This window comes from Callithrix jacchus, chromosome 9 (assembly GCF_049354715.1).
Source record: "Callithrix jacchus isolate 240 chromosome 9, calJac240_pri, whole genome shotgun sequence".
Lineage (NCBI taxonomy): Eukaryota > Metazoa > Chordata > Mammalia > Primates > Cebidae > Callithrix > Callithrix jacchus.
The window spans coordinates 134,426,251-134,496,835 of record NC_133510.1 but is presented as its reverse complement, the minus strand read 5'-3'; the positions used below and the strand labels follow the sequence as shown (position 1 = coordinate 134,496,835).

General features: G+C 54.4%; 2 long non-coding RNA genes across 4 annotated transcripts; one reads left to right on the top strand and one right to left on the bottom strand.

Moving 5' to 3' along the window:
• Positions 1-32,892: 32,892 nt before the first annotated feature.
• On the bottom strand, positions 32,893-49,755 carry LOC118144395 (uncharacterized). 3 transcript variants are annotated; one of them, XR_013522419.1, is made up of 4 exons: positions 39,131-40,474; positions 37,565-37,645; positions 37,339-37,457; positions 36,298-36,732 (listed from the first exon to the last, which is right to left on the bottom strand). It is a non-coding gene; the product is annotated as an uncharacterized LOC118144395 (long non-coding RNA). The 3 variants fall into 3 exon arrangements; XR_004729196.3 differs by lacking the exons at positions 36,298-36,732; positions 37,565-37,645; positions 39,131-40,474 and adding exons at positions 32,893-33,113; positions 49,546-49,755; XR_013522420.1 differs by lacking the exons at positions 37,565-37,645; positions 39,131-40,474 and adding an exon at positions 49,546-49,755 and having other exon boundaries at positions 36,912-37,457.
• LOC108593252 (uncharacterized) lies at positions 47,947-57,020 on the top strand. The gene is made up of 2 exons (XR_013522418.1): positions 47,947-49,837; positions 56,285-57,020. It is a non-coding gene; the product is annotated as an uncharacterized LOC108593252 (long non-coding RNA).
• The last annotated feature ends 13,565 nt before the right edge of the window (positions 57,021-70,585 follow it).

The following is a 70,585-nucleotide window of genomic DNA, read 5'->3' as shown; positions in this document are numbered from 1 at the left end:
ATTGACGATCCTGTGGGACCCTCAGCACTGGGCACTGGGCCCTGTGCACCGGGCCTGCATGGATTTCCCAGCTTGCTGGAGTTCTGAGCTTTGCAGCAAACACCTTCATGCAGAGGAAGCCGGAGGAGAAAGCCCAGGGAGAATGGGGTGTAGACAAATGACAGGCTCCTGTCCTGGGGGAGTCAGGAAGGGGTCCCACAGCCCCTGGTGTGGCCCTTCCCCATGCACAGTCCCGGCCCCCCACGCCTTCTGCAGGGCCCACCTCAGCTCCGGGTCCACCCTGAACCAGCACCCTCAGACCCTGCTTAGTCAGGGGTCTCCAGAGAAGCGGAACCACCAGGAACTATGTACACAGCAAGTCATTGTGGGGAACGGGCTCAGGCTATTCTGGAGGCCAGTGAGGCCAAAACCTGCATGGGGAGCTGGGAGCTGGAGGCCAGGAAAGCCGCCGCCTTGTGCAGCCAGAGGCCACCTGCTGCCGTCCCCCCACCTCAGAGGGCAGCCTCTGGTTTCTCCTAGGCTTTCCATGGACAGGTGAGGCCTACCTACTTCATGGAGGGCCTTCTTGCTACTCAGAGTCTCATCCAAGATGCCTGCTCAGAAATGCCCAGATGAATATTTGCCCCAGTATCCAGGCAGCGTGGTCCAGCCACAGAGACCCATAAAACCAGCCATCTCCACCCGCTGACATCTAACCGGAGCCATCAAGGTCTGGTCTCCTCCCAGCGGATGTGACAGACGGGACCGTGGGTTTGGAACAGGCACTGGTGGGCACAGGGCAGTCGCTGTGTGAGTGAGGCATGGCCCTGCCCAGGGTCTGTGAGCAGCAGGGGTGAGGGCAGGCTCAGGGCAAGGCCAAGAGAGAGGCCTGGGCTGGAGCCAGCCGATGAGGGCAGAGGTGTAGGCCACTTGGCCAGGGGCCCCTCCAGGCTGGCTGTTCTCAGGCTGCCCCACACTCTAGTCACGGTGGACTTTGGTATCCCGTGTCCACTCACCCCATGTGAGCAGGCCTGGCCCATGAGGGTCTGATCACCTGGCATGCGGAAGCTTCTGGAGTGGGCATCTCCCAGTGTGAGCATCAGATGCAGGAGGGGGACCTCCCGGGGGAAGAGCAGTGGGACCCGTCCTCTCCACTCTCGAGGCTGCTGCTTTGACCAGGTGGTGTCCTCAGCTCCTCCCCTGGGGGCAGGACCCATGCAGGGACTGTTCCGGGGAGCAAAGAGCAGGGTGCCCAGATGAAAGACTGACCCAGCGCTGGAGGGCTCTCGGCAGCCCACGTGGCCTCCTTGTCACAGAGATGAGGACGCTGAGGTGGGGTGGGGCTGTCCCACAGCAAGCAGATGGGGGCCGCGTTGCTGCCTCTCCAGCGGGTGCTCCTGGACCCCAGGAGTCTGCTCCACCCAAGCCGAGTGGGGCCCGGTGCTGGAGGCTGCGTTCGTGGAGCTCTGAGGGGTCTGCGTGGGTTTTGCTGCCTCTGCCCAGAGGTTATAGGTTGAGAGCACCACACGTAACTGTCCGGGGCGGCTCTGACGGGCCTCAGTCTCCCTGCGATGTCACACAGGAAGCCCAGGGGACCGGACGCTCCAGCCCTCCTGGGTTAGACCAGATCACTGCGCCCTGCGGGCTCCCCGTGAGTCCAGCATCGTTTCCCGAACAGTGGCCCAGGCCAAGTCCCCATGGGCTCTGACTGGGGGACAGTGGGACTCGGGGTTGGGGGGCTCGAGTCATGGCTTCACTGTCCACTGTGACTGGGGACCCCCAGGGGGATTTCTGGGGGACATATTTTGCCCACTGCACTGGAATTTTTCTTTCAGAAGAAACGGGGAGGGGCCGCTGCATCTGCACCCACAGGGTACGGCCAGCCCAGAACATCCCAAGGGCCTGGAATTCCATCCCACGCGCCCCACTGATCCCGGCCCGTCCCTGTGACCAGGAGATGCAGTCCAGGGAGTCCCCAGGTCGGGGCCACATGGCTGCCCTAGGAGCCTGGCCTCAGGGAGGGGTGCTGTGGGGCATCCCCACGTCCACTGAGGGAAGGGAGGGGACTTCCCCACGGGTAAGTGGGGATGGAGGGTGCTCTGAAGAACAGGAGACAGAGCCCCACCCCTCTTCGCAGCTAAGCAAAGAACGCCCTGAACAGTCACCTGAACTACTCATAGCAGCTGACAGGAACCTACACATGTGTGCCTGACTGTGGGTCTGTCTGTCTGTCTCCTGTCTCTCCATCTGTCTCTCCATGTGCATCTCTCTGTCTCTGTCCATTCATAGGCCTGCCTGTCTGTCCGTCTGCCTGTCTGTGTGTCTGTCTGTCTGTGTGTTTATCTGTCTGTGTGCATGTCTGTGTGTCTGTCTATCTGTCCCTCTGTCTGTGTGTCTATCTGTCCGTCTGTCCGTGTCTGCACAGCCCTCGACCTCACACTTGAGCTGGGTTTGAAGCAGCCGGTTCCCATCTGAGCATCGGTGTCCTTCTCGCTGAGTTAGAGGTAGGAAGTCACATTGACATTCTGTGTGAAGGTAAATACAATTACAGAGACACAGGAGGAGCAGACCGTCTGCTTCTTAGAGATAATGAAATGACTTTTGGCCATAAACGAGGTGGACACACTGGCTCCAGGGTCAGTAACCCCCACTGCTGGGCCCTGCCCGCTCTGTGTCCTGGGACGTGAGGCTCCCGGGAGGCTGTGGTCAGTAGAAAGGGGTCCCCTGAGTGGGCTGCAGCAGACAGGAAGCCAGAGCCACCCAGGGAGTCCCATGAGGGGCACTTAATCGGGGAACTCGTCACAGAGGGGCTGGAGGAGCTGTGGAAGAAACGGGGTGGGGGGTGATCCCAAGTTAGGCTTCAGCAGGAAGCTGCTACCACCCGGGGCTGCAGGGGCCAGGAGGGGCGAGCACAGCCAGGGGCTGGGCAGCCAAGTCCAGGGCACCAGGCACAATGTCCCTGCCCTCTCCCTGTGGAGCCACATCAGTGTGCTTAGTTCCTCCAGCAACACAACGTGATGGCACAGGGAGGTGTCACCCACCAGGGAAGCCCACAGAGACTCAGTGCCCAGCGACTGTGGGGTTGGCCACGGCGGCACCTCTGCCTGGCACACAGACATTCCAGACACCCAGAAGGAAGCAGGGGCTCAGGTTAGACCACATGTGGTTTCCACAGGAGTTTAGACACAGGAGCTCCTCGCTATTGAGGGCGGTTGTGTGTCTGTGCAGGGAACTGCTACAGCCAGATTCCCAGACACCAGCCAAGGGCACCCTCGCCAGCAAGCCTTGCCCAGGACGACCATCTCAGGCCTACCAGGTTACTCTCTGGGCACTTTCCGAGGAGGTTGTTCTGGGGAGGACGGAAGCACAGAGCATCGGCCATCACATGATCCTGGCTGAGCGTTTAGACCTCCAGAGAGGAGAGCACAGAGGCAGATCAGGAAGCCCAGACCTTCAGCCCCCAGAAACGCTGACTCACAACAGCAAGGCCCAGAAGCCTTTCTGAGGCAGCTACAGAGCTCTGCAAATTGAGCCCAAGTGTAAGGTGTAAGCTGTGACACTGGGGACATAAAGCGGGGTTGTATAAAGGAGTGGAGCTTTCCGCAGTTGGAGCTGTTATCCGCTTACGATAGATTGTGATGAGATGTTTTATGCAGTCCCCATAGAAACCACAAAGAAAACACCAACAGAAGAGCTGGCTCAAGGTGAAGCTGAACTCCATCCCAGCCACTGGCCTCCAGAAGCTGACTGAGGTGGACGATGAACGCAAACTTTGTACTTGGTGTGAGACGCCTGTGGTCACAGCAGCTGCCGCTGACATTCCTGTGAAGCATGGAAGGGTTCTGTGGTCCGGATCAGTGGGGGGACAACAAATATGGTTTCCCACGAAGCAGGATGACCCGACCCATGGCCGTGCCCACCTGCTACGGAGTAAGCAGCATTCTCGCCATAGACCAAGGAGAACTGGAGAACGACAGTGAAAATCTGTTTGCAGTTACGCTGTGGATGCCAATCTGAGCGTTCTCAACTTGGTTATCGTAAAAAATAATAATAATTGGAGAGAAGGACCTTCCTGGACTGACCGATACTACGGAGCCTCACTGTCTGGGCCCAGAATAGCTAGAAGAACCCGCAGACTTTTCAATGTCTCTGAAGAAGACTATGTCCAGGAATATGCTGGAAGCCCTTAAACAAAGAATGTAAGAAACCGAGGACCAAAGCGCCCGCGACTCAGTGTCTTGTTCCTCCACATGTCCTGTAGCACGAACGTCAGCGTCTTGCTCTGAAGAAACAGTGAACTGTGGAAAACAAGGCAGAGGCTGCAGAGTAAGCTACACGCTGGCCCTGAGAATGAAAGAGGCCACAGAAAACCGTCAGGAACAGACTGCCAGGAAATGCAGGCTCTCCGCGTGGGGAGCTTCCACTTCTAAGTCTGCATCCAGACGAAAGAAAGATTTTTTTGAGTAACAAATAAGATCAGACCCCTCCAAAAGGAAATACCTGTAGAAGATGCACAAAAGAAAATGGAAAAGAAATCAGAGCCGCTCAGAACAAAAAAACAAAAACAAAGAAACACAAAGAAAGCCAACAAGAAGGAAAAGAGGAAGAAATCACTGTAAGACAAACAGAAAACAGCAAAACAGCAATAGTAAGTTCTTCCCCATCAGTAATTAATATAAACGTAAATGGGTCAAACTCCCCACTCAAAAGACATAGAGTGGCTGCATGGACAATAAGATGCAGCTATATGCTGTCTACGAGAAACTTTTTTTTAATTTTTTACAAATGTAAAGAGCACATGTGAAATTTTATTACACATATGTAATGCATAGTGGTTAAGTCAGGGTAATAGGGTGCCCATCACCCAAGTGCAATATGCTTTTGTTAACTAAAGTCACCCTACTCTGCTATCAAACATTGAATTTATGTTTTCCACCTTACTGCTTTTTTGTACCCTTCAGTCAACTTTTCTTCATCCTCCCCCTCTCCCCACTTACCCTTCCTCTGTTATCTGTCCCTTCCCAGTCTCTGTTATCTGTCATTCCACTGTCTACCTCTGTATCACTTTAGATATAAGGGCATACACAGGTTCAAAGTGAGAGGATGGAAAAAGATACTCCAAGCAAATGGTAAACAAAAGAGAGCAGAAGTGGCCACACTCACATCAGACAAAATAGACATCCAGTCAAAAACTGTCACAAGAGACAAAGAGGACTTTGTACAATGATGAAGAGAGAAATTTACCAGCAATATATAGCAATTATAAATATATGTGCACCTATTAACAAAGCACACTAATATGTCAAACAAACTGACAGAACTGAAGGGGAAATACACAGAAATGCAGCAGGAGGTCTTGCTACCCCATCTCAAAGAATGGATTGATCCGCCAGACAGAAGAACAGGGAGACAGAAGACTTGAACAACAGCATAAACCAACTGGGCCTGACAGACACAAACACGACACTCTCCAGCAACAGCAGAACACACATTCTTCCTAAGCACACATGGAACATTCTCCAGGAAAGATCATAATAAAAAATAAATCATAATAAATTTAAGAAGACTGAAATTATGCTGAGTGTCTTTTCCAATAGTGGGATGAAACTAGAAGTCAACAGCAAAAGGAAAATCTGAAACTCTTACAAACGTGGAAATTAAACAACACGTTCTTGAATAATCAGTGGGTAAAAGAAGAAACACAAGGGAGCTCGCAAATATCTTGAGGCAAATGAAAATATAAACACAAAATACCAAAGTTATACATTAGGTACAAACATACAATACTAAGCAAAAGCAGTACTAAGAGGGATGCTTACCATGGTGAATGCCAACCTTAAAAAGAGAAAAAAAAAACCCTCAAATCAACAACCTAACTTTATACCTTACAGAACTAGACAAAGAACAAATTGAATCCAAAGTTAACATAAAAAATAATAACTAAATAAAATAGAGAATAGAAAAACAATAGAAAAAAATCAATAAAACTAAGAGCTGCTTTTTGAAAAGATCCATAAAATCAACAATCCTCTACTAGACTAAAAAAAGAGACAAGATTCAAATAACAAAAGTCAGGAACAAAAGAGGAGACACTATAACTGATGCCACAGAAATAAAAAGGATCATAAGTAACTAGCATGAGCAATTATATGCCAACAATTTGGATAATCTGGAAAAAAAATAGATAAATTTCCAAAAACATCCAACCTACCAAGACAGAACCATGAAGAAACAAAAAATCTGAGCCAACCAATAACTAGTAAGGAAATTGAATCAATAATCAAAAACCTCCCAAAGAAGAAGTGCCCAGGACCAGATGTCTTCATGGAGAATTTTACCAAACTTTTAAAGAAGAATCAACACCAATCCTTCTCAAACTCTTCCAAAAAACTGAAGAAGAGGGAACACTTCCAAACTCATTCTATGAGGCCAGTATTAACCTGATACCAAAATCAAATATACTACAAAAAGAGAAAATTACAGCACAAAATCTCTGCTGAATATTCATGTAAAAATCCTAAACAAAATGCTAATAAACAAAATTTAATAACAGATTAAAAGGATTACACATCATGACCAAGAGGGATAGATTCCTGGAATGCAAGGATGGTTCAACAGATGAAATTAATGTGATACACCACATAACAGAATGAAAGATAAAAACCACATGATCATCTCAATTTATTCAGAAAAGACATTCAACAAAATTTAATACTATTTTATTATTTTTTTAAAAAAACGGAAAACTATAAGTAGGAGGAAATTGCCTGAACATAATACAGTCCATTTATGAAAATCTCCCACATAAACTCAGTGCTTAAAACTGAAAGAATTTTCTCTAAGATCAAAAGCAAGGCAGGGATGCTCACTCTCATCACTTCTATTCAACGTAATATTGGAAGTTTTAGCCAGAGCAATGAGGCAAGAAAAAAATACAAAGCAACCACATCAGCGAGGAAGAAGTAAAATTATGTCTATTTGCAGACGACATACTATATGGTTTTTCAAAACCTAAAAACTCCCCCCAAAACCAGTTAGAAATAATAAACTGGCTGGGCACAGTGGCTCACTCCTGTAATTTCAGCACTTTGGGAGGCCAAGGCAGAGGAATAGCCTGAGGTCAGGAGTTTGAGACCAGCCTGGCCAACATAGTAAAACCCAATCTCTACTTTAAAAAAAAATACACAAATTAGCTGGGTGTGGTGGTGGGTGCCTGTAATCTCAGCTACTTGGGAGGCTGAGGCAGGAGAATTGCTTGAACCTGGGAGGCAGAGTTTGCAGTGAGCCAAGATTGGTGTGCAGTGAGGCCACTGCACTCCAACCTCAGTGACAGAGAGAGACTTCATCTTAAAAAAAAAACAAAACTAATAAGCTAATTTAACAAAGTTGCAAGATACAAAATCAACATGGAAAACTCAGTGTCATGTCAGTACACTAACAGTGAACGATCTCCAAAGGAAATTAAGAAAACAATCTTATTATAACACCATCAAAGAAAAAAATTAGGAATGAACTTAACCAAGAGGCAAAATACTTGTACACTGAAAACTAGGAAATGTTGAAAGGGATTAAAGCAGACACAAAAGAATGGAAAGACACATTGTGTTCACGGATTGGAAGAGTAGTAGCATTATAATTTCCATACCACCCTATGCGATCCACAGATCTAATGCAACCCCTATCAGTGTCCCGATGGGACTTCTCACAGAAATAGAGAAGTTAGAAAGCATTCTCACATTCATATGGAATCCTGAAGAACCCTGGATAGCAAAAACGATCTGGTGAAAGAAAACCAAAGATGTGTTACAAAGCTACAATAATCAAAACAGTATGATATAGGCATAAAGACAGAATACAGACCAATGGAACAAAATAGAGAACCCAGAAATAAGCCCTCAAGGTGTGGTCAAATGAACAGCGTGGTGTTTCTTCAAAAACTCCCTGTGATCCAGCAGTCCCACTTCTGGGGATTTATGCAAAAGAACTGATGACAGCATCTGAGAGAGATATCTGCACACCCTTGTTCACTACAGCCTTGCTCACGGTGACCGAGAGGCGGCACAGCCTAATGTCCTTTGAAGGGTGAGTGGAGAGAGACGGTGTGGGGTTTACACGGCAGAACCCTCTTCAACCTTCAGAAGGAAGGACATCCTGCTCTGAGCTACGACATGGGTGAATCCTGAGGATACTATGCCCAGTCACAAAAAGACAAACGCAGCACGATTCCACTCACGTGAGATTCCTAAAACAGTCAAATTCTTAGAGACAGAAAGAATGGCTGTTGCCAGGGACAGGGGGAGGGGAAGGGGGAGCTGCTCCATGGATAGATTCCGTTTTGCAAGATGAAAATGTTCTAGAGATCTTGTGCACCAGGGTGTGCATTTGGTTAACACTGCTGTATATACACTTAGAAAAAAAGGCGAAGATGATAAATTTTGTTATGTGTCTTTTATTACAATAAAAAAAAATGAGCAACCTCCAGAGAAGAAAGCCAGGCAGGAATGGGGGAGCCGAATCCCATGGCCTGGGAAGATGTCCTGGCCGAGAGGCCCTGCCCCAACCCTGGAATCTCAGCTCTGTGGGCCCTCGAATCCCCATGACCACCTGAGCCCCTGGGCTCCATCACTGTCACCCAAGGTCTCTAGGATGCACTCGGCCACTCAGACCCTATGAGGGAGCCCAGCCCAGACCTTCCACCGGCAAACCCAGCTCCCCTGCTGCCCCCAGCCCTGGCCTCACAGGATCCCAAGGGCCCCTCCTGTGTGGATCAAGAGGCCAGTATCTGAGGCTCAGGTCATCAATCACTGCTGCAAAGACAGAAGGAGCCGATGAGGGCCATGGAGCCCACCCTGCCCTTCTCATTAGAGGCTTAACGAGCCACAAACCTTGAGATTCCATTTCAGTGAATTATCAGCAACTAATCAGAGGGAGTAATGGCCAAGACCACCCACCACACAGTGATTAGATAAACACACTGGGAGACAGGATGGACGGAACTCTGCCCCTGTGCAGTCCCCAGAGCTGGGCTGCCATCAGAAATGTCAAGAATTGCAGTGGAAATGCTGCCCTTGACCCTGCCTGGACCCACGTGTGCTGGGTGTGGACCCATGTGTGCTGGGTGTGGACCCACAGGTGCTGGGTGTGGACCCACGGGTGCTGGGTGTGAACCCACGGGTGCTGGGTGTGTTCTGGAAAGTGGGGACGGGAGGGCAAATGTCCTAAACATAGGACAGGCCTGGTCTCTTCCCTGCTCAAAGCCTCCAAGGTTTCCCTGCATATTCAGAACACAAGCTGGGCCTGAGCCTGGGACAGAGCTCTGGGCAGACCCCCCACATTCGGCTGCTCTGATGTCCTGAATTTATGCCCCCCACCCCGCCGCCCCCTCCAGCAGCTGCCCCTGCTGTGCCTGGAACACACCGAGTCCCCTGACCTCAGGGCCTTTTCGCCCCTGTCCCCACTGCCAGGAAGGCCCTGCTCTGATGTTCACACACCTCCCTCGCTTCATCGGGCCTCTGTCCAAATGTCACATCCACGTCCTTGCTCTGAGCGGGAGGTCACTTTACAGAGGGGCCACAGAGGGTGGAGGGCGGGCACCTGGCTCCTCACCTTGGCCTCTCCTCCTGACTGGCTTCAGGCCACGGCCGGGTCTGAGCCGTCAGCGTCCCCCCACCATATGCCAGCCCCAGATCCCGGGCCTCAGCGAGTCACAGATGCTGTCCTTGCTTTAGACTTAGGGGTAACTTGTGGTGAAAGACTGATTTTAATCAAGAGGATCCTGTGGGGAGAGGCTGACACTGTGCAGCGTGTGGACGCCGGGATGGAGGAGGAGGAGGAGGAGGAGGAGGAGGAGGAGGAGGAGGAGGAGGAGGAGGAGCCGCTGACCTGGGGTCCGTCTTGTGTTCACTCCTGTTGGGGGCTCTGGGCCGGAGAGGGGGCAGTGAGTGCTGGGACTGGCCAGTCATGAAACACAGCTGTTGTTGTGAATTAAATCTGTAAACTTGCAATTGACTAAATGATGTGGAAACAAAGGGAAGAAACTCTCGGCGTCCTTGTGATGACTTTCCTACATTCTCCCGCGGCCTCCGCCCTCAGGGTTCCTGGTGTTCGTGGTGTCTGCCTGGCGAAATGGTGGTGCCAGGCTGCACGCCTCTCCGCAGCTCTGTCCAGAGACCTCCGGTGACAGCTTGAACCAGCCACGGCGAGAGTACTTAAACCGTGGCAATCATCAAAGCGTGCAAATGAGGGCCTCGTTTATTCATTTCTGGAGTTTCTAGACTTAAGGAAATGCAGGAGACACGTGTTCATCGTGCAGATTCAGGTTAAACGTCTTTTCTGTCGGTGGCCCACACAGCATGAGTAGCACAAAAAAAATGAGGAAATGTTTTTCCCGCATGAGAAAACCATTTCCTTTTCTATTATTTACTGCCTTTCGGAGACAGGGTCTCACTCTGTTGCCCAGGCTCACGTGTGCAGTGGTGCAATCCCAGCTCACGGCAGCCTCAGCCTCCTGGGCTCAAGCAGTCCTCCCACCTCGGACTCCCAAGTAGCTGGGACTACAGGTAGGTACAGGCCACCACATCCAGCTAATTTTTAAACTATTTCTTGTAGAGGCAGATGGGAATTTCCAGGGGGCCTCAAACTCCTGGAATAGAGCAATTCTCCCACCGCAGCCTCCCGAAGTGCTGGGATTACTGGCGTGAGCGGCTGCACCCGGCCTGACAATGATTCTCTGATTAAGTGAGAGGCTGCTCCCTTCGTTGATGAACAAGTGGGGCTCCGGCATCAGCTTCCGTCTGACCTGCGCTGACACGTGCGATCTCGTCTCACGGGGGTCAATGCAGTGAAAATACGGCCCACGCGCACATCAGAACGGCACGCGTTTGCCAGCCCTGCGAGTTCTTGCAGAATCTGACAGTGACACATTTACTCCTTGTCTGTTTCTGGCGAGTCCTGCTCCATTGGCAGCCGTAGTGTGTCAGCTTGGGTTCCATCAGGAGAGGGAAACCACAGGGATTTCAACAGGGCAGGTTTCATTTAAAGGTTTGTTCAATTTAACAGAGGACTGTGGTGATGAGGAGGTCAGGATTAAGGAGTACAGAGAACTCCAAAGCACATGAGAGCAGCTCATACAGGCACCGGCACTGGAGAAGCCATTAGCCCAGCGCGACCCTTCCAGCCCGGCCCACCAGAGCTCGTTTAGGGACCAGAGAGCCACCCCTTTCCTCCTGCCAGGCCTCCTCAGCGCCCTCTGCTGACTATGCTCAACGCTGCGCCAGCTGACATAGAAATGGTGTGGGGGCCCAGACCCATTTCCACCTTGCAGACAAAGCAGGGCAGCTTTGGAACGCAGGAGGTGGTCCTGGAGCCCGTTGTCTGACCAGCTATAGGGACGGAGCCACAGGAAAGGGGCCCACGCATGCCCTCCCCACGCTCCTGCCCCTTGGCCCATGTCCCGCAGTCCAGACCCCACACCTCCCCCTCCCCTTTCCTTGTTCTTCCCATGAGACGGGCTTCTTCAGCCCCTCCCTGGCCTCCACCCCCACTCAGGGTTCAACACCGTCCTCCACTTCCTTCCATGTTTCCCTCCTTCCTCCCTGGGTCATTGTCATCCACAGCAGACGCTGCTCAGTCGCCACCCCTGACCCAGCTGGCCGCCCACGTCCCGTGAAGACCCTGCTCCTGGACCCCAGTGATACACGTCCTCCCGCCTCTCTCCCTCTCCTGGGCCCCTCCCAGGAGCCCCCTTCCCGGCGTCATCTCTTGGCTCCAGCTTCTTCCACCAAACCCTGAACCCCAGCCAAAGCGGAGCTGGTGCCTGCTCCAGAGTCATCTGGTCCACCCATGTCAGCCCCTGGGGCCGCCCCTGGGTCCACCCCTGCTGGGCAGCCACGTCCCAAGTGGGGAGGGCACGGTCGGCTCATCCAGAACACGTGCTTACTGGCTTGCTCTACGTGAGGGAGGATTGGGTCTGGGGTCTGTGTGGGTTTGGGTCCCAGGGTGGCTCTCACCTGACAGACCCCACATGCTAGCCGCCAGCCACATGGGCCACCAGATGCGACTGCAGTTCCTCCCAGGCTGCTCCATTGTCCTCAGTGAGGCTGTGCCTGGGAGGCGGCAGTGATCACAGATGGGCACGTGTGCCATCCTGTCCCCACTTGTGGCTACGTGTCATCTGTGCAGAGCTGGGGGTGTGGTGTCATGCTGTCACCACATATGGTCACTCCTGGACGGTCAGGCCCTGCGTTCCAGGTGGCTTTGACCATGACTGTTCAGGGTGCTGCTGTCACTAACCCAGCCTAAGAGCACTAAGCCCACCTGCGCTGGCGTGGAGAACGTGTGGGTTGCTACGAGCCCATCGCCGTGGCACCAGCACCTGTGACTTCAGGTCAGATGACTGTCTGGAGAAGAGTGAGCAGTATCAAATGATCAGGGGCACAGGGTGCCTGCGGAGGTCAGCCTCCGCCTGGTCCTGTGAGGTCAGCCTCCACCTGGTCCTGTGAGGTCAGCCTCCATCCATTCCTCTGAGGTCAGCCTCCACCTGGTCCTCTGAGGTCAGCCTCCACCTGGTCCTCTGAGGTCAGCCTCCTCCTGGTCCTCTGCTGGTCAGCCTCCTCCTGGTCCTCTGCAGGGAAACCTCCACCTGGTCCTCTTCAGGGAAACCTCCGCCTGGTCCTCTTCAGGGAAACCTCTGTCTGGTCCTCTGAGGTCAGCCTCCTCCTGGTCCTCTGCAGGGAAACCTCCATCTGGCCCTCTTCAGGGAAACCTCCACCTGGTCCTCTGCAGGTCAGCCTCTACCTGGTCCTCTACAGGTCAGCCTCCACCTGGGCCTCTGCAGGGAAACCTCCGCCTGATCCTCTGAGGTCAGCCTCCACCTGGTCCTCTGCAGGGAAACCTCCACCTGGTCCTCCGAGGTCAGCCTCCACCTGGGCCTCTGCAGGGAAACCTGTCCTGTGGGGCCGTCCTGGGTCCCACATAGCTCACAGTTGCCCTGGGAAGCAGGCAGGAGGGACCCAGGAGGCCTTTGCATCTGGGACAGTCCTGTAAGAGGCCCCCTGGGGACTCATATGGGAAGTTCAGTCCAGAAATGGGGCATCCAGCAGCCAGGCTGAGCCGGGACCCTGGGAGAAGAGACAGCTGTCCCTGGGAGTCTCACACTGAGGCTGCTCCATCCACCCGGACCTGCTCACAAGGAGCTCTGCCCTTCACGACTTTGATGCAACCTGGCGCCATCACTGTGGGTGATCACTAGCAGAGCAAAGCAGGGCAGGGAGACCACAGGGCAGGAGTTTCTGCAGAAGACACTGGAACCAGGAATGTACACAGGATGCCAGGAATGTGAACTGTCACTTCAAAGGGAAGGCACAGGCAGCCCAGCAACAGCAGCGGCTGACAGGGGCTTGCGGCGGGCCCAGCTCTCCTCCACATGGCGAGAGACCCCAGAGGAGAGGCCCAGGGTCTTGGGCCCCCAGCAGAGAGAGAAAGATGCCCACATGGGCAGGGTCCCCGTGCTGACCGCGCAGGACGAGCTGGGTTCCTGCTCCTCGAGGAAAGCTCTAAGCTCATCCCGTTTCTGAGCAGGTGCGAGCCCGTCCCGGGACGCTTTGATGAGTTCTCTGCTCTCCAGGGGAGGCGGGTGGGGGAGGGAGGAAGACAGCGGCCTCTCCCCACTCCCTGCACAGCCCGACCTTCCAGCCAGAAGCAGCGCTGGACCAGAGTCTGATAATGATGACAATGCTAATAATTACTAGCATTATGAGTCGATAGACAGGGAGGCGGTGACGTGCAGGCCTGGGGGGCTGCGGGCCCAGGAGAGTCCAGGAGAGGCCAGCCCGGCCCCGCCCCTCAGCCCGGGTGACCTTGGCCAATCCCCCAAGGTCAGCCCTTCCGTGGGGTTCCATCCCCTCCAAATTCCACCTCCCAGAGAAGCACGAAATGAGAAAACGCCCTTAAAACCCTGAGCACGGATGGCTCCTGCCTCAGGACTGTGAGCTGTTGCCCCCCTTATGCCTGAGGCAGCCAGCGGGGCGGGGGCTGCACCCAGCCTGGGATGCTCCATGTAGCCCATATGGCGTCGTGTGAAATTCTGTCTGTCGCCCACAGTTCAAAGTCGGGGTGTTCCAGGGAAAACCTGGGTTTCCACCTCCTCCTTGAGGGGAGTGGATGGGGAGAGGAGGTGAGGAGAGCCGGGGAGGAGAGTGAAGAGAGAGGGGAGGGGAAGGAAGGGGGAGGGGAGGGAAGGGGGGGAGAGGAAGAGAGGAGAGCCGGGGAGGGGAGGGGAGGGAGAGGGGAGGGGAAGGAAGGGGGAGGGGGAGCACCCTTGACTGCACGCGACAGAACCACGTGTGGTGTTGTGTTGTGGTGCTGCTGTCATGGCATTGTGGTGTGTTGTGTGGCTGATGTGTGGTTACATTGTGTTGTGGTGTGTGGTGGTGTTTTGTGATATGTGTAGTGTGTTGTATGGTTGGTGTATGGTTCTTTTGTGGTGTGGCGTGTGGTTGTGTTTTGTGTGATGGTGCAGAGTGGTATGTGTCGTGTATTGCTGATGCTGATGTTATGTTGTGGTGTGCTGTGGTGTGTGGTGCTGTTTTAGGGTTGTTTTCATGGTGTGGTGTGTATGGTTGTTGAAGTTCCTGCTGTTGTGTTGTTGTGTTATCTTGTTGATGTCCTGCTGTTGATGGTGTGGTGTATGGTGTTTTGTGATGTTGTTGTGCTGCGGTGGTGGTATTCTATGGTTGGTGCAGTTGTATTGTGTTATGTTGATGGTGTGCTGTGTGATATTGTTTTGTGTTATGTTGTGGCATGGTATGTGATACTATTTTGTGTTATGTTATGGTGTGATGTGTGGTGGCATTTTGTGTTATGTTGTGGTGGTGGCGGTGTTTTGTGTTATGTTGTGGTGTGATGTGTGTTGTTTTGTGTTGTGGTGTGATGTGTGGTGTTGTTTTGTGTTATGTTGTGGTGTGGTGTGTGGTGACATTTTGTGTTATGTTGTGGTGTGGTGGTGGCAGTGTTTTGTGTTATGTTGTGGTGTGATGTGTGGTGTTTTGTGTTGTGGTGTGATGTGTGGTGTTGTTTTGTGTTATGTTGTGGTGTGGTGTGTGGTGGTGTTTTGTGTTATGTTGTGGTGTGTGGTGGTGTTTTGTGTTATGTTGTGGTGTGGTGTGCAGTGTTTCGTGTTATGCTGTGGTGTGGTGTGCAGTGGTGTTTCATGTTATGTTGCAGTGTGGTGGTGGCAGTGTTTTGTGTTATGTTGTGGTGTGGTGGTGTTTTGTGTTATGTTGTGGTGTGGTGCGTGGTGTTGTTTTGTGTTATGTTGATGGTGTGGTGTGTGGTGTTGTTTTGTGTTATGTTATGGTGTGGTGTGTGGTGTTGTTTTGTGTTATGTTGTGGTGTGGTGTGTGGTGGTGTTTTGTGTTATATTGTGGTGAATGTGTGGTGGTGTTTTGTGTTGTGGTGTGATGCATTGTAGTGTTTTGTGTTATGTTGTGTGGTGTGTGGTGGTGTTTCGTGTTATGTTGTGGCGTGGTGTGTGGTGTTTTGTGTTATGTTGATGGTGTGGTATGTGGTGGTGTTTTGTGTTATGTTGCAGTGTGGTGTGGGGTGGTGTTTTGTGTTATGTTGTGGTGTGGTGTTTGGTGTTTTGTGTTATGTTGATGGTATGGTGTGTGGTGGTTTTGTGTTATGTTGTGGTGCGGTTTGTGTTGGGGTCGTGTGGTTGTTGTGTTGTTACGTTGCTGGTGTGTGTGTCTCTGTCCACATTGGGCAGATGGTCCTGGGGATGCTCCTGGGCCCCCCTCCCCCGGCTCCCAGCGTCCCCAGCCTCTGCTCCTGGGAATGGTCCAGGCTGGACCCGGTGTGGTCGGAGCCCAGTCTGGCCAGTCCCCAGCGGGACGCCCGGAGGGTGGGCTCATTCCCTGGAGAGCCCCGTCTTGGCCTGTGGGTTCCTGGGTGGGGCCGTGCCCGGCGCTGGGAGGTGAGCAGGGCCTGGGGCTGGGGCAGCTCTGTGTCCTCTCCACCTTCGTACCACCCGTGGGCTCCAGGGCTCCCTTCCCGCCCCAAGCTCAGGGTCAGCGGCCGCCACCTGGATTTCTGCCTCTGCGCTCCAGAACCCCGTCCTTCTGCCTGTGGACGAGGAAATCAATGCCAGGTCCTGGAAGCGTTGAAGAGAAGCCATCGCTGTCAACGTGGCAAGTCTCCCCGCACATGGGGCTGCAGCGGGCACCCTCCCGCCTGCAAGGGAAGGGCTCCTCCCCGCCGCAGGGTGCTGACTCCGGCACTCACTCAGGGGACCCCCACCCCGGGCTGGGGAGATGGGGGGACCTGCGCTGACCTTCAGTGCCCGCACTGTGTCTGGCAGGGCTGGGGTGCAAGGCATTCGCTCAGTCTCCTGCAGCTTCCCGTGCCTCAGGTACCTGGCAATGGGCGCAGGTGTTACGGGGTCAGTCCTGCCCCATAGGAGCCCACACATTACCTGTGGCCTCAGCATCAGGACACAGACTCGGTGCTCAAGGCCATATGGGGACACTACCACCCCCCACAACCAGCGTCCCCACGATGATGGGATCTGGGAGAGGGGCCGAGGTTACACGCCTCTGTTTTTATTGTTGCGCTCTTTCTCCATCTCCCAGCTTCCGGCTCCCTCCTCATGATCACAGCGTCTCCGTTTCCTTCCACATCTGCCCCTCATTCCTTATTTATGTGAGATTCTCCGAAGGCAGATGCTATGGAGCAGAAAATCGGTTTTGGAGCGGGCTGCCTCCATGAATTTTCAGGGTGACTTGCGTGGAACGTCCATGGGTAGAAATGGAGATTTCCTTTCCTGTGAGGAGAGGTTTCCCTGCTCAGTCCAGGTGCTGAATCCCAGCCGGGCCCTCTCCAGGGGCAAGCAGGGGACATGCCAGCCGGGCCCTCTCCAGGGGCAAGCGGGGGACATGCCAGCTGGGCCCTCTCCAGGGGCAAGCGGGGGACATGCCAGCCGGGCCCTCTCCAGGGGCAAGCAGGGGACATGCCAGCCGGGCCCTTTCCAGGGGCAAGCAGGGGACATGCCAGGTGTCAGCAGTGTTTTCATGGCGCAAACTGCAAACTGTGAAGTGCGGTGCACCCCAGCAGGTGGTGGGAGCACCTTTGCCGCCCTCACCTGCTTCTGCTCCTCGTGGGGTGAGGGGCGGCCGCTCCTTTCTCCAGAGCCCCCTGCAGACCCTGAGGGGTCAGGGCCTCCCGCACTGGGGGCTCTGGGAGCATCTGGGGCCGTGGGGCCGGCAGTGCCTGCAAAAGCTGGGCCTCCCTCCTCCCCTGGCTTTCATTAGAAAACCCGAACAGCCACGTATTTCATTTGAGAAATAAATATTCATTAAAATCACATAATATGGATGTATGATTGCATTTGAGGGGAAATTAAAGGGATAAATAACCCGTAAGTCTTTGAACATGTTGTCCTTGGGCAGAAATGTCTCCAGGTTTTCTATGGCCACCTACTGAATTATTTAAGTTAGTTAAGCTTAGATGTTAAGAAATAGTCAAAATGGACCTAGTGCCAGCATTCTTATTTCTTATTAAGATCAAAAGTTTATGCAAAGTGTATGGATTGATTGCTCTAATGAGAGTTCAGTAAAGACGGGGCAAATAACATTTTAAAGGAAATTTCAGGGAGATTCTGCAAATCTCTAACATGAATCACCAAGGCTCTCTGGGGAGCAGATGCCCACCTCACCGTCCCCAGTCTGCTGTGGTCCTGGGATGAGGGCAGTCACTGCGTGATTGCAACCCTGGAGCACTGGGGGATTTCACTAATGTCCTAGGAAGGGCTGAATCCTGGGTCCCCATGGGGTCAGAGCAGCCACCTGGATGGGGCTCTTGTCTGCAAATTACAAGTGCAGCCCCTGCCTCACCCCCAATCCCAAGCAGAGGCTCCTAAAGGGCAGTGCTGGGCAGAAGGTGGGGGTGAGTGGGGAGCTGGGAGCGGGTGGGAAATGGCTTTAACCCCCGGGGAGATCTCATTCCTGGGCACCAAGCTCAGGTACCCTTGGAGGGTTTCCAGGATCAGGTGCCTGAGGGGTTCTGAGCCTCACGTCAGACAGAGCCTGCTCCCCACCCTGATGAAACTGACCCCCAGCACAAGAAAGCCTGGCCAGGTCCACAGAGCCCAGACACCCCCTCCCGCCAACTCATGTGTGTCGAGGGCTTGGGGTCTCGTCCACACCCATGGGCTGCAGCACCCACCCATGTCCTATTATCTCCAGAGATGTGGCCTCTGGGGGACCCCCTCCTCTGAAGTGCCCCTGAGTAGAAGCCCTGGGTGCAGCTCCTGCTGGCTCCTCTCCTTCAATGCTGGAGTCCTGTCTAAGAGACCAAGAGTGTCCTGGGTCGGAGGCGACAGAGCTCGGCTGAAGAGAAGAGCCTGGCCTTGGGGGAGGAGGAGCCCCTCTCCCTTTCCCTCTCCCTATCCACACACTGTGGGTGCCCTGAGTGGCTGGTGGTTGTCTGAGGGCTTGTGAAACTTTGGACTGACCCGCTCTGCCCCGTCCTGGAGTGGATGGTCCTTGGGGACTTTGTATCTGTTTCGGGAACTGGTCTGCCCAGACTGTCCATGTCTCTGCTCTGAGGCCGTGAGACAGACAAGCAGCAGTGTCTTGAGGCCGTGCTGTGGCCCCTGCCTCAGAGTGGCCTCACACATGCTGGTGTGAGCCACGGGGAGAAAGTCTGGCTTGGAGCTGCAGACTACCCCCGAGAACACGCCCGAGCTGTCAGCACCAAAAAGCAAGCCAGTTGCCACAGGGATCCCAGCGCTTTTCCCGTTTGTTATGGACACATGGCCCTCACTGTGGCATCCATGTCAGAGAGCTGCCAGGGCAGTGAGACCTGACGGGGGCAGGATCGGGGTGAATGGGTGCTCTCACGCCCTGGGTGACTGTACACCATGTGACCTTGCTGTACCTCAAAACCTAAGCACAACCATCCAAGTTACAACTACAATAGCCACACAAAACCAACCAGGAGGCCCTCTGGTTCCTGCCAAGATGGAGCAGTGCTGCCCTCCTGGTGCCTCCCGCTCCCAACAAAGTATCCCAGGCCTCACTCAACAAGTGCAGGAGGACTCTGAAGCCTGGAGGAAGGCAAACCTGGGGCCTGGGATGGAAGGAACCACAGGCCTGGAGTCCTCTGGGCTCCAGCTACTGCCTCCCCGACGGGCCTCCCCTACCTCCCCCATGTAGCCATGGGGCGGAGCAAACCCCCTGGGCCCACTTAAATCCGTGTCAAGCGACCATTTTGGCAGCTCAGATGGGAACAATTACGGTGAAAAGAGTTTCTGCCAAATGTTGTTTGTCTTTTGCATGCTAATCAGCTGCAATCGTTAGGTCCACATCTGTCAGGCAAGGAGAGAACAGAGTTCCCACCCTGAAGCCTGGAGTCTGCTGCTCCCCAAGGCAGGGCCCCCACTGGGGTTGGGGTTCAGGAAGCCAGTGCTTTGCTAATCCAACCTCAGGATGCTCTGAAGCAGGAGGCCTGCTTTGCATTCTGGAAACCTCTGCGCTTCTCTACAAAGGAGCTCCGTTCCTCTTTCCTGATGTTGCAGCTCCTCCTCCTCCTTCTGCAGCTAAGCTGGCAGTTCCAGCAGCAGAGAAGAGGTGACACTGGTGTCCTGAGTCCACAGGCTGAGCCAGAGGTGACCCCACAGCAGAGCAGAGGTGACACTGGTGTCCTGAGTCCCCAGGCTGAGCCAGAGGTGACCCCACAGCAGAGCAGAGGTGACACTGGTGTCCTGAGTCCCCAGGCTGAGCCAGAGGTGACCCCACAGCAGAGCAGAGGTGACCCCACAGCAGAGCAGAGGCAACAGTGGTGTCCTGGAGTCCCTGGGCTGGGCTGGAGGTGACCCCACAGCAAAGCAGAGGCCCCAGGGAGGCCACTTCCACTAGGGCTGAATGTCTTCAGTGCAGCTCACCTGGTGAGGGGCGCAGGTACAAACAAGAATGACACAGCTTCCACCCCACAGTGGGCCCTGAGTTCACAGGGTAGGGGTGGTGCTAAGGACTGGAGCTGTGGGAACAGAGGTGGCCTCCTGAACATTGATGCTGGAGCTGGCCCTAAGTCCCTTCCTCATGGGACAGGAAAATTTCCTGGGCCCCCAAAATCACTAAGGAAAACTCAAGCTGGGAACTGCTTAGGGCAAACCTGCTTCCTATTCTGTTCAAAGTCACTCCTCTGCTCCCTGAGATAGATGCATATCTGATTTGCCTCCTTTGGAAAGGCTTATCAGAAACTCCAAAGAATGCAACCATTTGTGTATCACCTATCTGTGACCTGGAAGCTCCCTCCCCACTTCCAATCTTCTTGCCTTTGCTTCAAGTTGCCCTGCCTTTCCAGACTGAGCCATTGTACGACTTATACATATTGACTGATATCTTGCTTCTCCCTAAAATGTATAAAACCAAGCTGTTAGGCCGTGCACAGTGGCTCACGCCTATAATCCCAGCACTTTGGGAGTCTGATTCAGGTGGATTACGAGGTCAAGAGATCGAGACCATCCGCGTCAACATAGTGAAACCCCGTCTCTACCAAAAATACGAAAATTAGCTGGGCATGGTGGCACATGCCTGTAGTCCCAGATACTCAGGAGGCTGAGGCAGGAGAATTGCTTGAACCCAGGAGGCGGAGGTTGCGGTGAGCCAAGATCACACCATTGCACTCCAGCCTGGGTAACAAGAGTGAAACTCCACCTCAAAAAAAGAAAAAAAAAAACCGAGCTGTTCCCCGACCACCCCGGGCACATGTTGCCAGGACCTCCTGAGGCTGTGTCATGGACGCATCTTCAACCTTGGCAAAATAAGCTTTCTAAATTAACTGAGAACTCTCTCAGATTTTCTAGGTTTACACCCCAGACATGGGGCAGGTCCCTTCCCACAGGCAGAGGACACAGCTTGAAGGAAGAGCAGAGAGCCCACCAGCTTCCCTCCCAGGGCCCTGGACCACGCCTGCCCCACCTGCCAGTCCTTGTGCTCAGACCCCTGAGGGCAGTTCATGGGGTCCCTACCTGGGGGTCCTTGTTAGAAACAGACGCTCTGTGCTGCAAAGAAAAATCAGCACTGAGACAAAGGGTCTCTCAGCAAGGCAATTTTGCTTTCTGCAGAAAAGGTGTTCCCATTAGCCATCTTGCTACGAGAGTACAACGAATAGAGGAAAAGCAGACACATTTATCCCTTACGCATTTGGGGTCATCCTTACTACTGTGTCTGATCTTCATTGGCTGAAGCCAGACCTCACAATCTAAAACTGAACCTGATTGGCTAATAACTCAAAACATTCTTGAGTAGGTAAAGGCAATGAAGTACAAAAGAAAAAGAAGTCTAAATAAGGAACAGACAGGAAGTTGCTTGCAAAAGGACTCAGAAAACTCATAGCATAAATATCTTGGTTAACGTACAAGGACATCAAATGTACTGCACACCTGTGAGCATGTCTACAGCCAAATAGCATAGAGCTTAGCAAAGAGTTATTAGCAAAAAGCAAGAAGGCTTCGAAGAGTCTTTAAAACAAACTATTATGTCTAACACTTATGATTTATTATTTAACAAGAAAGGAAACTTGGAAGAGGAACTTTTCCACTTCTTGTAGTCCCCAAGGGCAGGCTGTGGGAAGGAGCTGGAAGCCCTAGCCATGGGCGCTGAAGTCCCGTCCTGGAGAAAAGGGACTCATTCTCAGCTTCTGGAGAAGAGCACCATCTCCCCATGGGTAGCATCTGTCACAGCAGGCTCTCACCCTGGGTCCGTGTGGACAATTGGGTCTCACTTCACTGCATTGATTAAGTGGGTGAGGCTCCCAGAGACGGAGAATCTCAGCTTCATGGGGACAGGAGTGCAGAGAGCCTCACCTATTACAGCCAAGCCACCAAGACAGACCCAGCCAAGCCACACCAGAGGCTCGGAGGCTGGAGGCTGGGTGGCTGCTTAAGTTTCCAGAGGGAAGAAATTTGGTCTGAAATAGGTTCACAGTCGGGAAGAGTCCTGGACCGAGGTCTGAAGATGTAGGGTTCATTTCTATCTCCAAAATCTGAACCTAGGATAGAGAACTCAAGATCAAATAGCCCAGCGACCTTCTGTGGATGGCATGTGGCATTTTCATGTTGTGAGTGGTCCACTGGCACTCTGGCATGGCCACAGCAAGGAGACAGACCCTCAGAACCACAGCGAGGAGACAGGTCCTCAGAACCACAGCGAGGAGACAGGTCCTCAGAACCACGGCGAGGAGACAGATCCTCGGAACCACAGCAAGGAGACAGACCCTCAGAACCACAGCGAGGAGACAGGTCCTCAGAACCACAGCAAGGAGACAGACCCTCAGAACCACGGCGAGGAGACAGGTCCTCAGAACCATGGTGAGGAGACAGATCCTCAGAACCACAGCAAGGAGACAGACCCTCAGAACCACAGCGAGGAGACAGGTCCTCAGAACCACAGCGAGGAGACAGGTCCTCAGAACCACAGCAAGGAGACAGATCCTCAGAACCACAGCAAGGAGACAGACCCTCAGAACCACGGCAAGGAGACAGACCCTCAGAACCACGGCGAGGAGACAGACCCTCAGAACCACGGCGAGGAGACAGACCCTCAGAACCACGGTGAGGAGACAGGTCCTCAGAACCACGGCAAGGAGACAGACCCTCAGAACCACAGCGAGGAGACAGGTCCTCAGAACCACAGCGAGGAGACAGGTCCTCAGAACCACAGCAAGGAGACAGACCCTCAGAACCACAGCGAGGAGACAGACCCTCAGAACCACAGCGAGGAGACAGATCCGCAGAACCATGTTAGCAGGTGCCGGAGCAGCCATAGTAGGTGGAGTGGGCATTGGCTTAGATTCCTTCTGGAAGCTCCTGTTAGATCAGCTTGCTCAGGAATCGGAACGAAATCCCTCTGAGGGCTGGGACTCATGGCCCACAGTGAGCTCTCTTCTCCTCTAGCACCACACACTGGCTGTCTTCTTCCTCTGGCTGTGGCATCTGACCACCGAACCAGGTCTCTCTCTAGGTTTTCTTTCATCTCCACACAGTTTCTGCTGTGACCTTTTTTCCCAGCACCAAGTTTACAGGAAGTCTGCTTAAATGGGGCCAGCATTTCTGTGTTTAACAATTCAGCACTTGTGCTCACCACGAGGCCAGGTGATTTAGTAACAGTGGGGAGCACAGATCCACCCACAGATCATGTTCCATCAGGTTCTGCTTTGACTCCCAGAGCACATGGGTGGGTGAGGACACCATCCTTCCCAGCGACGGCTGTGACTTTAACATGGCCGTTTAATGCTCCCAGTTAATATGATGGTGAGAGGAAGATGACCTGTGCTGAGAGCTGTCCCTGCCACCTAAAGGTTCCCAGCATTTTCCTCATAAAACCCTAGTGCCACTAATAGGCAGGTGTACACAAACAGCTTGCACATTTGTAATACAGTGCACGCACACACCATATTTCTAAAGCTCTCTGGCAAGGGTTTGAAATTAAGTGACAAGACATCCCCCTGGCAAGGGCAGGACAAAGCAATGGTCCCTCATTGTTGAGATGCCGAGTCATTTGGACATCAATTTTCATGTGTCCTAAAGAGCTACCGTTGATTCCAAGGGACGCGTCCTTCTCATAATGACCTGGGTGACAAACAGCTCCTGGGCGCATACTCTTCTGTGCCAGCCCCAAAGATCTTCCCGGGCTCTGCTCTGGGAAGGAGAGATGGAGGTGTGGCCCCAGCATGGCCTGAGGACGTGTTCCCCAGGGGTGGCCTGCAGAACACCTGCCTTAGAAACGGCTTGGTGCGGGGAGGGGAGGGCTTCGGATGCACTTGCTTGTTCTTCATCCCTGTCCGGAGCGGGATGCTGAGATGGAGGCTGCCTTTCCCACATTCGAGGGGTGTCTGTTTCTGCCTCTTTGGGAACCTCTGATGCAGGGCAGGTGGCCAGGGCTGGGACCCAGGGGACTCAGGTCTGCCCTGTCCCTTCAGAGTCTTCTTCGAGATGGCACGCTACTCCCTGGGCTGTGCCCTTGTTACTGTGAGTGCCTGTCAGGGTCATCTCTGGGAGCTCTGTTTGCAGATTCAGGCAGCTCTGAGTCCATTTCTAGGGGAGGAGAGGGAGTGGTGTTGGGGAGAGAGGAGCCATTGGAAACCAAGGACAAGGATGACCCCAGGCCACATGCCCAGGTGTGCAGGGGGTGGGCTGTCTGGGTCTGGGAGTCAGAGCCACTGCAATGAGTCTCCCTCCCTGTAGGGGTGGAAAAGCCCCCCTCCTCCTGTCCCAATCTCCAACTGGGGCCTCCCTTGGCCAAACTCAACAGAAACTATAAGTGGCATCTGTGGGCAGCAGCCCCTGCGTTCAGTCATGCAGCACATGGAGAATGACCAGCAGCATGCAACAGTCAGAGCTGCCCTGCACAGCCCCCTTCCATCTTGGGGCCCAGAGCATGTGGGGTGAACATGGTGTCATGTGGGGGTTACATGTGGGTGTGATATGAGGTGTGGGTGTGATATGGAGGGTGGGTGTGAGTGTGATATGAAGTGTGGGTGTTGGTGTAATATGGAGGATGGGTGTAGGTTCGAGATGGAGATGGTGTGGTTGTGATATGGAGAGTGAGCATGGTGTGATGTGACGTGTGGGTGAGATATGAGGTGTGAATGTGTATGTGATATGAGGTGTCAGTGTGGATGTGATAGGTGTGGGTGTGGATATGATATGGAAGGTGAGTGTGGGTGTGACATGAGCTGTGAGTGTGTGTGTAATATGGAGGGTGATCATCATGTGATATGGAGGATGGGTGTGAGTGTGATATGAGGTGTGGGTGTGATATGGAGGGTGGGTATGGGTGTGATATGAGGTGTGGGTGTGATATGGAGGGTGGGTGTGGGTGTGATATGAGGTGTGGGTGTGATATGGAGGGTGGGTGTGGCTGTGATATGAGGTGTGGGTGTGATATGGAGGGTGGTGTGGGTGTGATATGGAGGATGGGTGTGAGTGTGATATGAGGTGTGGGTGTGATATGGAGGGTGGGTGTGGGTGTGATATGAGGTGTGGGTGTGATATGGAGGGTGATCATCATGTGATATGAGGTGTGGGTGTGAGTGTGATATGAGGTGTGGGTGTGGGTGTGATATGAGGTGTGGGTGTGATATGGAGGGTGGGTGTGGGTGTGATATGAGGTGTGGGTGTGATATGAGGTGTGGGTGTGATATGAGGTGTGGGTGTGATATGAGGTGTGGGTGTGATATGGAGGGTGAGTGTGGGTGTGATATGAGGTGTGGGTGTGGGTGTGATATGAGGTGTGGGTGTGATATGGAGGGTGAGCGTGGGTGTGATATGAGGTGTGGGTGTGGGTGTGATAGGTGTGGGTGTGATATGGAGGGTGGGTGTGGGTGTGATATGGGGTGTGGGTGTGATATGGAGGGTGGGTGTGGGTGTGATATGAGGTGTGGGTGTGGGTGATATGAGGTGTGGGTGTGATATGGAGGGTGGGTGTGGGTGTGATAGGTGTGGGTGTGGGTGTGATATGGAGGGTGAGTGTGGGTGTGATATGAGGTGTGGGTGTGGGTGTGATAGGTGTGGGTGTGGGTGTGATATGGAGGGTGGGTGTGGGTGTGATATGGGGTGTGGGTGTGGGTGATATGAGGTGTGGGTGTGATATGGAGGGTGGGTGTGGGTGTGATATGAGGTGTGGGTGTGGGTGTGTTATGAAGTGTGTGTGTGTGTGATATGAAGTGTGGGTGTGATATGGAGGATGGGTGTGGGTGTGATATGAGGTGTGGGTGTGATATGGAGGGTGAGTGTGGGTGTGATATGAAGTGTGGGTGTGATATGGAGGGTGAGTGTGGGTGTGATATGAGGTGTGGGTGTGATATGGAGGATGGGTGTGGGTGTGATATGAGGTGTGAGTGTGATATGGAGGGTGGGTGTGGGTGTGATATGAGGTGTGCGTGTGATATGGAGGATGGGTGTGGGTGTGATATGAGGTGTGGGTGTGATATGGAGGGTGGGTGTGGGTGTGATATGAGCTGTGAGTGTGTGTGTAATATGGAGGGTGGGTGTCGGTTTGAGATGGAGATGGGTGTGGTTGTGATATGGAGCTCCATGTGGGAAGAGCCAGGGCCCCTGTCCCGGGCATCACCCCACCTTTGTACCCAGCACAGGGTCACAGTCTAAGCCCCTTCTCTCTGGCTTCCTCTCCAACCTGCAGTTCCCAGTCCATCTTGGCCAAGTTCATCTGATCCGCAGATGGGGACCTGCCTGGCAGGAATCCTGTGGTCCCCAGGTCAGCACTGTGAGTCTGTCAAGGCCAAGAGCAGAATATTCGGCTGCATTTTCCCACTGTACCTACGTTCCCCCAGGAAAACCAGCTTTCCTCTCTCTGCCTCCTTCTCTCTCTTTCCCCGTTTCCTCAGCTTCCTCCTGAAAATCAAGAGCAAAGCTCTGTCCCAACTCCTGGTGATCCCTGGGCAGAATGGAAGCCGGCTGAGTTGAAGAAATGAATGAAGTGATTGGGAGCTGAGAGCCGGAGGAGACCACCTCCCCTGGGAATATGTCAAACCCTGGGGATCTCACTGAACTTTCAAAATCCAAAGAAGCGAATCCTGAGGAAAGATCTGTATCATTTGCCGGGTGTAAGATATGCAAGGATATTAATAACTTAAAAAACACATGTCAAGGAAAGGCATAAGTAGCATTTTGAGTGATAACTTTTTATTGGAAGCATGAATGATACATGGACATATATTTTCTTGATCTGGCTTAGTAAAATATTGCTAATATGAGATAACCAAATTCCTCCTGTAACCCAGAGGACTAAATCTTATGAACAGTGCTGTCTGATGTCCTGGTTGCCTGTTGATCTGGTCAGACAGTCACCCCAACGTCCTCCCCACCTCTTCTCCCTGGCCGTCTTCAGGCAGATGGGATGGAAACTCTTGCCTGATTGACCTTCCCAGTCTCCTCTGAAGTTCTGAGCAGCCTCAGGGCTCCTCACCAGAATTAGCTCTCGGGAGCCAGGCTTCTCTGACTCAGAGCCAGCTCAGGCTTCAGCCCCCACACCTCCCCCTGCTCAGCCTCCTCTGGCCTTGGCTGATGAGATGGAAGCTCCCCCCTGCCTCCCTGCACCCAGGCTCACAAACCCGTCACTGGATGTCTTTATTTAGGGAGATTTCCTGCCCAGGCCTGCTTCCAGGGCAGGATGGTACTGATGCAAAATCAATCACTTAGTGCGTCTGGGCATTTAATCAATGAGGCTGCAGGGAGCCCCGTGTGACTCAGACGGCACCGGGAGTGAAGGCCAGGCGAGGAGAGCGTCCAGAGTGGGCAGAAGGGCGGCTTTTTTTTTTTTTGGTGCTGTAATGTCAGGTTCCAGCAATGAGATGTCGATTCCCTGTAATGCCGGCGCTGCCGCAGAGTTCCACGGGCAACCTGGACATTTGCCCAGGTACTCATTTTATAATTCACATGTTAATTCAATAAACACCCCACCTGTATCCTCTGTGCCAGACACAGATCTAGACGCTGGGCAGAGTGAACTAACAGCTCACACGTCACACCAAGCTTATGTCCCTAATGGAATAATGATGGTGATGGTGTTAGTTATGCTGATGGTCATGGCCCGATGGCTATGGTGATGATGGTGGTGATGGTGGTGGCGAGGGGGATGGTGATGATTGTCACGATGGTCATGACGGTGATGGTGATGGGATGATGGTGATGATGGTGATAATGATGGTGATGATGGGATGATGGTGATGGTGATGTGGTGATATGGTGGTGGTGATAATGATGATCAGAATGATAGTGGTGCAGATGGTGGTACTCATGGTGATGGTGATGATGGTGATGCTGATGATGGTGAAGATGATGATGGGATGATGGTGACGGTGATGTGGTGATATGGTGATTGTGATGACGCCAATCATGATAATGGTGGTGCAGATGATGGTGGTATTGATGGTGATGATGGTGATTCTGATGATGGTGAAGATGATGATGGGATGATGGTGATGGTGATGATAGTGACGGTGATGTGGTGATACGGTGGTGGTGATGACGCCGATCAGGATGATGGTGGTGCAGATGATGGTGGTATTGATGGTTATGATGGGGATAATGGTGACAGTGATGTGGTGATATGGTGGTGGTGATAATGATGACCAGGATGATGGTGATGCAGATGGTGGTACTCATGGTGATGGTGATGATGGTGACGGTGATGATGGTGATGGTGATGATGGTGATAATGATGATGATGATGGGATGATGGTGATGGTGATGATGGTGATGGTGATGATGGTGATAATGATGGTGATGGGATGATGGTGATGGTGATGGTGATGGTGATGATGGTGATAATGATGATGATGATGGGATGATGGTGATGGTGATGATGGTGATAATGATGGTGATGGTGATGATGGTGACGGTGATGATGGTGATGGTGATGATGGTGATAATGATGATGATGGTGATGATGGTGATGATGATGGTGATGGTGATGATGGTGATGGTGATGATGGTGATAATGATGATGATGATGGGATGATGGTGATGGTGATGGTGATGATAGTGATGGTAATATGGTGATACAGTGGTGGTGATGACACCGATCAGGATGATGGTGGTGCAGATGATGGTGGTACTGATGGTGATGATGGTGATAACTAATGACGGTGGTGATGATGGTGATGATCATGACGGTGATGATGATCACGACAGTATCAGCAGGGGAAGCAGCCACTGTAGTAGCAATCCGAATACACATGAGACAGCCCTTACTATGCACCAGACACTATTCTAGACACCTCACATATGTTGGGTCACTCAACTGACACCACAACACCTGAGGTAAGTGCTCATGATCTCCACTTGATAAATGAGAAACTGAGGCACAGAGAAGTCAAGTCACCTTCCTGAAGGCACACAGGACGTGCTAGTGCTGGGATTCGGAGCAAGCACCTGGTCCCATAATCAGTGGACTCAGAAACAACACCGTAAACTAATAGGCAAATACTTTTAGACAGTGAAAAGTATGAAGACCATCAAGAGTGTGGTGTGAGTGCGACTGGGTGTGAGGAGGCACATTCGGTGAGAGGTCAAGGAGGGCCTCTCTGAGCAGACCCTGGTTGGAGACGGGAAGGATGAGGGTTGTGAGAAGTGTTCGGGCAGGTGGCACAGCAAGTGCAAAGGCCCTGGGGTGGAGTGAGCTGGGAGCATTCAAGGAACAGCAAGAAGGCCAGAGACGCTGCAGCAAAATAAGCAGATGGGGAGATGGAGGCCAGGCCGTGGGGGCCTCGCAGGCCATGGGACATGGTGTGGGTTTACTGTGAGTGGGTGGAAGCCCCCAGAGCCCCTGCAGGGAGTCATCTCAGTCACTCCATGGTTCCTGAGTCTGGGAGGCTGATTCTGGGCTATGGGCAGGTCGGGGTCTCTGCTGTGTCCTGGGGGCAATGGGAGGAATCTGCTCCCAGCATTTATAAGCACATCATGAGCAAGACGGCAGGAGCCCTCTCTGAGGTGATCATGTCTGGCAAAGTCACTCCTAACACACCCTGTTTCCAGGAGTTAGTGTCTTGACCTGGCCCAGGACACCACTGAGCTAATCAAGGAACGTGTGTCCATTTGAGTGGATTGCAGCAGCCAGGGTGGCCCAGCACAGGGGATTAGATCCAGGCTGTGGTTCTGTGAGATTCTCTCTCCACGCACGTCAACAGCACCACAGAAGCTCTGTTCCCTTCCCAAGTCATCAGGAGACTTCAGGATGCATTTATAAGTAGAGCTGCTGAGCTTTCGTGAAGTCATCCCAGGCGTCCTGGAGGCCTGAGCAGGCCACATCTCTGCAGGCAGGACCAACAGGCAGGGGGCGGGCAGCTTTGCTGTCAGGGGCAAGGCTCTAATTAAACTTGTCATTGCCCTGGCTCTGGCTCCGGGGCCGCCTTCAGGAAAATCGATGATCAGAAATGCAGCTGGTGGGGTGCCCAGACCCCCTGGGACCTGCCTTCATCTGAGGACGCCACTCGGCTTTGCACATGAGCTGCGCCCTCCCAGGAGGCTGTGCTTTCATGAGGAGGTGTGTGACTGTCTTAATGAGGCCTCCCTGGCACTGAGCCAACCTAATCTCAGGTCCTCAGGGTGAGTTCTCGGAGCTCTGACTGTCCTCATCCCCATCACAGCCTGGCTGAGCCCCGAGCAGTGGGTGCTCTGACACTAAATCATGTTTAGGGCCCTCATTGTGGAGGGGGAGACCCCAATGTGCCCCAGCCCACACCCTGCCCCCTCCATCCTCTTCCCCCCTCACTGGGCTCATTGGGAAATGCCTGGAATTATTCCAGGACAGCTTTATCCCTTGCTCAGTAAACAGCAGGTGTCTGCAGAGAGAGGTCCTCATGGGGCAGACTCTTCCATGCCCCAGGGCCCATGTCCCCTCCCTCCTGGGCACCCTTAGTGCCCATTCCCAGCCTCCCTGGGGCAGGGGGTGTCAGGCGACCAAGCTCTGCCCAGGGTACAGCACTTCCAGGCCAACCATGAAGAAGGCCCTGCACTTTCTCTTCCTTATCAGCCAGTTGGACAGAGAGGACCCCAGGGGCTCAGAGGACAGGGAGGGGAGAGGCAGGAGTCCAGGCCCTGACTGACTGTTGGGAGAAGGGGTGATCCTGTGCCCCACTTTGGCAGGTCCGGAAGGAACCCTGGACTCACCCTGGTTGAAGTCGCTGCAGGGGTGGGGTCTGCTGTTAGGGTCTCTTGCCCACCCTGACCACACAGCACTGAGTCCAGACTCAGTTCCTCCTCCAGATGCAGTTGGTCTGAATGGGTCAGCTCCTTGTTCCAGGGGACGTGCTCTGGGGGATTCTGACACGGGACAAAGGAGAGGAGACCGGCCACCTTGCCTGCGAAGGGCCCAGAAGTTGGTTCTGGCTGGAACGACCCGTGTCCTCTTTCCTCCCGACTTGAGGATCTCACCCCGCAGGGCACAGGAATCAACTTCTCGGTCACGTGGCTGGATCCTGCCAAACGTCTGTTCTCCTTCCCTTCGAGACAGTTCTTACCTCTCCTGCCCACCCCCTTCCCTCTGTCCCCTGTGATTTGAAGGAGGCTGATCCATCCTCCACCCCAGCTCCTGCAGCCCGGGCTGGTCAGCGTCAGCCTTGGCCCTGGACTCAGCGATGGGTTAGAGACGGGTTCATGCCCCTGCCAGGCCAGGAGGCTGAATTCCAGACCTTTGTGGGAACTGGCAGAAGCAGGGAGCTCGCTCTCCACTGAGTTGGGAGGCTGGTGGGGTGTCATGCTGGGGTGGCTGAGAGCATCACACAGAGGAAAGCAAATCAAAGCTGGAGAAAGCCCGGGAGAGGACGGGAAGTGACTGCTCTTGAGGTCTGGACAGACGCTCCCGCCACATGAAAGGGTACATGGGTTTTATTCACTTTTCCACCTAAGCCAGCTTCATTTGAGTTTGTCACTTGCTACAAAAGATGCCCATTGTTACCACCCAGGACTCCAGGAAAAGACTGAGCCCAAAATTCTGTCACCAGAGAGGGGGCCGAGTGACAGCTGGTCATCTCCCACCTGTTGTGCAAGTGTGGGTCCTCGCGTTCTGTCTCCCCGCACTGAGTACGGGGCAGGGGCAACGCTGTGGGGGCCGCCACCCTGTTACGTCACAGCCAACGGCGTGTTTAGGGCTCTGCAGAGAAGGGGCCTGGGTCCGAGCTCAAGCAGAAAGACTCAGACCCTCATGGGAGGTGGGGAGGGGGTGATCTCAGCATCGAAGCCGAGAGACGTGTTGGTCCTTCGGATGTGATTCTGAACAGACTGGAAGGGCTGAATAGCCTTCTCTCTGGGCCTCCATTGCTCTCCCTGGAAAGCATAGGCACTGGAAAAATCATCCATGCTTTCAGCAAATGTCCAGTGGCATCGTGCTGGATATTGGCATCAAAATGGCCCTTTGTTCCCCAACTGCATGGATTTATAGTCTAGGCAGGAAATCCTACATTTAACAAATAATCATAGAGACAAATAAGTCATTACAACTTGTGATAAGTTCTAGGCAGGAAAAAAGACAGGTCACTTGAAGTCATATAAAACGAGGGATGGGATGGGCAAGTCGGGGTGCCCGGGACCTCCCCACTGGCACAATGGACAAAGGGTAAATAGAAAGAGGGGCCCCTATGGTCTCAGAACTTTCATAGATTATATAGGTGTGTCCAAGGGCATGTGTGTGTCCAAGGGCATAATTGGCCTTGAGAACTATGTTTCCACAGGACTGCGTGGGCTCCACACACATCACCCTGCTCAGAAGGCATGGCTGCTACCAGGGAACCACAATGACCCTTCATGCCCCCTCGTAAAGGGTCTCCGTGTCCACCTCTCAAGGCAGCCCGGGGCAGCAGGACCGTTAGGGTCTGGTCAGTTGGTGACACTGCTTCCTTCCTTTAGCCTGATGTCCATGAGGCCTGTGGCATCCCGCAGCTGAGCGACCGCATCCCTCCATCCGCAGGGACAGCATGGTCAGGAGTGGTAGGATCTGGGAACCTTTGCTGGTGTCTTGTGCTCCTGTGTGACCTCTGTCTCCCCTAACAGGCCTCAAAGCGGACAGAGGCAATATCACAGTTTGTGCTTTCAAGAAGGCAGGAGGATGCGTCGGCGGCTGGAAGATGAGGATTTCCTGAAACAGGGCTGGGATGGGGAAGCTCAGTTTCAGGATAACTGTGGCAGTCCCTGAGCACCAGCTCCCAGCCTGTCTCCTTCCCGCCCTGCTGGCTGCCAGCTCCAGTTTTCATGGGCATCTGAACCTGTGCACGGGCGGTGACCACAGGACCCTCGAGGTTACTTCACTCGTCCCCTCCGCCCGCTTTTATGGAGAAAGAGGTCTGGCTGTTGTCCACACTGATCAGTGTAACTTTCACAAACATTGCAACAAAAGACTTTTATTTTATTTTTTTTATTTTTTTTGCCAATCAGTTTGAGCTTATGAGGTTGCTCAGGTTAGTCTTGAACTGATGACCTCGCCTTCGCAAGTGCCATGACCTCCGGCGGGAGCCACTTTGGACCCCAACAAAAGACTTTCAAAGACACAGAGGAGGCTCCAAGGCATCTTCAAAAGATGCCTTGTATTTTCTTATCACGGTGATTCACTGTAGAGTGCCTGAAAACAGATATGATTGTGGAGGAAGAAGTTATAAGCCCTGCACACACGTATACATGTAAAAGAAAAGATGATGCCATAGACACGATAAGAACACCAACTTTTCCCCTTAAAACCTCTTTTAACTGTGGTCAAATACACGTAACATACAATTCACCAGTTAACCTTTTCAAAAACCTTTGAACTGAGGAATGGTTGGCAGACAAAGAGCTGTCTGTGTTTCACGTGTGCAGCTGGGCGGGTCTGGGGATGAGTGTGCACTCGCGAAACCATGGCCACCGTCGGGCCGTCAACACGCCAGCTAAAAGCTCCTCCCACCCTCTGTTTATTGGCTTTTTTCTGAGCGTGATAAGAGCATTTCACATAAGATGTGGCACACACTGCAGCAGACCTCGGGGCATGCGTCTTCTGAGACGGTTTGGGTCCGTGTTGCTGCCCAAACCTCGTGTGGAGCCGTAACCCTAATGCCGGAGCGGGGCCAGCGGGGAGGCGTTTGGGTCAGGGAGGTGGACCCCCCACGGCTTGGTGCTTTGTGATGGTGAGTGAGTTCTCGAAAGATCTGGTCAGCTTCGGCCATGAGTAAAAGCTCCCTGAGGCCTCCCCAGGGGCGGACGCCATTATGCTTCCTGTACAGCTGCAGAACCAGGAGCCAATGAAACCTGTTTTCTTACAAGTTACCCAGTCTCGGGAGCTTCTTTTCAGCAATTCGAGAAGGGACTAACGCATGCTGTATGAGCGATACATGACGCCCCTGGACCCCCCAGCTCCCCCTCCCCTTCCCCCAGCCCCCTGTGCTCCTCTCTGCCTCCGTGAGCCCATTTCAGATGCCTCATATAAGGCACTGTGTGGATTTGTCCTTTGTGGCTGGCTTCTTTCACCCAGCACAGCATCCTCCACGTGTATCCATGCTGCCTTAAGTGGCAGGATTTCTTTCTCTTTAGGCTGAATAAGGCTCCGTCCGTGGACGTCCCATGATTCCAGCATCCACTCGCTGTTGGCGTCCGCTGGCTGCTCCCACCTCCTGGCTGTTGTGAGCCCATGCTGGGCACGTGGCCAGCAGACAGGTGGGGAAGGCGCTGTGTGACCTGGTGGCTGCTCCTGCTCACTCAACCCATTTTGCTGGGCGCCTGTGCTCGGCCCTCAACATCCCAGCTTCAAAGTAGACTCAGAAGTTACATTTGAGGCAATGGTGTGGGTGAGATGCTTTGGGGACATCAAGGAGGCCACGGCCAGGCAGTGGGCATGCGGAATGGCTCTTCCGGGGATTCCCACCTGCCTGGCAGTGATGCTTCCCCGCCATTGCCCTCCTGTCCTTGTCCCAGCTCTCCAGGGACAACCGAGTCTGCATTTGTTCTGCTCCCCCACCACCCCTAGCTCAGGGCCTGAAGGGCAGAGGGCAGTGCCAGCTTCCTAAAGCACTGGGGGGCAGAGGGCAGTGCCAGCTTCCTAAAGCACTGGGGGACAGAGGGCAGTGCCAGCTTCCTAAAGCACTGGGGGACAGAGGGCAGTGCCAGCTTCCTAAAGCACTGGGGGGCAGAGGGCCGGATGTCAATGTGAGGGTGTGCAGCCACTGTGACTACTGGCAACTATCACTTCTCTCAAAGTCAGCAGCACTCACCTGGCTACCCGCTGCACAGCTCCCAGAGGGGCCTCCAGCCCTCCCCACCACCAACACACAGAGGACACGCAGGGTCAAGCTGGATGCATTGCTGGATGCGTTGCTGGATGCGTTGCTGGATGCGTTGCTGCGCTTGGGATGTTGTGGTCCCCAGAGGAGGCTCACAAGGTGCCCAGCAGCGGCTGAAGCAGAGCCTTGAGCAAGGGGCAAACCCGTTCTGGTATCACCTGGTCCCTGCTGCAGGGAGAGGGGCACACTCACCCACCCCCACTGTGTGGGTCCACTGTGTTAGTGGAGGGTGGCGGCAGGGGTCATCCTGGTCTGAATTCCAGAAGACATGTGGCTGGAGATGACCCAAACTGGGTCAGTAGGGTTCGGAGAAATAGGAGGGAGACCTAGGGTGCCAGATTTGGAAATAAGGACGGGTGTGCAGTTAAATGTCCATCTCTGCTAAAGTGCATGTGTGCATGGACGTGGGTATCCATGCTCGCACAGATTCACTTGAGCAGCAGCAGTGGGGACCTTTCCATGACATCCAGGTGACACAGGCCACCACGCTTTGTGGGCTTCCTCGCCACAGCTGGGCCCTGGGTGTTTTGAGGAGGATCATCCGGCTCACCAGCCACCCTGCTCCCCAGAGCGCCTCCCTGCCCCTCCCGTGTGGCCCTCGGTCACGCCTCCCTGCCCCTCCCGTGTGGCCCTCGGTCACACCTCCCTGCCCCTCCCGTGTGGCCCTTGGTCAAGCCTCCCTGCCCCTCCCATGTGGCCCTGGTTCACACCTCCCTGCCCCTCCCGTGTGGCCCTGGTTCACGCCTCCCTGCCCCTCCTGTGTGGCCCTGGTTCACACCTCCCTGGCCCTCCTGTGTGGCCCTGGTTCACGCCTCCCTGCCCCTCCCATGTGGCCCTGGTTCACACCTCCCTGCCCCTCCCGTGTGGCCCTTGGTCATACCTCCCCCCCCTCCCGTGTGGCCCTCTGTCACACCTCTCTGCCCCTCTCGTGCGGCCCTGGTTCACACCTCCCTGCCCCTCCCATGTGGCCCTCAGTCACTCCTCTTTGCCTCTCCCGAGTGGCCCTCAGTCACGCCTCCCTGCCCCTCCCGTGTGGCCCTGGTTCACGCCTCCCTGCCCCTCCTGTGTGGCCCTGGTTCACGCCTCCCTGCCCCTCCTGTGTGGCCCTGGTTCACGCCTCTCTGCCTCTCCCGAGTGGCACTCACAGATGTCTTTCAAGAGGAGCTCACGGTTGCTTATTTCTAATGTTCCATTTTGCTTGGAAAAGTTTGAGCCAGTCTAAGTTTTCCTGTAAATTAAGGAAATTGAGCAGTGCTGACAAATGACTTGGTTTTTTTTGCTGCTATTGTTGTCTGAAACCACTTCCCTTTGAAGTTTAGTGAAATGAGAAAGTAGCCTGGGTTGATAAATCCGTATTGACTTTACCTGGAATATCTCACGTCTTTTCATTTCAACCCTTCTTAGATTTCAGAAAAGCTCTCTTAATTGTGTCTCTGGATCCTTCTCTATTTCACTTTTCTCACAGAAACAAACTGCATACGCCTTACCTCTTTGTGCTTTTCTTTCCTTTTTTTAATTTTGACAGCGTCTCGCTCTGTCGCCCAGGCTGGAGTGCAGGGGTGTGATCTTGGCTCTCTACAACCTGTCTCCAGGGTTCATGCGATTCTCCTGCCACAGCCTCCCCAGTAGCTGGGACTATCGGCGTGTGCCACCACACCCAGCCAATTTTTGTATTGTTAATAGAGACGGGCTTTTGCCATGTTGGCCAGGCTGGCCTTGAACTCCTGACCTCAGGCGATCTGCCCACCTCGGCCTCCCAGAGTGCTGGGATCACAGGCGTGAGCCCCCGCGCCCGTACGAATTGTTTCCTCATTAATCCTTCTGGAAATTATTTCTGTTCCGTTTAGTTTGCAAAGGTCTCCTCGTTGCTGCTGCTTCCGTCCATACTGTCTCTTCCTCTTTCTGTGATTATGACCTCCATTTCGGGAGCTCCTGCAGCCGAGACATGGACCCCCACTTTATGCCAAGCAGAGGGTGGTGGGGTTCACTCGTATGACTGTGAGGTTCGCTGAGTCTGTGGGCCCTGCCACTGTGGGCTCTGCCCTGCCTGGCGCCCCATCCTGCCTCTGACCCACCCGCCACACTGCATCCTGGGTCCACACCTCCCACACCTGTGGATTTCAGCATCCAGCGTTGTTTCTTGGTGCTCCCTCTCTCAGGCTCAGTTCCTCGTGGACCTGAGATCTTCCCACCCAGCATCTCCCTAAATACTGCCAGTGGTGTTCAGCTGATGGCCACTCCTTCTCCACCACCCGACTTCTTGCCAGCTGGTGTCCAGTTACATTTTGGCAATGGTGGTCATTGGGCGAGCGTGGAGAGAGGGACAATGTGGAAGTCCTCTCTGCTCTCTGTGGTGGCACCATGGGGCCTGGTGACATCACAGGACATGGTCTCTGGTGGGCCTGCCAGGTGTGTTGTTGGGTGTCAGGGGCCAAAACAGGCACAGTGAAGGGGTGGGGAAGGGAAGGACCTGCCCACTGCTCATTTCCTCATTCAGAGCAGGCTGTGGCCAGGTCCCTGGGGGAGGGAAGATCCTACCCACTGCTCCTCTCCTCATTCAGAGCAGGCTGCAGCCAGGTCCCTGGTGAAGGGGTCTTCAGATTGCAGCTCTGAACAGAAGGGCTGGTGGATGATATTTGAAGCCATGGAGAACATGCCTGGAAAAGACCAAGGGCCAGGGCCAAGCCCGAATTACCCAAGAGAAGAGGGGACATTGAAAAAAGAAATGGAGGAGGACCAAGCCCAGGACTAGGGGAATATCCACCTCCATTTCAGGTATGCCAGAGTCCTTTCTCAGAGGAGAAGTGGTAGGTCACAGCGACTCAGGCCTGATCCTGCTTTGTACCTAGAAGAACACAAGATCTTCTTCAGAAACCTCAAGCTCCGACGATGCCTTGAGACCCATGAGGAAGGGTCTGAAATTCCATGAAAATCGAGTCTATTTTCTGGATCCCAGAGGTGAGCATGGGCTGAATGCTCATCCACCCATCTTCCAGGATCATGAGAATGGGAGATGCACGTTGTACCCTCTGATCCCCTGATGGCCTCAGCAGGAGGTTTTTCTATTGTCTGGAGAGCTGTGCATCTTCCTCTCCATCGGGCTCATTCTGAAACACAACCCCAGCATCCACATGGCAGATGCTTCCCGGGCACTCTTAAGAGTCACAGGACGCCTGGGCTACTCAGGACACAGCAGGCGGTGGCTGTGGAGCCCAAAAAGATTTATTTTAAAAGCCCAAGGGGACAAATACGGCATCTCGCATGGTACTCCATACTTAAAAATATTCAGATTAATTATAGAAAAATTTGCATTGAAGAGCATGCCTGTAAAGAAGAGTTAAAAATTGCAGCGTGAGTAAGAGTATCTCCCTCAGCATCTCCAGGGGAGCAGAGCCTCTGGGCTCCGCCTGGTCTGGCTGGCACTGCTCAGCTGGCACTCTGACAAGTGTTGAGCTGGCAAGTGTCGGACTGGCTGGGTCAGGGGCTCATGCCCACTGTAGAAGCACAACCTGAGGCAGACCTCACCCCAACCCCTGGCCTGAGATGGTGGGCCCTTGTCTGAGGAAGGGCAAGAGGCTGTCTTTAGAGGTGGGGTTCGACGCCTGCCACATGGACTCTTCTCAGATGGTGACATGCTGGGTCTGTCCATGTCTCTGGCCCATCTCCTGCACTGCTAACTTTGTGCAGAAACCACAGTTCCTGGGTTCTGGGTCAGCGTTGGGCCCAGCCCCTGAGAAGCCATCCTCCTGCCCCTCCCAGCCTCATTACAGCTGCTCAGCCTTCATGAGACTCATTCTCCTCCTGCCAGGGAGGCGGTGCCAAACCACTATTCCTCTTGGACAGGGTGCCTGTCCTAACATGAGAGGATGCCAGGACCGATGAGATAAAGTGAGGACACAGATTCCCAGAGAATGAGAGTGCCTGAGATGCGGCAGTGTGATGTGGAGCAGGGGGGGTGGTCAGCGAGGATGCAGGGCTTCCGCCCAGACACAGGAGGGTCTTGGATGAAGGGAACAGAACACCCAGGTAGCAGTTGGCAGGCAGGTCTATTCTGCCAGTCACCACCAAGCAGCACTCACTCAGTTACCTGTGCGTGCATTCATTCACTCACTCACTCTCCCATGCATGCATTCAGTCATTCACTCACTCAACTATGCACGCATTCACTCACTCACCCACACATACACTCATTCATTCACTCACCCATGCATGCATTCATTCACTCACTCACTCTGCAGTGCATTCATTCATTCATGATTCAATCATTCACCCGCAGGTGAATTCACTCACACATTCATCCAGGCATGAATGCATTCATTCATTCACTTACATTCCTGGCTGCCACCACCATTCTCTGGAGCTCCACATCCTTTCCTGAGAGTGAGGGTGACACTGGAAAATGGCTCCATTCTTGGCCTGAGCTTCCCTGCATCTGTGACTCAGCTACTGGAGTCCTCAGTAGCCAGAGCCAGGGCACAGACAAATGAGAAGCAAATCAGATCCAGGAGACATACGCAGCGCCTTGGGATGCAGTAACACAACCTCTGGAATCACGCAGGTAAAACCCACCACCCATTTTGGGAGTCACAGCAGGAAATCCCTTCAGGACAACAGAGCACGTTGAACTTGAGTCCCTAGAATTCACAGACAGGACCCAAGAACAGGGCGTCCGAGACCCTGACTCCCACTGGGCTGAGCCCGCCTCCCCACACAGGAGGCCAGGTGCATCTCTGAGTGGGGTCTCAGCTGGGAGTCCAGCCCTGCGGCCAGTCCTGTTCCCACGGCCCCGTTCCCACGGTCCTGTTCCCACGGCCCCGTTCCCACGGCCCCGTTCCCACGGTCCCGTTCCCACAGTCTTGTTCCCACGGTCTCGGTCCCACAGTTCTGTTCCCATAGTTCTGCCCAGGGCTTGGGCTGCTACACAGGCTCTAGGGCACTTGTGGAATGAGAAGCGACAGTGTTTCCTTGTGGGTATCAGGAAGGGGTGGCCCCTCTGCGACCTCCCAGTTTCCAGAACAGTCGAGGGAGCCAACAGAAGCGTCCCCACCTCGTGGCGCCAGTCTTGCCCCTCTGCACTAATGGCCGCTGATTGTTAGGTAGGTTTCCTGGCAGGGCCAGTCAGAACCCTGAGCCACTGAGCTCAACAGCGATTGGTTCACGATGTGCACGTGACCTGTGTGGGTCCAATCAGAGTCCTAAGACTGGTGTGGGCGGTCCCAGAACCAGCTCATTTATTGCTGGATGTGAGCCCTGGGGTGTGGGCTGGAGATGGAGCAGCCAGCCACCTGCAGGGACGACCCCTCCTAGACTAGCTAATGAAGGGGCTATCCTAACATAAACAAACACACGGCTGGAATTATGGAAAAGAACACAGGCGCGGCCGGGCGCGGTGGCTCAAGCCTGTAATCCCAGCACTTTGGGAGGCCGAGGCGGGTGGATCACGAGGTCAAGAGATCGAGACCATCCTGGTCAACATGGTGAAACCCCGTCTCTACTAAAAATACAAAAAATTAGCTGGGCATGGTGGCAAGTGCCTGTAATCCCAGCTACTCAGGAGGCTGAGGCAGGAGAATTGCCTGAACCCAGGAGGTGGAGGTTGCGGTGAGCCGAGATTGCGCCATTGCACTCCAGCCTGGGTAACAAGAGCGAAACTCCGTCTCAAAAAAAAAAAAGAAAAAGAAAAAAGAACACAGGCGCTCCCATAACATAAACGAATCCAGGGACAACGAGCCAGGGATGGACCAGGAAAACTGGATGCGGACCCTTTCAGCCTCTCAATCCTGCTCATTCTGGCTGGTGCGGGGAGTCAGGATGGCTCCTGCATGCTCTAATCCAGGTTGAATGGGGTTTCCTTCTCTTGCCCCCAAGAGGCCCTGATGGACACACTCCAGAGGCACCTGGCACTGCCTCTGTCTCCCTCTGGTTTTACCCACTGCCCAAGCCTGAGCCAGCTCTCAGTCAGAGAAGAGCATGGTGGGGATGTGGACCTGGGATTGGGACTCGAGGGGCATCACCTGCTTGGCCCCATGTCCTCACGGTGAAATGCCACTATGTGCAGCTCTCACGTCAGTCCTGAGCCCAGCTCAGCTTCGGGTTCTGTGATGAGTTCAGCCCAAACGGCATGTTGCACAGAAGGCGGAGTGTCAGGCAGAAGAAGCCTCCTTCCTAACACAGATCTCAGGTGAGAGGGAACCGGAGCCTGGGCAGCACTGCCGACCCTGCAAGGGGCTGTGAGACTGGATCAGTCCTGGTCTTTCCTGGGAGGTTTCCACACGACCAGTCTCTTAGAGGAACTGCAGGAGGACCGGGCCAGGGCGCCCAGACATGCTGAGGGCTGAGACAGCACCTGAGAAGGGTTAAGAATCCCTTCTGGACAGAGTTGCAGCCCTCCCCAGAGGACCAGGGCCACCTGCAGTTCCCTGGCATCTCTCCCGTGTTCCTCGGGAAGCTGCCTCCACTGTCTCCTCTCCAGCTCACAGCAACCCTTCTCCCCGAGGACCGGACACCAAGCCCCGTGGCTTCCGAAGCCTCATGGACAGATCGGCCCATGCTCAAAGGACTAGGACTGAACACTGTCCCATCAGCTCACTCACGTACAGGGTCTGGGGTGGCCTCCTGTCCAGAGAGCCACCCTGGTGAATGACAGGAAGTCAACCAGGGCAGTGTCCAGCGTGGGGCCGGGCGGATGCCACCGTTCCTGGCCCAGCTCCTGGGGAATGATTCTAAGACGTGCGGGGGCTTGGCGTTGGTTCACGGTTAGAAACTCAGTCTCGAAAATAACTGGACAACAGAGATAATTAACATCTGGGGACTTCCCTGGATAGTTCCAGGAGATTTAGCCTGGGTAGCCTGGAGTCAGCCTGGTTAATGGTTGGAGAATCGGTGTGGTCCATGAAGAGGAATAAGTCTTCACACGGGTGACTCAGCCTGATTAATGTTGAGAGGCTCAAGCTCTTGTGTCCCAGAGGGAGAAGGGAAAGCAAATGCTCTAGCCTGTTCTTAAAAGGTAAAAGTAGTAGTTAAATACCTGCTCTAAAGGCGCCTGCTGTGGCTGAGAGGCTGAGCTTGAATAGGTGCCGTGTTCAGGTCCACTTGAGGGACCCTTCATCTTGCTACTCCTCGGTCCATTCGTTCTCCACATCAGCACACACTTGACCCCTCCCCACGTCCTGGATTTTAATTGCCCATTGAGCTGCTCTGAGACCCACAGACTTCTGTAGTAGAGCCGGGAGAGACCAGCACTTGTTAAACTTCTGCAGCAAAATACGACCTGGAATTAGAAGCAGCCCTTGGCAAAGCTCAGTTCAAGAGGATGGTGTGGAGCTGTGAGTGCAGTTACTCAATGTGAAGCCCCCCAGGGAAGGTCAGCTGCTCAGCCTGGTGAGATCATGAAGTAAGGACGCCTCGTGGTCAGGGTCCTCCCAGGGGGCAGTTTCTGGAGTGTGGGAGTTAAGCTGTAAGGGTCACCGAGATGAGTTAGGACGCTGCCTTTCTAAAGTCTCAGCCCCAGTGCTAATTCTCTTCGGGGCACTCGGCTTCCTGATGGTGTGGAAACAGTCACTAGCATCTATCCATCATCCACCCACTTATCCACCCATCTGCATGTCTGTACACCCATCATCCATCCATTCGCCCATCCACCTATCTACCCACTGACTTATTCATTCTCCCATCCACACACTCATCCGTGTGTCACCCACACATCTTTCTACCCATTCACCCATCCATCCATTTGTCATTCATCCATCACTCATCCACCCTTCCACTCATTTATTCATCCATTTCCCCCTCCATTCATTGCTTATCCATCCACCCACCCATCCATTTATCATGTATCCATCATCCACTCATGTGCCCCTTCATTCACACAACATGAATGGATCGTCTGCTCCCTCTCAGGCACTGCTGGGCGGCTGGATTGATAAAAGAACGTGAAAAGAGACATTCTGCTGCCAAGAACGTCCATGCTCCATCACAAGTAACCTTGGCCACGATCATAGATGCTTTGACAGAGATGCTGCCTCAGGTTGGGAAACACGAGGAAACCAGGGCAGCATCTGTCTAGCGGGGATGGAGCCTCTGCGGTGCTTTCTCGCCTTCTCATCCAGTCATCCAACAAGCATTACCGAGCTTCACCCACCCCTGTACTGGACTTAGTAACTGGCTTGAGAAACTTACTGTCCTTGGGGAGTTAGTTACAGAATAGGACTTTTGGAGTCAAATAAGATAAATGCAACTCAGAAATGCTAAGGCCAATGGGAACGTCTACCGACTCAAGGAATACACAAAGGGCTGTTTGCACAAGCTATTCTCTGCCTGCCCCTCTGCATCGATTCTGTGCCCTCCTGTGACATCGCCGTGCCCAGCAGGCTGACCTCTGGAAACGGCACCAGTGCGGCTCCCTGCCCCCTGCATTCTGTTGGATTTAGCTGATGAGAGTGAATAGAAGCCCGAGGGTGGGAGGAGACAGAGGTTGGAGCCTGCCTGACTGAGCTTTGGCAATGGAGGTTTTCCCCAAATAAGACCTCGGATCCTGCCGCATGACCCCTCTCCCAGAGTTACAACCCTCCCTGCATTCTAGAAACAAAGCTCCTCGCCTGTGCCCTGGGGCTTACGGCGAATACCAGCTTCCCTGCCGTTCCAGTTCTTGGGGTGCAGGTTGCCCACCCCTACTTAGACCTCTGTAAATAGCCTCTGCATTGAACTCTCTGCAGAGGGCCTGAGGGTCTGCTCTCAGGCTCGGGGTGTGCAATCAAAGAGCAGGTCAGATGTGCAGTGAGCATCAGAGCAGCCGGCCCTGCATGGTCCAGCCCCACCGCCTCTATCTTCTAATGAGACTGGCTTAGCTCTTTGTCATAGGAGAGCAGCCTTCTCCATATGCCAGAAAACATGCCATCTCTTCCCCCTCTTGGCTTCATGTCAGTTCCAGTTTGAAAAATCCCAGGGAACACTTCCGATAGGCCTGTCTGGGGCCAGGTGACCACCCATAGGCCAATCAGTGGTGGTTATGGGGGCGGAGTCATATATGAGCACAGGATCTTCCTGGAAGCAGGAGGTTGGATGGGGGGAACATGTCCCTGATATCAGAAGGTGCGTTTCCACACGTGATGGGGGCTGCTGGAATGATGAGAGGTGAAGCCCCCGTGTGGATTGTTACCTGTGGCCATTGCGATGTGTCATCAAACCAACAGCACTTATCAAACTTTGAAAAACTGCCCGCTCCATTTTTAACCCAGGGGCCCAGATGCCCATGGCAGCAACAGCCACAGCCCTGAAAGCTGCCCCTGAGCCCCGGGTCTAAGAGGTGGAGGGGGATTGTTTTAGGACTTGCAGAACCCCAGGCACTGCAGGTAAACCAGGACAACCACCTGCTGAGAGTGGACCCGGCCTCGGGTCTGCCCTGGAAGGTCAATAACCCTGAAGCCCTGCCCAGGTTCCCCGGGGCTCTGCACCCCGTGAGCTGCTGGAGGACTCAGGCCGTCAGTCTGGATTTCCCACCCTGCATGCGCAGCAGTCACAGGCTCGGCTCCCCCTGAGGGACACAGGTCACTCACAGAGTCAATAACTGAGAGGTTGGGAGCTGCAGTTTCTCACCTCACTTTGAATCTAGGGTGATTACTGGGTTGGCAGCACTCCTGCAATGTCTGACAGAGAGGTACCTGGGGTTTGGCTTCTAGAGCACTGCCGTGGGGTTGGACGTGCGTGTGTGTGTGTGTGTGTGTGCGCGCACGCGCGTGTGTGTGTGCGTGTGTACAGGTCCTGCGGGAGCTATTTAAGGAGGCTGCTTTGCTGCTGATGGACAGACTCAGACGATGGTGTTAGAAAAACAGACACAATCAGAATGCTGAAGGGGATGCCTCGCCTCGGTGCTGAGAGTCATGATTGCATCTGGGACTGCGTCTGGGTCTTTTATCTGACAGGCAGATGGACGATTGCTCCTGGAAACAGAAGGCAAAGTGCAGGGCACTTCACAGGGAAAATATCTCATCAAAAAGGAGAGATTGGTTCCCTGCTTCATCTCCCTGCAGCACCTGCTTCAACTTCTGTGAACAGAGATGTGAGGTCTCACATTAGATGCCTGAGGCTGGCTCCTGAGTAGACCCATGCATGCCAGGGACCGGAGGCACAGAGGGGAGACACTGGCAATGGGAGGAGGCCCTGGAGTGCCTGTCTCCAGCCTCCCGGGTCCCACGCAGGCAGCGGCTACTGCTTTCTCAAGGTGCCCTCAGCCACACATGGGCCTCCTCCTGGGAAGGGAGGCTCCTGTTCTGCCCCCTGAGGGCCGGGCCTGGACAGTGGAGAAGGGATGACTCTGCAGCCTCCATCCCTGACTGAGAGGGTTAATCACCAGGCGACCTGAGAAATGCCGGAGGCCTGAGTCTGGCTGAAGCTGGGAGCCTCGGGTACAGGTGACCCAGTCCAGGAAATAACTGAGACTGAAGCTGATTAACATCAGTTCAGGGACCCTGCAGGGTGATTTCAGAGAAACCACTTGACCAGCATCGGGAGATGATGCAGCCCAATTACTGCTTGGACACTCAGCCCCGGCAGTAGGAGGGCTGAGCCTGACTCATGCCGGTGACGCAGGCCCTGTAACGCCGGCCCTGTAACTCCTGGAGATCCAGAGGATTGAGTCGCGAGGGAGGGACAGGTGAGGATCACCCTAGAAAAGCACGTAGCCGGGAGACGGGCCTGCTGCAGACGTCCCGGGGACGCAGGCTCAGCCAGGGTCAGAGCAACGCTGGGGCTCCCACCAACCCTCCCACCCCCAAGTGGGGGAACAGAAGCTGGAATAGCTTCAGGAAGAGGGAACAGAACAGAGGAAGACCCAGGGGAGAACAGAGAAAGACCCAGAGGAAAGCAGATGTAGCTACGTTTTGCTGGATAATAAAAGGCTGATGTGGCAAAGATGGGAAGTGAAACTGAGCACACGGCTGCCATGTGCTGGGGCAGGGTTCGGGAGGACTCTCCTGTGAGGAGGGAGGATGGGGAAGGATCTCCAGGGTCTCTGCAGGAGCCAGAGTCTGGGGGTGGATTCCAAAGGGGAAGTGCAGCCAGGCCTTCTTTCCAAGGCTAGAGCAATGGGCCTCAGACCATTTCCTGAGTGCTCAGGGCAGCATCTTCCCAGCACTGAAGCTGAGAGCAGAGACTTGAGGCCAGGCTGCCTGGATGTCCGCCCAGACGCAGATGTTTCTTAGGAATAAGAGATGGGGCAGGAGACTTAAGCTCCCTGTGCCTCAGCTTCCTCCTTGGCACAAAAGGGAGAATGACAATGCCTGCTTCATGGAGCTGCCGCAGGCTCTCGTTATTGCATAGATTCTGGGTGATGGAACTGGGGGCATGCTGCCACATCAGCCATACCAGGCAATGAGCCCGGGATGGGAGGCACCCACCCCAAGTGGCAACCTGATGTGCTTGAGAATCACAGCCCATGCTTGTGTCCCAGTCTTTCTGAGCGCCTCATCGCTTGCACCCAGGACAGGCTGCTCCTCACCAATCCCTGCCATGCTGGAATCTCTGCCCCGTGGACACTGATTTATCTGCCTGCATTGGGGGCAGGAGCATGTGTAGATTCCTCACCCTGGGCCCCTGCAGTGCCAGGGACCAGAGGCACAGAGGGGAGACACTGGCAATGGGAGGAGGCCCTGGAGTGCCTGTCTCCAGCCTCCCGGGTCCCACGCGGGCAGCGGCTACTGCTTTCTCAAGGTGCCCTCAGCCACACATGGGCCTCCTCCTGGGAAGGGAGGCTCCTGTTCTGCCCCCTGAGGGCCGGGCCTGGACAGTGGAGAAGGGATGACTCTGCAGCCTCCATCCCTGACTGAGGGACCTGCAGGGAGAGACGGGCAGTCCTAGAAGAGCCCTGGAGTCCTCTGAGCAGGGCACAGGTGGCTGTGCCACACTGAGCGAGAGCACCAAGGCCAGGAGACCAGCTGACCTGGGAGGGCAGGCTCCTCACGTGGGCACCAGCTGGCCCCGAACGTTCCTGAACTCACTGCTCTGGTCACCTGTATCCCTTCCCGAGGTCCGGGTCTGCGGACACACGTGCCCTGGCGGAGCGGCTGCTGCAGGCGCCCACATCCTCATGGAGAGGAGGATTCCTCGGAGTCCACCCTTCCTGTCAAAGGTGAAGGAGGGCCTGCAGGAAAGCCCGTGCTGCGTTGGGAAGCCCAGGGGCACATGGGTTACGTGACTCGGTGCTCTAACAAGGGACCGCAGGGGACCCGAAAGACACTCCACACCTTGTCACAGTGGCTGCAGAATCACCAGGTCACCCCTGGGCTCACTCCACCTCGGAACCCTGACTTCTGTGGTAGCAACAGCTGACATAAGACCAGCCCAGGCCCTGCAGATCCACGAGGGAGGGGCCTTGTTTCGGTGCCTCCTACCCCCTCCTCACTGCAGGGAGCCTGGAAACCTTCCCTGAGCTGCTCTGCCCTGGCTGGTGGCCCCTCAGCCCCTGTCTGGGCCTCTGTGTAGCCCCCCACAGCCTGCATAGCTCAGGTGTCCAGTGTGAAGCCCCCCATCCCAGACCCCAGCAGCTGCAGGCTCCGCCCCTTGGGGACACAGAGCAGCTCAGGGTTCCTGGAAGGTGGCTGACTGCTGCCACTCCTCTGACATTCCCGACCTTTCCAGAGGAAAGAGCAGACTCACTGGCTGCAGTTCTCCTCCCCCCACAGGAGAGAGCGATGGATTAGGTGGGCCGCACTGCTGAAGCGCACAGTTAGAGACAGACCTGGGAGTTTAGTTTCTGGATCATGGCCCAGACTTGGGCTCAGGTGCCTGTGTGTGTCTGGGCCTCCTGGCTCCTTTCAAGGGCTGCCTCCCGAGCACAGGCTGTGGTGTCTGCCTGCAGATGTGTTGAGTGACAGGTTCAGAGAGCTGCAGAGAAAGCCTCAGCACAGGAAACGTGGTCGTGCTCCTGCACTGTATCTTGGAGATAATTCTCCTTCATCTGACACTGGGGTGGACAATTGTCCCCAGAAATGAAAGACACATTAGTGGCTATTGTGCAGAAAACTGCGCATGAAGAGAGAGGAAGATTGGTCCTCACACAGCTGGCGGTTTTGACTTCCATGCGTACAGATACGGGGGGTGTTCCTTTTTAATGTCTCAGCGAGACCAGTTCTGCATTCCAGTTCTCCTTTCAGATGGCACTTTTCCCGTGTGGAGTCTGGGTCCCGTGTGCACATGGAGCGGCGGCGTCGCCCATGCCTGCTGACTGAGCTCCACGGCCAGAGGGACAGAGCGGCCTGTCTGCCAAGGTGAGCTTCCTGGGAAGGAAACAGCTGTTTGGGAGATTGCTGTGTTTGAATCACGTTGCAAAGGGAGGACAGTTGACACTGGGTCTTGTGAAATGCATTAGATGACTCGTCATCATGACGAATAACCAGAGCAGTGGCCGCTAAAGAGGGTCCAGCAGCACAAAAGCAACTCAGAAACACCCTTAGGCATCGAGGGGGGCTCTGCTGGCTGCTGCAGCATGAACGTTCCAACAAGCAATTTCCACATCCTTCCCACGTGGAGCTGGCTGTTGTCTTTTTAATTTCTAAATTTGTATTATCTAATTGCTTCTAGGAAAACCAGCCTCATGAACTTATAATTCCAGCTTGCTTGAAATCTCTTTCTCTCCATAACCTTGTGGGGAGTCACCCGACCCAGCTGAGACTTCTCTCTTGGGTTCCTCCTTGTTCATCTCTAATTATTTACAGTTACGAATGGGAAGGCCCTCAGGGCTTTGATTCTCCCGCTGGGCACAGCCTTGGGGCAGTGACTGCGGCCCCCAGTGTGCTCTCCTCCTCTTTTGTGCTGTGGCAATAGTGTCCTCAGGATTTAGCAGGACACATGAGGTCCCAGAATAAAGACTACAATTCCCAGCATCCCTCGCAGCAAGGTGTGGTCACATTGTCATGTTCTGGCCAATGGGATGAGGGGGAAATGCCCCCTAAAGCCTGCCCTCTTCTTTCTCTCCACTTGCCCCCGGAGGGAAGTGGATGCCTGGAGCCACCTTGGATCACAGTAGGGAAGGGGTAGCCAGGGCTGCTGGAGCAGCCGTGTAGAAAGGTTGGACCTTAAGCCGCTGTTACTTGGGATCCCTGTTCCCGCAGCCGAACCCTGCTGAACATGCTCTTCCTCTCACACATGGAGCCATAGACTCCCCTCCCCTTGCTGCTCAGCCCGGATTCCTGCCTCCTCAGGGACGCGGGCCTGTTTGGGCCTCAGCAGTGCTCGTCCCTTAATTCATTCTAATCATCTTCTGTTCACTTACTGTGTGTGCGGTTTCGTGTTTCACGGTGGGGCTGCAGCCACGGAGAAGGCCCCTGGAGTCTGGAGCAGGTGTCCGCTGGCTTATGGCGGTCTACAGCCTGTGTGGGGGGAGGGTGGCAGCCCCCGGCTGGGGTGCTCCAGGGGACTCCTGCAGCTCCTTCCTGCCACTGCCTCTCAGTCCCTGAGCTCTACTCTCCTGCCCCTCCCTCGGACGGCACAGGAGGAGCCTCCTCGCCATCCAGACTGCTGCGGAGGATTTATGGAGGATTGGGGGCGATCGACAGGCATTTCTAGTCTCCCCTCAGAATGATTTAAAATACTGGAAAATTGCAAAGTCTTACTCGCACAGGCAGGATAATTTCTCCTGAGCCCCTGTGTCTACCCCAGGCTCAGACTGAATTGTTAACCAGACATTTATACGTGTGAAATACCTTCTATAAAACATCAGTGCCGACCACAAACCTACATCAGAAAACTCACCGTAAGACAAGCAAAGACGCTCAGCTGCCGTCCTCTTTGTGTCTTACATGATCCCAGCATTCATCACCAGCGCCAGCACAGATAACGTTAGCTGTGCAGATTAATTATCTCCAGGCAAAGACGGGAAAGATGAGGCCAGGCCCACGGGGGAACCCAGAGAGCGAATTGCTGCGCCGTCTGCTCTTCTCCCACATCATCACCCTTAGCACTGAGTTCCTTCCACTCACATCATCACATTTATGCTTAAAGCGCTCGGTGCAGAGTGGGCCCTGGGCAAATGGTTCTTGACTAGGTAAGTTTTCCCATCTCGGGACACTGGTTCGTGCTTGAGCACCAATGCTGTGGAATGATGTGATGGTGCAAAGGGTGCCGCTTCTCTCAACCTCAGCATTTCTATTTATACGATTAAGGGGAAAATGTGAAGACTAACAAAATTCCAGGCATGGCAGAGTCTGCTGGGCCATCCTTTGCATCTTCCGTAGTCTAAAGTGTTTCTACATGAATGGGTACATGACTCTTTAGAACACAAACTACGTTCTCCGGCGCTCTGTTTAGCTCTCTGTGGTGAAGCGACCCATTTCTCACTAATAGGTCATGAGAGAAAGCAGTGCCCTTAACAGAAAGGGTTATGTGTGGTTTCCTATAAAAACATCATCCCCGCACCAGCGTCGAGGATAGCCAGGTAATCTACAAAATCATACTGGATTTCCTTAAAGCCGTAGAGAGCTGGGGTTCCATGGTGCCTCCAAGGAAGAGATGGGGCAGGAACAACTGGCTTAACCTGGACAGGGAGTGGGGTTAACACAGGCTTCTAGAAATGCTGCTAAGAACATTACTTCCAAAGTGTTTAGCAAATTTCTTCGAGCTCCATATGTATGTTCTATTCAGTGCGTGCAGAATCCTAGTAGGCACAGATACACGGGCAGGGTGCAGCCATTTTCAGAGGCTTCTCCACGGAGCTTGCTATTTACTCAAAGGAAATATTGGAGCCAGGGTGAGAGCGAAGAAAGTGCCCTTCTACGGTGTCAGCCTGGCTGAGGGTATACGGGTCACTGCAGGAAATGAATAGAGCCTTCCCAGATCTTCCTCTCCAGTCTCACCCATGGAGCAAAATCTTAAACCACAGAGGGGGTGGGGGATGGGGCAACAAATCATTCTGCCTCCAGGCCTTAGACAGAGACCCACTGTGACTAGACTCCCGGGGGAGGCCCAAAAACACCCTAGGCCCAGATCGTGGGAGATGCTTTCTGCTGAGAGAGGGCTGGAAACTCCCACGCAAGAAACACTGGAACGACAGGCAGAATTTGGATGCCACCGTAGGTGGAGCAGGAGCACTGGGTGAGCCTCTTCCTGGAGTCTCAGTGGCTCAGAGCCTACCTAATACTTGCGCTGACCCAGGACAACAGAGAATGTCCCCACCCTCATCATGAGGTGTGTAGGCATTGACAAGTCAAAACAGAACCCGTGGGAGAGGGGCAAGCAGGGAAAGAGAGAGCCTGTCTGAGGCACAGTCATAAACACAGCCTAAAGCAGAGCACGGAGCAAGAGCGTTGAGAAAAACTCTCCCGTAACTCAATGCCTGCTATAGACACAGGTAACACCAGCAGAGTTTGAAGCTTTGTGGTACACTGAGAGAAACCATAGAAGAGACATTTAAACCCAGCTCAACTGGATTCATTCACCTCCCATCTCAAATAAGGACCTAGTTAAAGCAGAAGCATACGGCCAATTCAGGTACAAGTACTGTTACCTCCATTTCTATTGTCTATCCCATGTCTATCTATCTATCTTTTTTTTTTGAGACAGGGCCTCACTCTGTCACCTGGGCTGGAGTGTAACGGCATGATCTCAGCTCACCTGTGCCTCCCAGGCTCAAGCAATTCTCCCCTCAGTCTTCCAAGTAGCTGGGACCACAGGCACACACCACCAAGCCCAGCTTATTTTTTTGTGTTTTTGGAGATGGCAAAGTTTTGCCATGTTGCCCAGGCTAGTCTCGAACTCCTGAGCTCAACCAGTAAGCCTGCCTCAGCCTCCCAAAGTGCTGGGATTACAGTCTAACTGTAGTTAGTGCCTGGTTCCCATGTCTAACTTCCAACCAAGGATTACAAACCACAGAAAAGGCAAGGAAAAACTCCAATGCCAAGAGTCAAAATGATAAACACACACTCAGATATCACAACACTGAAACTGTCCGTGAGTGTAAAATAATTTTGATTCATATATTAAAGGCTTCAAAGGAAAATATGAAGACTATGAATGAATATAGCAAATATCATCAGAGTGATGGAAACTACCACAGAGGATGGAATGCTCGCACGAGAGAAAAATCTCCGAGAGGGAGCCGCAGAACGCTTTCCCCGGGCAGCCTGTCTGACACACAGGTGGGGAAAGAGTAAGTCATCACTGAGACAGGTCTACTGACTGAGCAACTGCAGCCGAAACAGCGGGGACAAATGTGTACAAGCTCTCGGCACACGCTAAAGTGAGAGATGTGCTGTCCTATTTCGGACAGTGCCGGAGAGAACTGGGGAGTAATTACGTAGTCGCAGTAAGGTAATGAGGGATGCAGCGGGAAGGTAACACCCCTTGGTGAAAAGGGAGGGGCGTGACTTCCATCCAAATGCTGGCTCTGCCACTCGATGGCTGCAGGCATTGGGCCTTGTTTCCTTTGTCTCAAAAAGGAAAAAGATCCTAGTATAAATCTCAATGGGATGTCGCGATCATTAAAAGACAGAGCCCAGTTGTCCCTAACACATTTTTGCATGTAGTAGATGCCCGAAACATGGTGGCTATTATTTTTCATCAGGGATTTCTCCTGTCTCTTTTTGTTTCAGACTTGACAAAACTTTGAAAGTAACCAGGAGCCATAATAGAAATATTCTAGGGAAACACCGTCTCCCGAGGTAGCAAAGACATATAGAAAGACAACAGGAAAGGGTAGCAGTTGTAATGACGGTAGTGATAGGTACCATTTGTAGAGAACCTGCTGGGTTTCAGCCAGGCTTGGTGCCAACCTCTGCATAGTAAGGACCTCATCCGTCGGCTCTGTGTGACGTGTCCTACACTCATTCCAAGAGGAGGACACTGACAGTAACAGAGATGAAAAGACTTTTTTTTTTTTTTTTTGAGACAGAGTCTCTGTCTCCCAGGCTGGAGTGCAGTGGCATGATCTCAGCTCACTACAAACTCCACCTCCCTGGTCCAAGTGATTCTCCTGCCTCAGCCTCCTGAGTAGCTGGAATTACAGGCACCTGCCACCACCCCAGCTAATTTCTGTATTTTTAGTAGAGACAGGATTTCACCATGTTGGCCAGGCTGGTTTCGATCTCCTGACCTCAGGTGATCTGCTCATTGTGGCCTCCCAAAGTGCTAGGATTATATTACAGGCATGAGCCACCTCACCTGAAGAAAAGATGTTATCAAGACCACAGATCCAGTGAGAGGAGCGCCAGGGCTCCACCCCTGTGCCTGACTTCTGATGTATGATGTCCTACATCTGATGTGCTTGGCAAGGATTTCTCACTGAGGAAAACAGGTCCCCGTGACCCCCTCAGCCTCCCAAGAGAGGAGCTGAACTGGGGGCTGGGGTATCAGCAAAAACAACCCTACTGTTCTCGTGGGAAACTTTGGTGGACCAAGTGCCATCATCAGACCCATCTCCAGGGCCATCATTGAGGCTAATGTCATCTTGCTGCTTTTCCACGGGAATTCGAACTTGTAAAGCACAGGAATAAATTGTGGAAAAAGAATTCATTTTTCATAAGTGCTGAGGGCACACAAGGCACATCTTCTGGAGATGTAACAGCGCGTAGCCACAGTGGCTCTGGGGGCAGAGAACCCTCAGACCTTGCCGCAAAGGACGCTGCACTCCGCCTGGATTCCCTCGGCACCTGGGTGGGCCGCCTGCCCATGGTCTACCCCGACAGTGGGCCTCACGCAGGCACCTACCCCTATCCATGCGCAGACCGTGTGAGAGGGACACCCAGACATCCCGGCCAGCATCAGTGTTGGGGACAGTCCTGGTGGTCCTCAGTGAGGACCAGAGGGGCAGGAGGTTGTGAGAGGAATGGAGAAGAGCAGCAGAACGGGGCAGCTGGGATGGGGCAGCCGGGATGGGGCAGCGCTTGGGACCGGGAGAATTCTCAGATCTGCCATTTACACAGCCACCCATCACGGGGCCACAGATGCCTCTGCCCACGCTGCCGTTTCCACTGGCCTTTCCCACAGGGGAACCTGGGAGCCCGTGTGACTGTGAGAAGGGGTTGTGTCCAGTGGGTTGAACTCAGAGCCCGCTGGGGAAGCGGCACCTTCGTCCTCTTTCACCTGCAGCCAGGACATTTCCTCAAGCCTCCGAGGCTGCTGGCCAGGCTGGGGAGGTTTCTGCAGAGCAGGGCAGAGAGCACCCGGCTCAGGTGAGAAGGGGCTGTCAGGCAGGTGACCAGCAGCTGTGAGCCAGGAGATGGGGATTCAGGAGCCCACCTGCTGCTCTGCTCAGAGCTGAGAGGAGAAACAGTCCAGAGGAATGGCGGCCTCCCCCACCCCAGCTCATGCAGAATGCATTGGGATGCTGGGAAATTATGTATTTAATTTACCTGATTTCTAGAGAGCCCAACACTGTGACTCAGGTGCTTGTTTACATTGGCTGATGGCCCTGACCTTGGAAATGCAATTATCCCCCACCTGTCCCTCACCCACTTTCTCCAGGGGACTGTGAGGGCTGAGTGGTGCAGCCTCTGTGACATGCCTGGGCCAGGAGAAAGCCATTCCAAGGGGTTGTGAGAGCTGAGGGGGCAGATGCGGCTGCGCACAGCCGATCAGGGTTTGCTACTGGAAGTAGAGGGAGCAAATGCCAGGCAGGCAAAATGCCACAGGACATGCAACCACAGGCCACATGGCTTCAGCAAATGCAGCTGCTTCCGTTTGGCTGCAGACAGAGCCTGGACACACGTCTGTGACCAGAAATAGACCTTCCCCCTGGCGTCCGTGACCACAGCCCCTCAAGAGCAGCTCTGAACTGGCCCTGCCTGGCCCAGGTGTGGCTGTGGTGAGACCTGTATGGCATGTGGTGCCCCATGCTGGGACAATTCCTTTCTTAAATCACGAAGATGAATTAAGAAACAACATTCCTAGAGGCACTCTGGGGATGCGGAGGAATTAAGGATGAAAATCGCCAGAGCCAGGCTGGAGAAATTAATTTCAGTGTTTGAGTGCACGGTCAGGAGGACTCATTAAGCAGAATGGAAATTGAGGCCTGACATTCCAGGAGGGCAGTAAAGACCTAATGAGAAAGAGGGAGGAGCAGGGCCACGCGGCACTGATGTGAGCTGCAGGTCACCAGCTGCAGGGCGGTGTGGCCCAGGTTCTAGACCAGCTCCTCCTGGCTGACTAAAGTCCCAGCCATGCCCAGTCCGTGCCACACGTCCTCATGTCTCTCTGTACCTCACAAACCACCCAAAAATGCTGTCACTTCAAGCAAAATCAATGATCTATTATTTCTGACAATTCTATGGTCAGGATCTCTGGCAGGGCCCAGCCCAGTGGCTCTTCTGCTGTGGTGTTGCCTGGGTTCACTTCCTCAGTTGCACCTGCTGGTGGCTGGGCTGAGCGGGAAGGTTCTGGAAGATTTTATGTGCCTGCCAGCATTGTTTTTGGAACGATTAAAAACAGCCTGTCTAATCCATCATCAAGGCCTCAACGGTTACCATGGAGACCACTTAATTACCAAGAGGAGAATTCAGGAGAAGCATCCGTCAAATGAGCGAAGGCTGTCAGGCGTTGACTTCTCCGTCTGAGACGAGGCTCTGGTCCTCAGGGCTGGGCTGTCTCTCCATGAAGTAGCAGCGGCCGCACCTCAGTGATGGGTCAGGATCACCCCTCGACTGAACCTGAGGCTTTAATTAAACTTCTCCAATGTCCACCCTGTGGCACCCTCTGACCCTTCACTCTGCTTGGGCTCAGCTGGGAAGAATGGGGATTTGAGACACTGATCTGATTTGCTAGTTGCCAAGGAAAGGGTGTCGAGGGAAATTCACGTTCAGGCTTTAGGAAGCGCAGATGTTGGCTCCGTCCTAATGCGCGAAGCTCACTGTGCCCCTGAGGACCCAGCAGGTTTCCTCCCATGACCTACTGAGATCTCTCAACTAAACTCCACCCGGGAAACTTGTGTCTGTGTGAGACAGGTGAGAGAATAACAGCTCAGAGACCCAGCGGAAGCCCCTGCTGACCTTGGGGTGTCCTCTAGCACATGACAGAGGACACACCCGGAGGTCCAGGCAGCACTCCCAGTCCAGACTTAAAACATGCAATTGATCCCCAGTCGTTGAAAAGGGAGATTTCCGTGAATTCTTCTGTTCACACACATTTATCTCACCTTAGCTCTGAGCTGGGCACTGCCATGGGTGCTGGGGATAGATACAAGGGGAGCAAAGGCCCTGCCCACGTGTAGACCCCCTTCGTGGGCCCACGTTCAGGCCAGATCCCTGGGTGGATCCTACAGCCTGGGCAGCTGGCACAGGGCTCTCCTTTCTGCAGCATGTGTGTGCGGAGCTGCTGCTCTCCTTCGGGTGGGGACTTCACCCTCTCTGCGCCACAGTCCCCACCACGCCCTATTGCTCCCACGCTGGGGCCGATGCCACTTGCTCTTTGCACATTGGGTGAAGCTTCCTCAGAATAGGCCAACAGGGAAAGGGAAGGGGCTGTTTTCATTGTTTGTTTGTTTTTTCATGTTTACCAAAATTAGGAAAACGGAAGCTAGACCATGAGGACGGAGTGTTTCCAGAGCCCGGATGAACATTTCCTCAGCGTTGTGGAAAATTCGCGGTTGAAACTCCGGACTCAGAGCCGGTTGGCCTCGGCTGTCCCTCAGCCTCCTCGTCCTGGCTGGAGGATGGAGCAGCTTCCTGCGTCTCGGACCCTCAGGTTCCTCACCTGTGAAATGGGGATGAGAACAGCACCTGCCACTTCCGGCTCTTTTTAAAAAACAATTTCAAAAGAGATGAGGCCTCACCATGTTGCCCGGGCTGGTGTCTGACTCATGGGCTCAAGCGATCCTGCCCCCTTGCCTCCCAGAGTGCTGGGATTACAGGCTTGAGCCACCACGCCCAGCCCCTCTTCTGGCTCTCATGAGGGTTGAGTGAGCCCGTACTCCTGAAGAACACAGATTTTAAGCTTCATCATCATCATCATCATCATCACTTTGCTATGCAAATAAGACCCCATCCTGCATGCAGGTCATTTCCTGCCCCTGGTGGCGTCTGAGTTTTCAATCCCTGTGAGTGGGCATCGGGTTCAGAGCTTTGGACGGATGAGGCCTTAGCTAGTTGTGAATAACGTCATTCTGTCTTCATTTCACGTTCAAAGCACCTTCTGTTTACGGTCGGGGAGAATGATTTTCTGCTTATGGTAGTGACATGATGTGTCCTCTTTAGAGGAATTTAGTGAAGTGAAAGTGAGATGAATTAAAGAAACATGTGGACTGAGTAATGTGTATAGAACACGGAAGGTGGGAAGTGGAGACTGGAGTTTGGGAAGCCAAGAACGAGTTCAATCTCCTCATTTTACAAGTGGGGAAACTGAGGCCCAGAGAAGGGACAGGACTCACCCAGGACTACAGAGCAAGGCTAAGGCAGACGAAGACCAGAATCCCCAGACTCAGTGTGTGACTGATCACTGCTGATGGCTCACCCACTAGGGACAGGAGGAGGATGCAAGGAGGAGGAGGGGAAGGGCAAGGAGGAGGCGGGGGAGGAGGGGGAGGAAGAGAACGAGGAAGAGGAAGGGAATGAGGAGGAGGAGGAAGAGGGGGAGTGGGAGAGGAAGTGGGGAAGAGGAGGAGAGGGGTAGGAGGAAGAGGAGGAGGAACTGGAGGAAGAAGGGGAAGAGGAGGAGGAGGAGGGGTAGGAGGAAGAGGAGGAAGGGAGCAGAAGGCATCTGTGGGCTCTCATTGCCCAGTTTCGTCCTCTGTAGGGAAGGCCCGAGGGAGCCTGTCACGGCTTTTCAGTCTCTGCACCGTCTGGCAGCTTTCACACAATGGCAGGTTTTGGTAGCTGTGGGAGAGCCCCATGACCCTCGAAAATGAAGGTATTTCCCAAATGGTCTTTATGGAAGAAGTTTTCTGGCCCAGTTCTCCCCTGTGGTCCTCCACCCCCCAGTGTCCCTCCCCTGTGTCCCCTCCCCTGCATCTCCTTCCCTATGTCCCCTCCTCTGTGTCCCTGGTGTCCCCAGTGTCCCCTCCCCTATGTCCCTGGTGTCCCCTCCCCTGTGTCCCCTCCCCTGTGTCCCCTCTCCTCTCCTCTCTCCTGGCATCCCTTGCATCCTCTCCCTTGTGGCCCCAGCGTCCCCTGTGTATGTGGTGTTGGACGGCAGCCTCCAGGCAAAGGCCACACCAGAGCCGGCTTTCCCCATCACAGATCAGCTGGCTGGCTTTTGCGAGTCTGTTCCTGGGCTCCCTGTTTCGTCCCAGTGATTATCTTCTTTCATTGATACTGTTACCTGGGATGAATGCCTGCGGGACAGAGCTGAATTTCTGCCCTGCGCTAACTCTGCTTATCTTTAGGAAACAGGACGCCTGGGATAAAAAGCTCCCATTGTAACCAGAGCAGCTGAGACTGGTTCAAACCAAGATAGCAGACCAATCCACTTCAAAAAGGCCTCAAGCCTCATTATCATCTCATTTCCATGCTCAGTGACACTCCCCTTAGTGCCATGAGAGTTGAAAATCGCCATGACAATGACTGGAAGAAGCATAAAGAGACAAAAAGGAAAGCTGCACTCGTTCCGGGAAGCTCACTGCCCGTTCCCAGGAAACACGTGAATATTCCTCCCCTTGCTTGGCATGTCCAGCCCTTTCAAGAGAGAGTCCCCGAACGTCAACCTGCCCACCCCTGTCATGAGTCCCGCATGTCAGCCTCCCCACCCCTCCCATGTCAGCCTCCCCACCCCTCCCATGTCAGCCTCCCCACCCCTCCCATGTCAGCCTCCCCACCCCTCCCATGAATCCCCACATGTCAGCCTCCCCACCCCTCCCATGTCAGCCTCCCCACCCCTCCCATGAATCCCCACATGTCAGCCTCCCCACCCCTCCCATGTCAGCCTCCCCACCCCTCCCATGTCAGCCTCCCCACCCCTCCCATGTCAGCCTCCCCACCCCTCCCATGAATCCCCACATGTCAGCCTCCCCACCCCTCCCATGTCAGCCTCCCCACCCCTCCCATGAATCCCCACATGTCAGCCTCCCCACCCCTCCCATGTCAGCCTCCCCACCCCTCCCATGTCAGCCTCCCCACCCCTCCCATGTCAGCCTCCCCACCCCTCCCATGAATCCCCACATGTCAGCCTCCCCACCCCTCCCATGTCAGCCTCCCCACCCCTCCCATGTCAGCCTCCCCACCCCTCCCTCCGATGCCAAGTTGATCTGTGAGCTGTGCACCCCCTCCTCAAGCCCACAGCCTTGGAACAAAGCCTGCACTGCTGGACGCTCACTTTCAGTTCCATGTATTGGCTTCCTGACACCCAACAGGGAAAGACCCTGTCACTGGGGGAATGGCTGTCGGTGACAGTACCACGCTATCTTGTTATTGTAGTTTTACGGTAGGACTTGAAGTCAGGTATGAGGGTCCTCCAACTCTGTTCTTTTTCTTCCTCATGGGGTTGGCTGTTCCAACTTTAGGATCAGTTGACAGAATCTATAGAATGCCTTGCTGCGATTGGCTGGGAGTGCAGTCAATCACCTCTGGGTTCTAATAGCCAAAATTCATAGAGTGTGCAGATCTCCCTTTGAAAAAATGGCCGATGATTACATAAGAGTTAATCCAATTCCCGTGAACAAACCTTAATATAACACATCCAACAAAACTATGTCTAGAAACTAAGTGACATCACACACATGCTTGTTATAATCCTGTGTGTTCAAAAGTGCACCAGGTGCCAGTGGGGGCCAAAGGACGCTAACACATGCTGACCTGTGCTGCGGGTTGGGGGTCACCATTTGTAAACAGGTGACAGTTGGCTGACAGCCTTGTTGACCATTTATCTGCTGATCAAAAAGAACCCTGTCAGTACGGTGCACCGTGACACACATTTGAACCCTCATATGTGTTAGTCGGTTATCATGCTGCTGGTGAAGATCTACCCAAGACTGGCTGATTTATAAAGGATAGAGGTTTATGGACTCACAGCTCCACTTGGCTGGGGAGGCCTCACAAACACGGTGAAAGACAAAAGAGGAGCAATGCCGTGTGACGTGGCGGCAGGCAGGAGGGCCTGTGCAGAGGAACTGCCCTTTATAAAACCAAATTCACTATGGCAGGAACAGCCTGGGAAAGGTCCGCCCCCATGACTCAATTACCTCCCACCAAGTCCCTCCCATGACACGTGGGAATTACGGGAGCTCCACGTCAGGAGGAGATTTGGGTGGGGACTCAGTCACACCATATCGGTGTGTAAGCATTTTACGGGGCTTTGGCTGAATTAGGGAACTGATCGGAGATTTTGACATCATACATTATAATTTTCCCATTTAAAATAAAAATGCAAAATGTGTTCTCAGTTGGTGTTTCCAAGCAGATTCTGACATTTTGCAACAGGATTCCAACGTTAAGAGAAAGCTCCCTGTCACTTACTGGTTCTGATGGGTCAGATCTGGACTCGGGAACGGAGGGGCAGGCTTAGTTCCTCCTCAACCACTGAGGTGGGGTCCGAGGGATCACCCAGAAGAACACTGGGGTTCATTTAGCAACAGAATGGAAAACGGATATGGAAAAGCAAATAACAGATTTTGCAGAAAAGTTTTCTGTCCAAGAGCTAAATATGTGACACATCAACGTGCTCAATGTGCTTACATAGCGGGTTATACGTAAGGCATCTGCCCACAGGCATGAATGCCCGGAGGTCTGGGCACCTCCCACCACTAGGGAATTAGTGCACAGGGTAAGCTTTAACACGTTATCAAGTGTTTTCATCCCCATGTTTCCTGTGACCATGTGGCCCTCCCCTACATCCCTGGTGTCCTCTCCCCTGTGTCCCCTCCCCTGTATCCCCTCTCCTGTGTTCCCTGTGTCCCCTGTGCCCCCTCTCCTGTCCCCTGTGTCCCCTCTCCTTTGTCCCCTGTATCCCCTCTCCTGTGTCCCCTGTATCCCCTCTCCTCTGTCCCCTGTATCCCCTCTCCTGTGTCCCCTCTCCTCTGTCCCCTGTGTCCCCTCTCCTCTGTCCCCTGTGTCCCCTCTCCTGTGTCCCCTGTGTCCCCTCTCCTCTGTCCCCTGTATCCCCTCTCCTGTGTCCCCTGTGTCCTCTCTCCTCTGTCCCCTGTGTCCCCTCTCCTCTGTCCCCTGTGTTCCCTCTCCTCTGTCCCCTGTGTCCCCTCTCCTCTGTCCCCTGTGTCCCCTCTCCTGTGTCCCCTGTGTTCCCTCTCCTCTGTCCCGGCATCCCTTGCATCCTTTCCCTTGTGGCCCCAGCATCCCCTGTGTACTTGGTCTTGTCCAGGGTGGTCCAAATCCGGGGGGGGAAGCGGGGAAAGCAGGCCCAGTGGGGATGTCCCCACCCACAGCCCCCTCCTCCTCCTGCTGGAGCAGCCCCATCTGCTGGGAGCACTCCCCAGGTGGTGTGGGGGTCATATTTAGAGTAGGGGTCATTCCTGTTTATCTGAAGTGCAAATCTGCCTGGCATCAGGTACATTTGTACATTTATTTACTAACCTGCAGCTCCACCCGCAATGATTTGGGACAGTCATTCCCATCTCCCGGGGAAGGGTCACTGGTGCTTAGACAGGCACTTTGCACCCTGGGTGCCTAGAGGTGGGCTCCCCTTCATGGAGAGGCCTAACAGTGCTCCTGCTCCCTGGACAGGGTCTCCTCACAGCCCAGGGTCTGGGTGGTCCCTGTGGTCCGCAGGGAAGGCTGTTCTGTGCCCTCCAGCAAGGAAGGCGGCTGCAGGTGGGGCTGCAGGGAGGCCAGGTCCTACCCGGTGGAGGCCAGAGCTGGGTCACTGAGTTCTCTCTGCTCTTGTCCTGAAACCCCAACGCCAGCTCTAGAAAGAGCAGCCCCTTTGCCTTGGCCTCTCTATGGGGCACCGGCCTCCCACCCCACCCCACCCCGGCAGTGGCAGCAGGAGCTACAGGGGGCGGGGGCAGGAAGCTACCTGTGCCCCTCACAGCCCCGCCCGAGGACGCTGATCTGTCTGCTTGGCCACAGGTCCAGAAAGGTCTGGACTTGATCCTGGCACTCAGGGTCTCTGTGAACTTGGACTGTCTTCCTGGGGCGGGGGGCACGGCCAGTGCGTCTCACGGGCATGGCAGGCTGATGAAACCGTCACACAGCTTTTCGGCCCTGAGCTTAGGGCTTAATGCTGTCTCATATCACTTAACACCCTCAGGGACCTGGGTGAGGGATGGTCCCATTCCCACTGACAGAGGAAGAGGCTGGGGTGCGCTGAGAGGCAATCACAGGGGTGCTGGTGACATTTAACAGGCAGCTCTCCAGGAAGACAAAGCACCCTGAGTTGTGGAGATTGCCAGGTGCCCTGGTGCAAATGTTCCAGCATATCCAATTTCAAGTGCTAGCTGTTTAACAACCAGCTCATAAAACCCCTGAACATGTGAGAATCAGCTCCCACAAGCTGCTCTGGGACAGCTCCCTGATAACCTTCTAGGACCTGTCTGAGTGGGAGGAGCTGGACCCAGACCCAGGGGGCTCCACTCAGATCCCCTGGCCCTCACCATTCCCAGGGACCCCTCTCGGGCTTCTGGTTCTTCTCTCCAGGGCTGGCTCCTGACACTCCTCTTGACAACTGTCCTGAGGCCACTGAGCCGGCCTGGCCCCATCGCAGTGAGACAGAGCCGCCTGGGGCCCTCCGTGCTGATGCGGCCTCCTCCCAGCTTGTGGGAGATGATTTTGTTGTTTACAGTTTTCAGAAATTACATAAACCAGGTATGACACAGGCTGAACACCAGTCACGGTGAAATTATTCACACCCCAGAAGCCTGGCAGGGGCTGTGCTGCTGCTGTGGCTGCCCCTGGGAGTGAGTTTTTTCACACTCAGCAGCTGGCCCTGCCTCATCCTCCCCGCCCAGCGAGGCCTGGACCAGTGACAGGTGTGGGAGCCTCCAACAGGGCGGCTGAGGCAGAGTTCATGCTCCCGGGCTCCCCTGCAGGACCAGGAGGAAGCCATCTCGGTCACTCCTGGTGCTCACAGCTCCGTTGGTCCTAACCCCGTCTCTGTCCGGGCTCCCAGGTCTTCCCTTTACACACCACCTGTTCCCGAGTCCCCATCCCAGGATCTGTGTCCAGACCAGCCTGTTAGGCTCCAAAGCTCTGCTCGTAACCAGCACCGCAGATGGAGGAAAAGCGGGGGGCATTTGGCTATTGATGAGAATGACGTTTCCATTCCTCTGTGTGATTTGGGTTTGTTTTCCCCTGGGAGCACAGTCCACCGAATACAGAACGTTTCAGGAATACCAACCAAGCTAAGTAAGATGCTCACAGGATCTTTATTAAAACCATGATGAAGCCGGCTCCACAGACAGTGGAGAGAAGATGGGTTGTGTAAAACTGGCGCCAGGAAAACGGGTTGTCTGTGTCGAGAGAAGTAAGGCCGACCCCCACCCAACACCGCAGACAAAGGTGGATCAGAACCCGAATATGAAGAGAGGAAACAGGAGAACACGGAGAGTCTTTGGGAACTTGTGCCTGGGAACAATTTTTTAAACGAATGTGGAAAGCACAAACCGTAGAAAAATGATTCGTTTCGTCACATCAAAACAAGGGACGCCTGCTTAATGAAGACCACGAACAGAATTATTAGACAACTGGCAAGATGGCAGGAGAGATTTGCCAGGTTTAAAACTGGAAAGTGATCAGTGTGTGAAATGTACAATGTGACTTTGCGAATCAACAGGAAAACAGGGAGAAATCCCGAGGAATGGACAGAGGATGTGAGCAGGCAGCACCTGGAGAGCGACTCCCAACATGCCAAGACGCCACGCCCAGGGTGCCCCCTTCCACCCGGGTGGTGATTGGGAAGCTGGCGGCTGCCCCGCCTGGGCAGGGAGGCAGGGGCGCAGGGACGTCCTGCAGGTGGGGGTGGACGGAGGGCCCTGGACCCAGCGGTCTCGCCTCCAGTAGACACCCAGGGAGGTGCTGAGCCAGCCCCGCAGACGACCTCTGAGCCTGCCTGTGGGTGCCGGGAGGGACACAGGACCCGGGCGGGTGTCCCGGGAGAACAGAGGAAAACGGGGTGGGCGCACACGGAGACCCACGCAGCAAGGGAGCAGCGTGAGCTGGTGCATGCGGAGCAATACGGGAGCATCTTTAAACGTGATTATTTGTAAAAGTTTAGAAACACGCAGAATGAAATTAATCACATGAGAACGTTGGTCTCAGCAATGGGCGCGCTCCAAGAACACGTTCAAATAACAAGATCGTCGTCGAACACGGTTCGGCGATTTCCTGACGGCGGGGAGGGGAATGGGGTGAGGACCCGGAAGGGAAGAAAATACGTGATAAAGTCGGAAGGAATCCACGCGCGGACAGACGGTGTGTGATGCTCACGCTCTGCGCAGCGGGGTTCCTTCAGCCCCGACTCCTGAGGGCCAGTCATGAAGGCGGGAAACATGGAGGCCCTGAAGCAGGGGCAGTGACACCGCGGGGACCTCAAAGACTGGGCGTCAGGATGGGCGTGTCCTCCCTCCCCTCACAGGACAGTGTGGCCCCGCCCCTGCCTGGCTCCGCCCCTCCAGCCTGGCCACGCCCATGTCTGACCCAGCCCCTCCGACCTGGCCCTGCCCCTATGGCCTGACCACACCCTGACCACATGTTCTCCACCTTGGCCCCACCCTGTGGTTTGGCTCTGCCCCTCCATCCTGGCTTCTCCCAGTGCTTGACCCCACCCCTATGGTTGGCCACGCCCCATCCTGGACACACCCTTCTGTCTGGCTCCTCCCCTTTTCCTGCCCTCACCCCACCTTCACACCCATGGCTTGGCCACGCCCATCCATCCTGGCCCCACCCCTCTTTCTGGCCATTTCCTTCTCCGGTATCTCGCCTCCACCCCGGCCCTGCCCTTACCGTTTAACCACACCTCTCCACAGTGACCCGCCCCTGTGGCTTGACCCCGCCCCTCCACCCGGCCCCACCCCCTATGACTTGACTACACTTCACATGTGCGCTTGATCACGTCTCCACTGTGGCCACGCCCCTGTGGTTTGACCCCGCCCCTCCCGCCCGGCCCCACCTCCTGGTTTGTACCTGACCCCTCCGCTTCAGCACAGCACACCTGCAGAGAGCAGGAATGATCCCAAGGTGAGTGTAAGGAGCTTTAATCTATGGGGTAGAGACCAGCGCTTTGGAAGCCTCTGGGTCTGCACAGGCCTGAACCTGGCGTCCACCGCCCCTCCTCTAATCCAAACCGCGACCCCTTGGGGCGTGGGCGGGCTGTGCGGGCTCTGGGCCCCGGGCACTAGTGCTGTCTATTCCCACCTTCCCCCGCTGTCCTGCCTCGGTGCTGTCTATTCCCACCTTCCCCCGCTGTCCTGCCTCGGTGCACCTGTGTCAGCACCTGCGGAAGCCAGCACCCTTGGTCTGTGGGGAGGAGCCTGCAGGGACGGGGTCCCCCATAGCTCCCCTGCGCGCCCACACCCAGCCTGCCCAGTCCGGCCCCGGGAACTCCCTGAGCACCAGGACAGCGACATTCTGTGAGCCAGGACCTGCTGTGCAAGCTGAGAATGATGAAGGCGTGGAAGCCAGCGGTGCCAGCAACTTCGTTCCGCGTTTCTCATTTTGTTTCAGTGTTGCCTCAGAGAGGAAGATTTTCTAGACCCAGGATAACGGGGCCACCATCTGTGGACGCGGCCTTGAGAGGTGACTTCGGCCCCGCGTATTTGAGCTCCCTGCACTGGAGGCCACTTCCCTTCTCCAGGCAGCAGGGCCGCCGGCGGCCGAGGGAGCCACGTGCCTCCCTGGCCTCGGTTTCTCCTTCTGTACAACGGGCCTCATGGAGCGCCCCTCTGTTCTAATGCTGGCACACAGGGCAAACTACTTGGTCAACATTGCCCTTACAAATCTCCCCAAAACACAGTGCCCAATAGTTCTGCAAAATATATACAGAACAGATGTGAACATATTCGGGGTGCAGAACACAGACTGAAATGCACAGCGTATAATACATAGTGGAGGCGTTACATTTAATTTGGCATTCCGTTTGAATTATTTATCTCATTCCATTTGAATTATTTCTCTCATTTTGTTTTGCAAAATGCATATCTTTGAACTCTTATAACTCAAATGTGGATATGGTGAGAATCCAAAGTTGCTGAATCATGGAATGGCCAATCAGAGCCCAGGCTCCCCGAGCAGCCCGGGGCAGCCTCAGCCTCGCAGGTGCGGGGTCTCACGTCGGCAGAACCAGAAAATCAATTACCACCTGCCCCGCGGCTCCACGGTGAGGGCCCTGCGAGCTGAGGGGCCTCCTGGGCCAGGCCCTGCTCTGAGCGCTTTCCATCAGGCACTCACTCAGCCCGGCACCTCCAGGAGGTGAGCTGGCTGCTGGCATTCCCCGGGAGGTGAGCTGGCTGCTGTCCTCATTTTATAGAGGAAGAAACAGAGACACTGAGGAACCTGGCACAGGGAACATGGGAGTGAGAGGAGAGTGGGGTGGGGCCTGCATGGTTTAGATTCCTGCTCTGAACTGGCCACACTGGCATTCAGTCCCCCACGAGGTCACCTGTGCACAATTCCTCTCGGTAGTCTTAGTGACACACAATTTGTGAGTGAACGGATGAATAAATGAACGAATCAGCACATGTGGGTCACCGTCCCCAAGTGATGCTCTTTGAGCCAACCTCAACCTACTCAGCCCAGGTTGTCAAGGAAACAGTCACTGCTCAAATAATCCCCTCCATTCTGCCAAAGGCCCCCTGTGCCTACAGCAGCTACGCCCAGGAGCCCCTCTTAAGGTTAGCAATGGCTGAATTTCTCCAGGTCACAATTCCCAAGGGACCCTGGGCCCATCTTAGGCCATGGCGAGACTGAAGCTGGTGGGACCAGTTGCTGAGGGTGCTGGGGGTACCCGGGAAGCCAGGCCTTGGTGGGTGGAGAGGCACTGCCCCGGCTCTGTTCAGAGGCCCCGCAGCCTCCCCGGCTGTGTCCAGTGGGCTGACCCTCTGGTTCTAGACTGTGAGGCCACTGGCTCCTGCCCAGGTTTGGCCCAGGAGGGCAGAGTCAGCAGCAGGAGGAAAGAAGGAGGGGCGCAGGGTGGGCCCCATGCCCTGAGGTTTCCCACTGTGTCCTCCATGGCCCAGTGTCCCCAGACAGCCCCACATGCCCCCTCCTCCCGCTGACCTGGGCAGGGCCTGCATACCTCCTCCCTGCTCCCCAGCCCCAGGGCTGTGGCTGTGGCTGCTCTCTGGGTGGCCCAGGCCGTGCGCTTAAACCTGCAGTGATCTTCCCCATGCTCGCCTGCCTCCCATCGAGTCACCCTCAGCCTCCCAAGGAGGTCGGAGCCCAGGGGGCCAGGGGGCCTGGCTGGGGTGGGGTTTCCCATGGACACTGGCTTTTCTAAACCATGGCCCTGGGACAGCCTCATAGGACAGAGGAGGCCTGGGGCCACGGGCTGGAACTTGCCCAGGGCAGGCAGATGAGAGGCCTCTCCCCAGTGATTCGGCCTCTTTCTTCCATCTGGGGTAGGCACAGCCTTCTTCCCATCCCCACCGCTGCCACCCCTCACTGGAGCCGCCCAGGGTCCCCATCCTCCTCCAGGAGCTTTAGGTGATCAGCTGCTCTGAAGGGTTTGTCCTGGGCTTCGGAGGCCAAGGGCAGGGCCCGATGGGGTGAAATGCAGCCTCCTCGCAGGTCTGGGCATCCCCTGGTCTCCCTTTCAGATTCCACTGACATTTCCCAATTCCAGGTTTCAACGCAGATCAGTCCTGGGGCAGCCACTCCTCCCAGTGGAGAAGCAGGTTCACCAATGACCAATCCCAGAGAGTCACCGCTGCCTGGGGGTTATCCGCGCACCAAAGCCCAGGGTCTCCCCGCTGCCCCTGCATCCTGGGCCACTGTTTAGGGCCACCATGCCCTGGTCACCTATTTGTCTGCAAGGTTATTACTCACAGGCCGCAAGAAACAACAGAAGGCTGGGTCCAAGGTGAGCTGGTCCCGCAGGCTCAGCTGAGCTGCCAGGGTGGGTGGAGGCTGGACTTGGCCTGCTTCAGCACAGCTGAGGGATCCTGAAAGGCGGCCCACCCAGGGTGCCATGCCTCAGGGGACACGTGACCCATGGCCAAAGATTTGAAGGGCATCCTTCCAAGGATGCAGCAGAGAGAGGAACAAAGCACTCGCTGCCCCAGGAAGCCCTTCCCCAACTCTAGGTGCTGCATTCCCCAGAGGGGCGGAGCAAGGCCTGGGGCTGTTTCAGGCAGCTCCTCTCTATCTGAGGATGCTACTTTCCTGCACATTCTACAGTTACTCTTGAGAACTACAAGTGAGGAAGGGGAGAAACCGAGCCGGTCCAAGGCCACCCGCGGAACTGTCCCTCAGCAGGACCCAGGGCAGCTGGCCATGGGCGGGGCTCCTGCTGGCAAGGCCGGGAGCTTCCCCTGCAAAGGGAGCAGGAGGGAGGGAGGTGAGTTTCCCCCAGGCCCCGGTGGGAGTGGGGAAGGAAGTTGCCCCACCGTCTGAGGTCCAGGGACCAGAAGCGCCCATGGAGGATTTCAGTGACTCTCAGGGGCTCGAACCTGTTATGACTTGAGAGCTGGAGGCCTCAGAACCGGGAGAAAAAAACACATGATTCATTTAACAAAAATCAGATGAACGCCACTAGGAAGGTTCAGGACCCGAGGAAAAATGAACCTCAGCTTTCTTCTCCCTAAAATTTCAACTTCAGCTATTATGTTCTCAGGTAATTTGTCATGAAAACTGGATAGTTTAGGTCAGAAGCCTATTAAAACTTGTCCTTACCTTTCAGCGAAATGACAAATCAGTGTTAGGGTAAAGAAATGCTGAGTTTCATGTCCTGAGTTAGATCATTTTTAAACAAACCTAGGAGCAGGGAGTGTAATTATAGTAATCCATTAACTAAAGCTTCAGAGTCCGTTAGGGAAATAAATGTTTTCTTACAGCAGTTGTTAGAATAGACCCAGCTAGCCCCGCGCAGCGAGGGTGATGATCGGCCACTCACGGCCATGTACGAATACACTATAGTCAGCCTCAGAAAAGACATCGGAGAAAAATATTCCCGTACGTGTTGAATTTATCTGGGAGCAGAAAAAGAGGATGAGAATCCCGAGTGCGCTGTGGCAGGTGACGGGTGCCGCCAGCAAGGCAGGGCAGGGAAAAGCTTTCCCTGGCAAAGGGGAGAAGTTCACCTGGGCTGCTCGGACGCCGTTCCCTGGTTCCCGGGGCTCAAAGCCAGAGCTGCCATCCATTTATTGAAGGAGACGCTGTCACCAGGACGTGGTATTTTGAGAGCATCTGATCAGAATCGTTGCAGTCCTCACGAATGTCTGCTGATAGAGAAACCTGGCCGTAGAAATGTGTATGTGTGAGCCTTGGAAGTCCTGGCAGGCTGGAGATACGGGAAGGAGGCGGAGGGACTTCTTCCGGGGCTTCAGAAAGTCCTGGGAAATAGCTCGGATCTCAGACACACAGCAGCGTCCTCCTCTCCCCCATGCCTCCTGACCCTGTTTTCTCCAGGTCTGACCAGAGTGACTTCATCCTGGTGTCTGCCACTTTCATACTGCCAACACAGTCAACTCAATTCCAGCACCCAGGAAAATAAACCGGGCTGCAGTTAAACAAATGGACAAGAGCAAACCCACACAGCCCCGTGGTGCTGCCGCATTGCTCACGGACCACTTTCTCCTGGTGTAGACCGCTGTGTGTGGCTGCCTGGGGAATCCGGGGTCATGACTTAAGACATTTTACTGTCTAAATGGTGTTGGCCATCCCTCCTGTGCCGTGCTGGGTCCCAGCGAGGGGAAGATGGAGAGGGAGGACCCTGCCCAGATCCCACCGTGCGGTGGCGGGACTGCAGGAAGAGGAGGGTCTGAGCAACTCCCCACCGCCCCACCTCTACTCCCCACTGCCCCACTTCTGCTCCCCACAGCCCCACCTCTGCTCCCCACTGCCCCACTTCTGCTCCCCACCGGGCTGGGGCACCTGCCTGAGGCCCCGTCCCATCCCCACCCACCTCCTATCAGAACCCACAGGCTTAGGTGCTCAGAGACCCAGAGCATCCAGGAGGGATGGAAACCTCCTAGGACAGACGTTCAGGAAAATGTCACTTCTCTTAACTGCTCTCCTTTACGGGCTTCTTCAATTAGGATAACGAGCCTCCACAAGCTTCCTGCCTGCCGAGCCCAGCGGCTGAAGTTTTATATGAGAAACATTCATTTCCTCCCATAGTAGAATTGTCTTTTAATTTTATTTCTAAGTGTGGTCTCTGCTTGAAATACAAGCCTAATTAGATGACGGTGGTGATGTATTCAGACCATAGGAACGAGAACAATGATTTGAAGCCTCTCTTTTGTTCCCACGCCTTTATAATTCAGCAGTAAACAGCGTATTTATGGGAGTGGGAGAACAGTCACCGGGTGCCCCACTGGTGCCAGACATTTATCAGGGGCCCTCGGGCTCTGCAAGGAGCCAAGAAACCCAGGCCATTCAGGAGCTCCTGCTTCAGGGCTGAGCACAGCTGGGGAGGCGGGGGCGGGTCCGACGTCAGAGAGAAGCTGGGGTCTTGCTGAGCACAGGGTGTGAGGGTAGCAGCTGGGGGTTCATCAGAGCAGACAGAAGCTCCGGAGAGGGGTCTCCAGTCCTGGGTGCCACGGGCACCAGGATGTGACCAAAGCCTTCGGTGGAGGTGGCGTTTCCTAATCATCGGCCCAGCCATGCGGTGGGAGGGGTGCGGTGGTGCTTCCTACTCATCAGCCCAGCCATGCGGCGGGAGGGGTGCGGCGGCCACAGCCTCAGAACGCGGCTCTCCAGGGCCCTCATTTCTCTCCGAATTTTCCCAGGCTGAGAAGGCTGAAGGTGGAGTTAGAGGGACACAGAAGGGA